We start from the raw sequence: 71,482 nt of genomic DNA, 5'->3' as shown, positions 1-71,482 counted from the left end.
CCTGAATGTAGCAGATCCGTTGACTAAACCTCTCCCTAGAGCAAAACATGATCAACACCAGGACGCAATGGGTGTTCGATTCATCACAATGTAACTAGATTATTGACTCTAGTGCAAGTGGGAGACTGTTGGAAATATGCCCTAGAGGCAATAATAAATGGTTATTATTATATTTCTTTGTTCATGGTAATTGTCTATTGTTCATGCTATAATTGTATTGTCCGGAAATCGTAATACATGTGTGAATACATAGACCACAACGTGTCCCTAGTAAGCCTCTAGTTGACTAGCTCGTTGATCAACAGATAGTCATGGTTTCCTGACTATGGACATTGGATGTCATTGATAACGGGATCACATCATTAGGAGAATGATGTGATGGACAAGACCCAATCCTAAGCATAGCATAAAAGATCGTGTAGTTTCGTTTGCTAGAGCTTTTCCAATGTCAAGTATCTTTTCCTTAGACCATGAGATCGTGCAACTCCCGGATACCGTAGGAGTGCTTTGGGTGTGCCAAACGTCACAACGTAACTGGGTGACTATAAAGGTGCACTACGGGTATCTCCGAAAGTGTCTGTTGGGTTGGCACGGATCGAGACTGGGATTTGTCACTCCGTGTGACGGAGAGGTATCTCTGGGCCCACTCGGTAATGCATCATCATAATGAGCTCAATGTGACTAAGGCGTTAGTCACGGGATCATGCATTGCGGTACGAGTAAAGAGACTTGCCGGTAACGAGATTGAACAAGGTATTGGGATACCGACGATCGAATCTCGGGCAAGTAACATACCGATTGACAAAGGGAATTGCATACGGGATTGATTGAATCCTCGACATCGTGGTTCATCCGATGAGATCATCGTGGAACATGTGGGAGCCAACATGGGTATCCAGATCCCGCTGTTGGTTATTGACCGGAGAGGCGTCTCGGTCATGTCTGCATGTCTCCCGAACCCGTAGGGTCTACACACTTAAGGTTCGGTGACGCTAGGGTTGTAGAGATATGTGTATGCGGAAACCCGAAAGTTGTTCGGAGTCCCGGATGAGATCCCGGACGTCACGAGGAGTTCCGGAATGGTCCGGAGGTGAAGAATTATATATAGGAAGTCAAGTTTCGGCCACCGGGAAAGTTTCGGGGGTTACCGGTATTGTACCGGGACCACCGGAAGGGTCCCGGGGGTCCACCGGGTGGGGCCACCTATCCCGGAGGGCCCCGTGGGCTGAAGTGGGAAGGGAACCAGCCCCTAGTGGGCTGGGCGCCCCCCATGGGCCTCCCCCCTGCGCCTAGGGTTGGAAACCCTAGGGTGGGGGGGCGCCCCACTTGCCTTGGGGGGCAAGGCACCCCCCTTGGCCGCCGCCCCCCACCCTAGATGGGTCTTGGCCGGCGCCCCCCTTCCCAGGGGGCCTATATAAAGGGGGGGAGGGAGGGCAGCAAGATCTCAGCCTTGGGCGCCTCCCTCCTCCCCTGCTACACCTCTCCCTCTCGCAGAAGCTCGGCGAAGCCCTGCCGAGACCCGCTACATCCACCACCACGCCGTCGTGCTGCTGGATCTCCATCAACCTCTCCTTCCCCCTTGCTGGATCAAGAAGGAGGAGACGTCGCTGCACCGTACGTGTGTTGAACGCGGAGGTGCCGTCCGTTCGGCACTCGGTCATCGGTGATTTGAATCACGGCGAGTACGACTCCGTCATCCACGTTCATTGGAACGCTTCCGCTCGCGATCTACAAGGGTATGTAGATGCACTCCCTTCCCCTCGTTGCTAGTATACTCCATAGATGCATCTTGGTGAGCATAGGAAAATTTTAAAATTATGCTACGATTCCCAACATCATTTCCGTAGGTATGTACATCCAGACGGTAATCCGAGAAAATCATTTCCGTAGGTATGTACATCCCACACGGTAATCCAAGAAAATCATTTTCATAGCTATGTACATCCCACACGGTGAATCCCAGAAAAACATTTCCGTCGTATGTATATCACACACAGTCAATCCAAGGAATACGTTTCCGTTCTTATGTACATCCCACACAGTCAATCCAGGGAAAACGTTTCCGTTCGGATGTACATCCCACACGGTTTTATGTATACGCTCGTGTGTGAAAGGTGTAACTATCACACATGCTCTGCCTTGGTTAACTGTTTGCTTTCATTAACTACATCACACACGGTTTCATGTAGAAAACCGTGTGGCATTGGTCTATGCATCGCAAGCGCTTTTACTGCTAGAACCGTTTGCAAAGGTCCATGACCATCTGTTCTATTTTTATTTTTGCCTGTAATTTATTATTCTAATTGGAAATTTTGAAACACGAAATGTGGAATTCAAATTCTCAGCACAATGGTTCAACAACGAATCCATAAATAAAATTGCCAGTACAATATGTCAATAATTACAGGATTAGGCAGCAATTAACTATGATGAACCACAGTATTTAAAGGCAGTAAAGGTGAAGAGACAAGTGTAAATCATTTTGACTGCCGACGGTGTTGAAGAAGCGGAATGCCCATAATGTGCCTTCCTGCATGCCATAGGCACGAACCACTTTTGTCCAACCCCTTGTGACGATCGCCCGCCCATCCTTCACCGCCTTTAGGAAGACTTCTAGAGCATTATCATGGTAGCATGAATTATATACTTTAACCTTAGTTGCCTCCACTCCGGTCATGTAGTTTGCAAGGTAATCATCAGTAATTAGCTTCGAAAACCACTGAAAAGAGAAAAATATTAGATACTGAGGTCTAATAGAGTAACTTGTTGCGGGCAGGGGAAAAGGCAACACATTACTTACCATCCTAAAGTTCACTATTGTCTTTGACAAAGTGTAAATAAAGAGCTTAATTCCAATCACCCGTTTGTTTCGCCTAACAATCTTTCTTAGTTTCCTCACTTGACGCTTGTTCATGAATATCTCATTGCCCCATACGCAAAAGGGATCGAAGCGTGGATCAGTACCCCTCATATATGTACCTACAAGCAACCAGTAAATGTTAGAAGCTAAACTGAGATGCACAAATGATGTAAAATACAACTACCTATGTTCCTAAGTACAAGTATTTTTTTTGAGATTTCAATATGAACTACATACGGATGTATATAGAATTATAGATATAGTTTAGATTAGAATCTAGATTCACTCATTTTGCTCCTTATGTAGTCTATATTGGGATCTCTAAAAATACTTATATTTAGGAATAGATGGTGTATAAGACATGGGATGCAGCTAACCTCGACGGCAAACAACAGTATCGCCCATTGTAGCCCTGTGTAAATACATGGAAAGCCAATGTTAACTACAACAGGGTTAACATCCACCAAAACTAGCAAATGGTAATAAAACGGCAGCATCTGTAGTGATATCTTCATTTCGCAAGAGTAGCACGGTAGCAAAGGGACAGATTAAAAAATGGATACAACCGTTAATTGCAACAGGCTTAACAACATCCTAATTCATGTTTTGTAAGTTTGTAGCCATTGAAATACAACTCCTTAAAAATGGATACAACTGTTAATTGCAACAGGCTTAATGGCCATTGAAACCGGTACTGATAAAAATGCAATTGGCAGAGTTAAACATCACAGGGCAGGTGCTGCCAGAGCAAATAATGGTCCAGTTGTCTATAAAAAGGTAGGGAAAATAGCTCAAACGTCTTAGGCATGTTTACTACAACATGCTTAATACATCGATAGTACAAAACATAGCCATTAATTGCCACTAGTATTGGTAAGATTGAACTGGTGGGTACATACTTGGTAAGTCCTGAGAGGTAGTTGCTGGGGCACTTCATCTTGGCCAGAGCCTGCCCAAAGTCAGCAGCGGCGGAGGCGAGCTGTTCCTCCGGGTCGAAGCGTGGATCAGTGCCACTGACATGTGTACCTACAGGCAACCAGTAAATGGTAGAAGTTAAACTGCAATTGCACAAATTATGTGAAATACTATAAGACATGGGATGCAGCTCACCTTGACGGCAAACAACAGCATCGGCCATTATGACCCTGCGTAAGTACATGGACAAGCATGTTAAGTACAACAGGGTTAGCATCCACCAAAAATAGCAAATGGGGCAGCATCTCTAGTATATCTTCATTGCGGAGAGTAGCATGGTAGCAAAAGGACAGATTAAAAAATGGATACAACTGTTAATTTCAACAGGCTTAACAACATCCTAAGTCATGTTTTGTAACTTTGTAGCCATTGAAATACAACTATTTAAAAATGGATTAACCTGTTAATTGCAACAGGCTTAATAGACATGAAACCGGTATACTGATAAAAATGCAATTGGCATAGTTAAACATCACAAGGCAGGTGCTGCCAGAGCAGAGAATGGCCCAGATGTCTATAAAAAGGTAGGGAAAGTAGCAAAAACGTGTTAGGCATGTTTACTAGAACATGCTTAATACATCGACCGTACAGAACATAGCCATTAATTGCAACTGGTATTGGTAAGATTGAAGTGGTGAGTACATACTTGGTAAGTCCTGAGAGGTAGTTGCTGGGGCACTTCATCTTGGCCAGAGCTCGCCCAAAGTCAGCGACGGCGGAGGCGGGCTGTTCCTCCGGGTCGAAGCATGGATCAGTGCCACTGACATGTGTACCTACAGGCAACCAGTAAATGGTAGAAGTTAAACTGAAATTGCACAAATTATGTGAAATACTGTAAGACATGGGATGCAGCTCACCTCGACGGCAAACAAAAGCATCGGCCGTTATGACCCTGCGTAAGTACATGGACAGGCATGTTAAGTGCAACAGGGTTAGCATCCACTAAAAATAGCAAATGGGCAGCATCTCTAGTGATATCCTGAGTCATGTATTGTAAGTTTGTTGCTGGTATTGGTGAAATTGAGCTGGACACGGAAATATTTGAACATGGCACAGTGTGTAGTACTGAAATAAACAAGGCACAAACATGCTTAATACATCAACCGTACAAATCATAGCCATTGCAAGTGGTATTGGTAAGATTTAGCTGGTCAGATCTTACCTGTTAAGTCCTGGGGGGTAGTCGCTAGGGGGCTTCATCTGGGCCAGAGCCTGCACCATGTCGGCGGCGGCGGAGGCGAGGTGTTCCATCGGGTCAACACGCACAGTGGCCATCACGCCATGGACCGCCATCAGCTCCTGGCGGGGGGGATTTGGAGGCATGAGGATGTTTCGCAAACGCCATTTACGCAATCAGGCCGGGGACGTGATAGAGATCGGTGGGTTACCTGACTGGATCCGAGCAGAACGTAGATGTGGTTGAAGTTGTGGTTGCGGCGGCGGCGGTTTGAGATGCCGGTAGGGGGAGGCGCGAGGGAGGCGAGGAGGGATACTGAGGGGAAGGGGATGTGGTTGGAGCAAGAAATTCTGAAATCGCGCGCCTAATGAAAATTTCGGTGCGAAACTTGAAACTTGGGCGGGGGAAACACACAACGCAGACGAAGCGCGTAAAATACTCGTGTGCGAGAAAAAAGAAAGTTGGTAGATCCTGTCTCCAAAAAATGTACACGTGTACTTGATTTTTTCGGTCAATGGTACGCCTAGTTTATTAGGAAATATCGCACAGGTAACTGACTTATGGGTCATTAACGCAAAAATAGTAGACGGGTACGGCATAGAAACCGTGTGTTTTGTGATCTTCTAATGATTAATGCAAAAAAAACGCACACGGGCACACATGCTAATCAACGCTCAAAGCCCTCAAAGGATGCTCTTACCGACATTGTACGTTAATACTACAAACTTAAAGTACTACTGGTAATTTGCTCTAATACTACAAAGTTAAACTACTTCTCACATGCTGCCATCAAGGCATGCTGGCCAGACGCTGGCGTTCTCCTTCCCGGCCTTGTAGGCGGCAGTCCACCATGCTTCGATCTCCGCCAAGCTCTCCTCACCACGGCGTGTGGCCTCTTTTTTCTTGCGGCAGCAGGACTCTCTTTTCTTGACTTCTTGCTGCCTTTTCTGCTCCTTCTGTGCGGCTTTGGCCGCCTCTAGATCCACCACCCATTTGGCCATGGCAGCCTCAAAATCCGCCCATGTAACTGTCTGGCCGCCGGCGGCGATGAACTCGGTGCGGCGAGATGCCATCGCTTCCTTACCATGCGTGCGGTCGCTTGCGGCGAGGAACGCGGCACGGCGGGATGCCATCGCTTCCTTACCAGTTACTGTGCGCCGCGGTGCCATGGACGACGCCTGGAGAGAGCTACGGGACGGAGGGGCCGGGCAGTCATACAGTGCAGTGGTATTCAAGAGCTCAACCACAAACGACAACAGAAATTTGGCTTCCCTTACAATTTTGCTCGTTCATTATCGCACACGGTTCATCTCCGTCGCTTCCGGAAACAATGTGCACTGAGCCTATTGTGTGTTGCATTATGATTGGCCGGAACCCCAGCCACGCGGATCACGCGTGTACACCGTTGGATGCGCTGCGTTCGAACGGCAATCCACGTCCCTCACATCACACCCGTGCACCTGTAGCTGGATTGGATTTATATGCGCTAAATGCCTAGAAAATGCACATAATCCCCTAAATATGGTAAATGAGCCCGGAAAAATGCCAAATTTGAACACGGTGATTTGCAGGGTGTATGTTCGTCGTAGAAAAAAAAACTCCAGGGCAATGAAAGAAGAAAATTTGTATTCCCCTTCAATCTTGACGATTTCCCTTTCGAAAACATGAAACTTCCTCGGTGATGGTTCAATTTATGAAGGGCGTGCATGACGACATAAGCCAAACCTTCTCAAATTTTTACTAGGGCATGGTGAGGTCATACCATGGCACCATGCCAGGCGTCATGTTTTCTAAGCATTTGTTTCATTTTTTCTGTAGTTGAAAACCCAACAAACAAACATTTTGGTTGACTATTGCCACACATTTCATCAAAATATATGTCTATTCCTTGTAAAAGGCATGAGAATTTAATAAATGGCATGAGCATGGTTTTCTAGGCCATTCTTGTGGACCCTTCATGCATCGATTGTTTGAACTTGAATTATGCGCATTAATGCCTAGGAAATGCACATTATCCCCTAAATATGGCAAATGAACCCGGAAAAGTGCCAAATTTGAACACGGTGATTTGCAGGTTGTATGTTCATCGTAGAAAAAACTCATGGACAAAGGACAAAGGAAATTTGGACCCCCTTCAATCTTGGTGATTTCCCCTTGAAACCATGAAACTTCCTCGGTGATGGTTCGATTTATGTAAGGCGCGCATCACGACATAAGGAAAACATTCTCCAATTTTTACCAGGGCATGGTGAGGCCATACCATGGCACCACGCCAGGCGTCATGTTTTCGAACCATGTGTTTCATTTTTTGTATAGTTGTTAACCGAGTAAACGACGCGTTTATGGTTAACTATTGCCACACATTTCCTTGAAATATCTGACCATTCCTTGTAAAAGGCATGAGAATGTGCTAAATAACATGAGCATGGTTTTCCAGACCGTTCTTGTGCACCTTTTCATGCACCGATTGTTTGAATTTGAATTATGTCCATTGATGCCTAGAAAATGCACGTACCCCTAAATATGGTAAATGAGCCCGAAAAAATGTCAAATTTGAACACGTTGCATTTGAGGCGGTATGTTGATCATTGCAAAAAAAACTGAATGACAAACTAGGATGGAAATTTGGATTCCCCTTCAATCTTGGGGATTTTCCCTCTCGAAAGCATGGAACTTCCTCGGTGATGGTTCGATTTATGAAGGGCGTGCATGATGACATAAGCCAAACCTTCTAAAAAATTTACCAGGGCATGGTGAGGTCGTACCATGGCACCATGCCAGGCGTCATGTTTTTTAAGCATTTACTTCATTTTTTCTATAGTTGAAAACCCAACAAACAAACATTTGTGGTTGACTATTGCCACACATTTCAACGAAATATCTATACATTATTCCTTATAAAAGGCATGAGAATTTAGTAAATGGCACGAGCATGGTTTTCCATGCCGTTCTTGTGGACCCTTTCATGCAACGATTATTTGAACTTGAATTATTTGCATTAATGCCTAGGAAATGCACATAATCCCCTAAATATGGCTAATGAACCCGGAAAAGTGCCAAATTTGAACACGGTGATTTGCAGGTTGTATGCTCATCATAGAAAAAAAAACTCGTGGACAAAGGAAATTTGGACCCCCCCCCTTTAATCTTGGTGATTTCCCCCTTGAAACCATGAAACTTCCTCGGATGATGGTTCGTTTTATGAAAGGCGTGCATCACGACATAAGGAAAACATTCTCCAATTTTTACCAGGGCATGGTGAGGCCATACCATGGCACCACGCCAGGCGTCATGTTTTCCAACCATGTGTTTCAGTTTTTGTATAGTTGTTAACCGAGTAAACCACGCGTTTATGGTTGACTATTGCCACACATTTCCTTGAAATATCTGCCCATTCCTTGTAAAAGGCATGAGAATGTGCTAAATAACACGAGCATGGTTTTCCAGACCGTTCTTGTGCACCTTTTCATGCACCGATTGTTTGAATTTGAATTATGTCCATTAATGCCTAGAAAATGCACATAATCCCCTAAATATGGTAAATGAGCCCGGAAAAATGTCAAATTTGAACACATTGCATTTGAGGCGGTATGTTGATCGTTGCAAAAAAACTGAATGACAAACTAGGACGGAAATTTGGATTCCCCTTCAATCTTGGTAATTTCCCTCTCGAAAGCATTGAACTTCCTCGGTGATGGTTCGATTTATGAAGGGCGTGCATGATAACATAAGCCAAACCTTCTCAAATTTTTACCAGGGCATGGTGAGATCATACCATGGCACCATGCCAAGCATCATGTTTTTTAAGCATTTATTTCATTTTTTCTATAGTTGTAAACCCAACAAACAAACATCTTTGGTTGACTATTGCCACACATTTCAACGAAATATCTATCCCTTATTCCTTGGAAAAGGCATGAGAATGTACTAAATAGCACGAACATGGTTTTCCAGACCGTTTTTGTGCACCTTTTCATGCACCGATTGTTCGAATTTGAATTTTGTACATAATTAATGCCTAGAAAATGCACATAATCCCCTAAATGTGGTAAATGAGTTCGGAAAAATTTCAAATTTGAACACGTTTCATTTGAGGCGGTATGTTGATCGTTGGAAAAAAACTGAATGACAAACTAGGACGGAAATTTCGATTCCCCTTCAATCTTGGTGATTTCCCTCTCGAAAGCATTGAACTTCCTCAGTGATGGTTCGATTTATGAAGGGCGTGCATGACGACATAAATCAAACCTTCTTAGCTTTTAACCAGGGCACGGTGAGGCCATACCATGGCACCATGCCAGCCGTCATGTTTTTCAAGCACATATTTCATTGTTCTATAGTTGATAACCAAGTAAATGACGCGTTTGTGGTTGACTATTGCCACGCATTCCATTAAAATCTCTGCCCATTCCTTGTAAAAGGCTTGAGAAATTACTAAATACCACTAGTATGGTTTTTCCAGACCATTCTTGTGCACCCTTCCATGCATCGATTGTTTGAATTTGAATTACGTGCATTAATTCCTACAAAATGCACATAATCCCCTAAATATTGTAAATGAACCCGGAAAAGTGTCAAATTTGAACACGGTGATTAGCAGGGTTTATGTTCATTGTAGAAAAAACCTCATGGATGAAGGACAAAGGAAATTTGGATTCCCATTCAATCTCGGTGATTTACTATCACAGATGATTCATCTCCGCCGCCTCTGCGAACCGTGTGTGTTCACTCACACATGCAACAGGAAAAGAAAACCCTCGCCCACTTCGTCCCCACTCACTCGCCGCGGACTCCTCTGCAACTCTGCACCCTAAGCTCGATGGCTGTTGGCGGCGGGCGTAGGTCGCGCTCCAAACGGCACCGGATTTCGCCTCCGTCGCTTTCCGCCGCCTATCTCCACCGACATTCTAGACTCTGGTCGACTGGGGTTTTCTGCGGGATTGGGCCGAGGATTTTTCTCATGGAGAAGGTAATCAACTTAATTAGCAAAATATTCACTCATCTCTTATCGCAGTCCGTCCGTCGATGTTAATCAACCGACGGAAATCGACATGGAATCATTTTTGTTCTAGCTGATTCGTGGGTGTTCATTCATGTGTCCACAGTGCGAGCACAACTCTGCCAACTGTGCTCGTGGCCAGTCGAAAACGAAGTTCTATCTCACCATTCCGGATGACTTCAGGGAGCGCCGATATGTTCAATCTCAACCTACCACGGTCGGCATGGCCTAAATTTGTGAACATATACCGTCTGTTGCTACATTATCTATATATTTGCATCAAATCTTTGTTACATTATCTATTTTTAATTCTATATTTTTGTACTTTGCTTTCATCTATCCATATATATATATATATATATATATATATATATATATATATAATGTTACTATTCATCACCCAGGGTGCAGAATAAGTTATTCTTCACCCGAGGTAATCTTACGATCATTTCATAAATATAAATTACATTTGAAATACAAATAGTTATATTCATATTGATTTACTGCATAAAATTTGGCATAACAAAAAAAATATAGGTCAAAAATTGTATTTTATGTACATTTTACACTATGTTTTTACATTTTAAATTTTACGTAACATAAAATATTTTTACGACGAGTATAGGTTATTACACGGTGCATCTCATCCTTCCACCGTGCATCTCATCCTTCCAACGCGGCATGGATTTACAATGACGGTTAGCGTAAAACTTGATAAAGATGGTCACTCATATTTTAATGCGGACCTTTGGAGAAAAATGTCTAAGTGTTATGAACTGAAAGCTGGCAATAAAATTCTAGTGTGTGCACCACAGTCTGGTCTAATTAACATGGATGTTTACTTCCCCAACGTCATCAGCTGATCAAAGTCTGATCGAGGTTAGTGTCCTTTCAACTTTCTCCTTGCTGTCATATTATTATTTAAGCAACCAATTGGTCACTATTTAAGGAACCAATTGTGATATCATATTCTGACTCCGTTTCTAGGTAATAACAAATTCTATTTACCAATTTATGCGCACTATATATTGTTCTGCCATGTTCTGAATAAATAATACCTTTCCACCTTTTAAGCAGGATATGTTGGATGCATAGTGAACGATCTGTATGTTACTAAGCTTACCAAATTACACTGGAAGGACTTCAAGCATGTCATAAACTTTATTGATAATCTGACAAAGATAGCACATCGTATGAACGCTGGATTTTGGATGGGATTAATTAGACCTATGGTGCACACACTAAACAAGACCAATTGTGTGCACAAAGCGCTGGTAAAAAGTCTTATTTTAATGTTGATGCTCATAAACTATATATATCTTCAACGATATGTTACAATTGTTTTTTATTCTACATGTCACCAGAAATTGCCCCTGTAGCAGTTCCTGGATCGATTTCCTGGCGTGGTCGAATTACACTTGTGCCTGCTAATAACGCCAAAGTGATTGCAAGGTACTGCATTTCCCGCAAAAATGGAACCATTCAAATTAACAAGTTCTCGCTTCTCGTGGCAATGCATCCATATTGGAAAATTGGAGACACTGTTCTACTCCTGCTCTACCAAGGCACAGGAGGGCTCTTCCTTTTCATTGACGAGATGCCGAGTCGCCGTGATCAAGCTGTTTCCAGTGGATAGTTGTGGTTGTTGGCCCTTAGCCTCTTAAAATGTGCTATCTGTTACTACATATGTTAAGTATGTAGATATGGACCATATGGTTGTTGGCCCTTAGCCTCTTAAAATGTGATAGTTATTACTATGTTAAGTATATAGATATGGACCATATGGTTGTCAAAAACGTGTTACGAAGATCCTCCTTTTGTCGAGTAGTGTAACCACTATATATATGTTACTCAAATACTGTTACCCAAGTTCATAAATTTTCATGGAAAGTATTAGTATCGTACACAGTTCGTTGAGTTTAAGCGTGTGCTCGATGTCCCGAAGGCATTTGCATATAACTGTCCATATTGCAAATTCACATATATGTTAACATAAGGAAACGTATGTGTAACATACTAATCATCGCACGCGAGTACTAGTAGACGCATTGTGTGCGATACTCCTAGCCACCGCAAGCAACTAGCTTGCACTTTTCAAAGTTTTTTGTACACACAGAATCGCACACAAAGTAACTGTATTGACCGTCTGTGCTGTCATTTCTCATCGCAAATAGTTCATCCGAATCGGCTGTTGTAACATCCCAAATTTTCAATAGCAACTCACGGACCCACGGAGAGAGTTGGGGATTTCATTATTTTCATATTTGATTTTCTCTCAAATTTGAAAAGAGAATCATTTTGGTTTTAATAATTTTTCTCTCTAAAAATATTTCCAAAATAAAAAAAATAAAAGAGAGGAGATAAAATGACTTCTCCAAAATAAAAGAAATATTGGAGGAAAATATTAAAATCAAATAAATAATTTTATTTGGATGTTGTTGCTATTTTATTTGAATTAGAAAATATGCATTTTTTCAAAATTGCATTTTTAGGCCAGAAAAATGTTCACTATGTTCTAAATATTTTATTAGACAATGAAAATTGTTTTTGGCATTTTTAATTTTTTTAATTTTTATTTAGGATTTTCCTTTTCGACGGAATTTATTTTTTCTAAAAAAAGAAAAAAAACGCGTCACCCGACTAGGCCAACGGCCCAGCCGAGCGGGCCGAAGCCCAGCGCGCCGCCGCCTTCCGCTCTGGCTCGGGACCGGACTCCCGAGCGCCGCCGCCGCTGTGTTCGCGCAGGACACGCCTCCCGAGGCCGTGCCCCCTCCCCCAAGCAGCCGCCGCCCCCCCCCCTTTATAACACGCGTCGCCGCCGCCCCTCCCCACCTCGTCCCAAGCCGCAGCCCGCCGCCAGCACCGCGCCACCGCCGTTGTCGTCGCTGCTCCACCACGCCACAGACGCTGCCGCTAACCACCGCCGTCCCGCGCCGCGCCGCCGTCGCCCACGCCGCCGCACGCCGCCCCGCCTCACCGGATCATGCCGCCGCCTGCCGGTTCTCTCCGCCGGTCTTTTCCGGTTAAACGGTATAAAATCGTTTGGTTTTTTTGGGTAAACCCTAGATCAGTTTTTTTATTATTATTAGATCGGGTTTTCTCGGTTTTCTTCGGTTAGTTTTATTCTACGAACGTTCATTTGTTTAGTTCTTATAACGAATGAATTCGCTCGTTTGCCTCTGTTAGCGGACGTTCGCGCCGTATTATTTTTATTTTTATTTTATTTTCAGCCAGGGACCTATCCGCAATTTTTTTATCGTAGATTAGCCCCTGATCTTCAAACCCTCGCTACTTTTGAACCGTTTGTCCAAATCCAGTGAAAACAACGCCATAATCTTCGTCTTGGACCCCTCTTGTATGCCATATATGCATGTAGTGATAGCATTTACCTGTTCATTGCTCTGCTGTGTTATTTTGCCAGCATATTCCATGTGCTGACCCGTTTCGGGCTGCAACATATCATGTTGCAGACTTTTCAGACGAAGAGTAAGGTGCGCTAGGTCGTTGTCGTGCACTCAGCTATGCCGTTGGAGTTGATGGACTCATTTACCTTCGATGCTTCCGCAATTATCTTATTTAGATGGGATTAAGCCATATTATTTTAATCAGTTCTCTTTTGAGACATTCGATGTAATAAGTGTGTGATTGCACTCTGTTATAAAACCTTCAAGTACTGTGTGTGTCAGCATTACCGATCCAGGGATGACACGTAAGCATAGAGATTTGACCGTTTGAGGTCGGATCGCTACAAGATGGTATCAGAGCACACACTAATTGTAGGACACGACCACTAAGATAAGCCATAGGTCACTCTTCTATACTCATTTATGACTCCTCTCCATTTTCCACTCTATAGGATGGCGGACCCAAGAACAAGTTTGCACAACCGGATGAAGACACACCTTTTGGACGTCACTTGAAGGAAGTCACTAGGTACCTGAACATCGGAATACCAAGCTTCACCGGGACCTACACCGCCATTTTACCAGAAGAGGAGCGTTGGATGATTCGTGTTCAAATTCCTGGAAGGACATTCACGCCAGTTACTGAGCCCATAGAGTTTTCCTTTGATGCACCAACCCGGAGTCTAGGAAAGAGCATGGCAGCCCACATCGCCATGGGACGCATCGGTGAAGTTTATCACAAGGATCTTAAGGACACTATCTACCATATATGTGGGCACCGAGATGAGCAATGGGAGATGATCAGCACCAGGAGGGACAGGTCCATTGCAGCTTTCATCCAGGAGTTAAACCAGCACATTCGTCGCCAGGAGAACCAAATGTGCGCAAGCATGATAGAACTAAAGAAGGTGATGACCAGGAACATGGAGCTAGAAGAGGAACTCAAGTCTACACGCAACGGATACGAGGAGGAAATCGCAATACTAGTGGAGAAGAATGATGACCTGACTAGGAAGCTAGGAGTATTCATGGGAGACCCCGCGCCAGGAGGAGATGACGACCACCCCGAGGACTACATCATCATTGACGACACCGACTCCGACCCCGACAGTAGTGATGATGATTACGAAGACAGAGCTGGAGCGAATATCATGGAGTCTTCCACTGATCAAAATTTCTAGATGACCACCCTAATTATCAGTAGTATTTTCCCCCATGTATATAGTAGTAGTCCGAGTATTTTGTAACGGTAGTTAGTTTGATTGTATGCCCTTGTTTGAATTGAGTGGTGTGATATGAATGTGTTTGTCTCAGGTGCATATGGGTAGTGCTTTCTCACTAGACCTCACTCTATTCTAATCTCTCCCATCTAAACCCATCAGATGCCTCCAAGACGTGACCCCGGATTTGTCTTCCCACCGGAGCTCACTCAGTTGATCCAACAGCAGAATGCCTTGATGGAGCTACTAGTCCAGAACCAAGGCAACAACAACAACAACAACCCACCGCCACCACCTCCAGTTGACAACCTAGCCCATTTTCTGAAGTTGAATCTGCCGGTGTTTTCCAGTAGCACCGAGCCGATTGTTGCTGATGACTGGCTACGCGGGATTGGAAGGGAGTTGACCACCGCAGGTTGCATGGATGCGGAGAAGGTGTGTTTTGCCGCACATCAATTGGATGGACCCGCAGCCTCATGGTGGGAGAATTACACAACCACTTTCCCTATAGCCAATGTCACTTGGGATCAGTTTCAGCAAGCGTTTCGCACCGCACACGTCTCAACTGGAGCTATGAGCATGAAAAAGCATGAGTTTTCCAACTTACGCCAGGAAAACCGTACCGTGGGGCAGTACGTGGATGAGTTCAGCAAGTTAGCTCGCTATGCCCCGGATGATGTGGCCACAGACGCCGCGAAGCAGGAGAAGTTTATGGAAGGGATGAATGATGAGATGAGTATGCAGTTGATGGTAGCGACATTCGCTAACTACCAGGAATTGGTAGACAGGGCTCTTATGATTGAAGGGAAGCAGCAGCAGATAGAGAGCCGCAAGAGGAAGTATGGACAAGGGAAGTACAATTTAGGAGCTCAGCAGAGACCTCGTTTTACCCCGAACTCGGGAGGACACACCCACCACAACCATGGAGGCCACACTCACAATGGAGGAAGTTCGCATAACCACAGTGGCCCCAAGAATGGAAATGGGAATAGAGCAAGCAGCAACCAGAACCGTTCCAACCCCTCTACACCCGCCAAGAAGGATCTAAGTCACATTACTTGTTTCAAGTGCGGGAAGACTGGACACTACGCCACCGAGTGTTCTGAAGCCAAGAATGGAAATGGCAATGGAGGCTCTGGGAAGAAGCCCAATCCCTTCACCAGAGGTCAGGTGAACCACGTCAACATCGAGGAGGTTGAAGAGCAGCCAGATGCAGTTATAGGTAAGTTTTTGGTTAAGTCATTTACTGCAATCGTTCTTTTTGATATTGGTGCATCGCATTCATACATATCAAGGGGTTTTGTGGACAAGTTTTAAGTTACCCACCTTAGCCCTTAGGTCACCCATGTTAGTAAGCTCGCCAGGAGCAGAGTATATGGCCAGTCGATGGTGTGATCGGTTACCCTTAACCATTGGCAGCCATGTTTTCCCCTCAGACCTAATAATTTTGGAGCCACAAGGATTGGATATAATACTAGGCATGGATTGGCTATCGAAGTATGGAGGAAACATTGACTGTGCTAGTAAGTCAATTTTCCTCACCACCCCGGAGGGAAAAAGGATTAAGTATGTATCCAGGCATGCGCCAAAGAGGACCCAAGTAAATTCCCTCTTAGAAGTTTTTCAGGAGGAAGTGTCTGTTGTGAAGGATTACCCGGATGTATTTCCAGAGGAGCTACCAGGAATGCCGCCGGATCGAGACATTGAGTTTTTGATAGAGTTGTTACCAGGCACCGGACCGATATCGAAGAGACCATACCGGATGCCTGCAAATGATCTAGAAGAGATTAAGAAGCAGATTAAGGAGTTATTGGAGAAAGGTTACATTCGACGAAGTTCGTCACCGTGGGGAGCCCCAGTGCTCTTGGTTGAGAAGAAGGATGGATCCTTGAGAATGGTTGTTGATTATCGTGCATTGAATGAAGTGGCGATCAAGAAAAAGTACCCACTACCGATGATCAATGATTTGTTTGACCAGCTGCAAGGAGCTAAAGTATTCTCCAAGATCGATCTACGATCAGGATACCACCAGCTGAAGATCCGAGAACAGGATATACCTAAGACAGCTTTTACCACAAGGTACGGGCTATATGAGTATACGGTTATGTCGTTTGGTTTGACTAATGCCCCTGCCTATTTCATGAGTATGATGAATAAGGTGTTCATGGAGTTCTTGGACAAGTTTGTTGTGGTGTTCATTGATGATATTTTGGTATACTCGAAGAATGAAGAGGAACACAAGGAGCATTTGCGTTTAGTTCTCGAGAAGCTCAGGGAACATCAGTTATATGCCAAGTTCAGCAAATGTGAGTTTTGGTTGAAGGAAGTTGGATTCTTGGACATGTTATATCAGGAGAAGGTATAGCAGTATACCCTACCAATGTTCAGTCAGTCACTGAGTGGTTGGCACCCACCTCAGTTGGAGCGATCCGCAGTTTTCTTGGACTCGCGGGGTATTATCGGAGATTCATTGAGAATTTTTCCAAGATTGTGAAACCCATGACGGAGTTGCTGAAGAAGGACACTAAGTTTAAATGGACAGATGAATGTGAGGCAAGTTTTCAAGAGCTGAAGAAACGTTTGGTTACAGCCCCAATGCTGATTCTGCGGGATATACGCAAGGATTTCCAAGTGTATTGTGTCGCTTCTCGCTTAGGACTTGGAGGTGCACTTATGCAAGACGGAAGAGTTGTTTCATATGCCTCACGACAGCTTCGACCGCATGAGTTGAATTATGCCACGCATGATTTGGAGTTAGCAGTTGTAGTTCATGCACTCAAGACCCGGAGACATTTTCTTATTGGAAACCGTTGTGATGTGTACACAGATCACAAGAGTTTGAAGTACATTTTCACACAGAAGGAGCTGAATCTCAGGCAAAGGAGATGGTTGGAGCTTATAAAGGATTATGATATGAAGTTGCACTATCATCCAGGCAAGGCCAATGTCGTAGCAGACGCTTTAAGCCGGAAGAGTTATATCAATACTCTCATAAGCGGAGGATTACCAAAGGAGTTAGCCGAAGATCTCAGGGAGCTTCGTTTGGAGATAGTCCCTAGAGGTTTTGTTGCAGCAATGGAGGTTCAATCAACATTGTTTGGAAAGATTCGGGAAGCTCAGAAGGATGACAAAGAAATTGCTGAGATCAAGGAGAAGATGAGTAAAGGAAAAGCCAAAGATTTTCGTGAGGATGAGTACGAAACCTTATGGTTTGAGGACCGTGTTTATGTACCCAATAATGCAGAGATCGGGAAGTTAATACTTCAGGAAGCTCATGACTCGCCATACTCGATACACCCCGAAAACACCAAGATGTATTTGGATTTGAAGGAGCGTTTCTGGTGGAAGGTATGAAGAAGGATATTGCCGAGTATGTAGCCGTATGTGATGTATGTCAGAGAGTAAAGGCAGAACATCAGAAGCCAGCAGGATTACTGCAGCCTATGCCGATACCCGAATGGAAGTGGGACAAGATTGGCATGGATTTCATCACCAGATTACCCAGGACCCGATTGGGATATGATTCTATCTGGGTAGTAGTGGATCGTTTGACCAAAGTGGCTCACTTTATCCCAGTGAAAACCACCTATACGAGTGCGAAGTTGGCCAAGATATATATGACCAGGATCGTATGTCTGCATGGAGTTCCGAGGACCGTCGTATCAGATAGAGGAACACGGTTTACCTCGAAGTTTTAGAATCAGCTGCACCAGACTTTGGGTACCAGGCTAGAGTTCGGTACAGCCTTTCATCCGCAGACAGATGGACAGACCGAGAGAGTCAATCAGATTCTGGAAGACATGTTGAGAGCTTGTGCGCTAGATTATGGATCTAGTCGGGATGATAAGTTGCCTTATGCAGAGTTCTCATATAACAACAGTTACCAGGCCAGTTTGAAGATGGCACCTTTCGAAGCTTTGTACGGGAGAAGGTGCAGGACACCGTTAATGTGGGATGAAGTTGGAGACCGTCAGTTGTTTGAACCAGATTTGATCAAGGAGTCTGAAGAGAAGGTTAATTTGATTCAAGATAGACTGAAGGTAGCTCAGTCCAGACAGAAGAGTTACGCAGACTCAAAACGCAAGGAGGTAGTCTATGAAATCGAAGATAGAGCATATCTTCGTGTGTCACCTCTACAAGGAGTTAAGCGTTTTGGAGTGAAGGGAAAGTTAGCCCCGAGATTTGTAGGACCATACCGCGTTTTGGAACGTATTGGAGAAGTGGCCTACAAGTTGGAGTTACCCAAAAGACTGTCAGGAGTTCATGATGTGTTTCACGTTTCCCAGTTGAAGAAGTGTCATGCTGAGATGGCTGATATTCCTCCGAGAGATACAGTGCCCCTGGAAGCAATTTAGTTGGACAGTGATCTGACCTATGAGGAGAAACCTGTAGAGATTCCCGAGGTTGCCAGCTGAGTTACACGCAGCAAGGTCGTCAAGTTTTGCAAAGTTCAGTGGAGCCACCATACCGAGGATGAAGCCACCTGGGAGCGAGAGGAAGACCTACGCAAAGACCACCCACACCTATTTGCTAGCCAACCCGAATCTCGAGGGCGAGATTCATCTTAAGGGGGTAGGTTTGTAACATCCCAAATTTTCAATTTGGAATGTTATACATAGGTCATCATATGCACATAATATTTTATTTGCATTTTAGTTGATCCTGGAAATTCTAAGCAACTCAAGGACCCACGGAGAGAGTTGGGGATTTCATTATTTTCATATTTGAATTTTTCTCCAATTTGAAAAGAGGATCATTTTGTTTTAATAATTTTTCTATCTAAAAATATTTCCAAAATAAAAAAATAAAAGAGAGGAGATAAAATGACTTCTCCAAAATAAAAGAAATATTGGAGGAAAAATATTAAAATCAAATAATATTTGGATTTTGTTGCTATTTTATTTGAATTAGAAAAATATGTGTTTTTTCAAAATTGCATTTTTATGCCAGACAAATGTTCACTATGTTCTAAATATTTTATTTAGACGGAGAAAATAGTTTTTGGCATTTTTAGATTTTTTTTATTTACGATTTTTCCTTTTCGGCAGAATTTATTTTTTCTATAAAAAAACGTGTCGCCCGACTGGGCCCAGCGCGCCGCCGCCTCCTGCTCCAGCTCGGGACCGGACTCCCAAGCGCCTCCTCCGCCGTGTCCGCGCGGGACACGCCTCCCGAGGCCGTGCCCCCTCCCACAAGCAGCAGCCGCCCCCCTTTATAACCCGCGCCGACGCCGCCCCTCCCCACCTCGTCCCAAGCCGCAGCCCGCCGCCAGCGCCGCGCAGCCGCCGTTGCCGTCGCCCCTCCACCGGGCCGCCGCGCTGCCGCTAGCCACCGCCGTCCCGCGCCGCATCCCGCACCGCACCGCCGCACGCCGCCCCACCTCGCCAGATCACGCCGCCGCCCGCCGGATCTCGCTGCGGGCCTTTTCTGGTTAAACGGTATAAAACCATTCAGTTTTTTTGGTAAAACCCTAGATCGGCTTTTTATTATTATTAGATCGGATTTTCTCGGTTTTCTTCGGTTAGTTTTATTCTATGAACATTCGTTTGTTTAGTTCTTATAACGAACGAATTCGTTCGTTTGCCTCTATTAGCAGACGTTCGCGCCGTAGTCTTTTTCTTTTTATTTTATTTTTTGGCCAGGGACCTATCCGTGATTTTTTTATCGCAGATTAGCCCCTGATCTTCAAACCCTCGCTACTTTTTAACCGTTCGTCCAAATCCAGTGAAAACAACGCCAGAATCTTCGTCTTGGACCCCTCTTTCCGGTTAATCAACTTGAACAAGGTTTTGATAATTTAAAATTTGGTTTCAAGCAGATTTGATTTCGAACTTCTTTTGATCGTGGTTTGAGTTTCGTAGCTCCGGTTTGGTTGATTCTTTTTGCAAATCGAAGCACTTCAGTTGAACTTTCAGATTGGACTTTCTCATCTGAGTTTTACCCTTGCATCTATGCTTGAGTGCTAATGTATGCTATTGTTTGTTTGCGATAGAATTTCCGGAGTGCGAAGCGTGCTACTACGAGTCTCTAGGGTTTGCGGATCATCAGCAAGGCAAGTAACACTTTGATCATACCCCTTTATTACCCAGTTTTTATGCATTAGTTACAATCCTCAAACACTGCATGATTAGGATGTGATTAACTTGTGGGTATTGGGAAGTAGATGATGAGGTAGAACCTATTGCCCTTTATATCAAACCCCTGGGAGTTACTTCTACGTTATGCTTATACTACTATGCTATGCTCGTAGACGTGGTTTGGTTTGAGAGATCCATGACAGATGTGAGATTATTAATATAATGGTTAACTTAAGGTGGCTACTTAAATACACATCAGGGTGGATTGGTTGCGGGCACCTGGAGAATCCGGTGTTGTCCTAGGATATCCCGGAGTACCCGTGTGATCATCCTATGGTTCGCCATCCAGGCTCAAAGGGAACATAAGATTATTCATGCTAGAAACTTCCGTGTGCAGCCACAAGCCATTATGGGCTCTGATACATCTCCAACGTATCTATAATTTTTGATTGCTCCATGCTATATTATCTACTGTTTTGGACATTATTGGGCTTTATTATTCACTTTTATATTACTTTTGGGACTAACCTATTGACCCAGAGCCCAGTGCCAGTTCCTGTTTTTTTCCCTTGTTTCAGTGTTTCGAAGAAAAGGAATATCAAACGGAGTCGAAAGGGAATGAAACCTTCTGGAGAAGTTATTTTTGGAAGGAAAGCAACCCGGGAGACTTGGAGTCCACGTCAAGGAAGCAACGAGGAAGGCATGAGGCAGGGGCGGTCCCACCCCCCTGGGCGTGCCCTCCACCCTCGTGGGCCCCTCGTGGCTCCCCTAACGTATTTCTTCCGCCTATATATATCCATATACCCTAAAACCTTCGGGGAACAGGATAGATCGGCAGTTCCGCCGCCGCAAGCCTCTGTAGCCACCAAAAACCAATCGGAACCCTGTTCCGGCACCCTGCCAGAGGGGGGAACCCTCACCGGTGGCCATCTTCATCATCCCGGCGCTCTCCATGACGAGGAGGGAGTAGTTCACCCTCGGGGCTGAGGGTATGTACCAGTAGCTATGTGTTTGATCCCTCTCTCTCTCGTGTTCTTGATTTGGCACGATCTTGATGTATCGTGAGCTTTGCTATTATAGTTGGATCTTATGTTGCTTCTCCCCCTCTACTCTCTTGTAATGGATTGAGTTTTCCCTTTGAAGTTATCTTATCGGATTGAGTCTTTAATGATTTGAGAACAATTGATGTATGTCTTGCGTGGGATAACTGTGGTGACAATGGGTTATTCTATTGATTCACTTGATGTATGTTTTGGTGATCAACTTGCAGGTTCCGCCCATGAACCTATGCATAGGGGTTGGCACATGTTTTCGTCTTGACTCTCCGGTAGAAACTTTGGGGCACTCTTTGAAGTACTTTGTGTTGGTTGAATAGATGAATCTGAGATTGTGTGATGCATATCGTATAATCATGCCCACGGATACTTGAGGTGGCATTGGAGTATCTAGGTGACATTAGGGTTTTGGTTGATTTGTGTCTTAAGGTGTTATTCTAGTAAGAACTCTATGATAGATTGAACGGAAAGAATAGCTTCGTGTTATTTTACTACGGACTCTTGAATAGATCGAGCAGAAAGAATAACTTTGAGGTGGTTTCGTACCCTACCATAATCTCTTCGTTCGTTCTCCGCTATTCGTGACTCTGGAGTGACTCTTTGTTGCATGTTGAGGGATAGTTATATGATCCAATTATGTTATTATTGTTGAGAGAACTTGCACTAGTGAAAGTATGAACCCTAGGCCTTGTTTCCTAGCATTACAATACCGTTTGTGCTCACTTTTATCATTAGTTGCCTTGCTGTTTTTATATTTTCAGATTACAACAACCTATATCTACAATCCATATTGCACTTGTATCACCATCCCTTCGCTGAACTAGTGCACCTATACAATTTACCATTGTATTGGGTGTGTTGGGGACACAAGAGACTCTTTGTTATTTGGTTGCAGGGTTTATTGAGAGAGACCATCTTCATCCTACGCCTCCCACGGATTGATAAACCTTACGTCATCCACTGGAGGGAAATTTGCTACTGTCCTACAAACCTCTGCACTTGGAGGCCCAACAACGTCTACAAGAAGAAGGTTGCATAGTAGACATCAAGCAGTTTCTGGCGCCGTTGCCGGGGAGGTGAGTGCTTAAAGGTATATCTTTAGATCTTGCAATCGAATCTTTTAGGTTCTTGTTTTATCACTAGTTTAGTTTATAAAAGAAAACTATCAAAAAATGGAATTTAGTTTGTCTCATACGCTTCATCTTTTTAATATCTTTCATGAGTATGATGGAAAGGAAAATTGTGCTCATGTGCTAGAAGAAGAAATCTATAGAATGTTTGGCACTAAATCTTTGTATGATGAGCATGATTGCAATGTTGTTAGTATGAATTCTTTGAATACCCATGATGCTAATGATATGCAAAGCCACAAGCTTGGGGAAGCTATGTTTGATAAAGATGATATTTTTTGTCCCCCAAGCTTTGATGAGCAAATTTACTATGATGAAAGCATGCCTCCTATCTATGATGATTATTGTGATGACACGTATGCTTTAAAGAATAATGTTAACCCTGAAACTTGTAATCTTGATCTTAATTTTCAATCACATGATAGTTATTTTTTTGAGTTTGCTCCCACTTTTCCGAATGAGAATTTTTCTTATGTGGAGAGTAATAAAATTTCTATGCTAGTAGATCATGAAAAGAATGCTTTAGGTGCTGTTTATATTGTTGAATTCATTCATGATGCTACTGAAAATTATTATGAGGGAGGAACATATGCTTGTAGGAATTGCAATAATATCAAGTTTCCTCTCTCTGTGCTTAAAGTTTTGAAGTTATGCTTGTTTTGCCTTCCTATGCTAGTTGATTATTGTTCCCATAAGTTGTTTGCTCAAAAAATCCCTATGCATAGGAAGTGGGTTAGACTTAAATGTGCTAGTCATATTCTTCATGATGCTCTCTTTATGTTTCAATTCTTACCTTTTTGTGAGCATCATTGAAATCATCATGCCTAGCTAGGGGCGTTAAACAATAGTGCTTGATTGGGAGGCAACCCAATTTTATTTTAGTTTCTCGCTTTTTGGTTCTGTTTAGTAATAAATAATCCATCTAGCTTATGTTTAGATGTGGTTTTGTGTTTTAATTAGTGTTTGTGCCAAGTAGAACCTTTGGGAAGACTTGGGTGAAGTCTTTATGATCTTGCTGTAAAAAACAGAAACTTTAGCGCTCACGAGATTAGCTAAATATTTTTACTGGAGAGTGCTATTTAGTTGATTATTTTTGCAGATGATTACTAGACAAATTACTCAGGTCCACCAATTTATTTTAGAATTTTTGGAGTTCCAGAAGTTTGCGTTAGTTACAGATTACTACAGACTGTTCTGTTTTTGACAGATTCTGTTTTTCGTGTGTTGTTTGCTTATTTTGATGACTCTATGGCTAGTAAAATAGTTTATAAACCATAGAGAAGTTGGAATACAGTAGGTTTAAAACCAATATAAATAAAGAATGAGTTCATTACAGTACCTTGAAGTGGTGTTTTGTTTTCTTTCGCTAACGGAGCTCACGAGATTTTCTGTTAAGTTTTGTGTTGTGAAGTTTTCAAGTTTTGGGTAAAGATTCGATGGACTATGGAATAAGGAGTGGCAACAGCCTAAGATTGGGGATGCCCAAGGCACCCCAAGGTAATATTCAAGGATAACGAAGCGTCTAAGCTTGGGGATGCCCCGGAAGACATCCCCTCTTTCGTCTTCGTTCATCGGTAACTTTACTTGGAGCTATATTTTTATTCACCACATGATATGTGTTTTGCTTGGAGAGTCATTTTATTTTATTTTGTTTTGCTTGATGTATGAATAAAATATCAAGATCTGAAATTCTTAAATGTTAGAGAGTCTTCACATAGTTGCATGATTATTCGACTACTCATTGATCTTCACTTATATCTTTCGGAGTAGTTTGTCATTTGCTCTAGTGCTTCACTTATATCTTTTAGAGCACGACGATGGTTTTATTTTGAAGAAATATATGAACTCTCATGCTTCACTTATATTATTTTGAGAGTCTTTAGAACAGCATGGTAATTTGCTTTGGTTATGAATTTAGTCCTAATATGATGGGCATCCAAGAGGGATATAACAAAAACTTTCATATAAGTGCATTGAATACTATGAGAAGTTTGATTCCTTATGATTGTTTTGAGATATTGAGATGGTGATATTAGAGTCATGCTAGTAGAGTAGTTGTGAATTTGAGAGATACTTGTGTTAAAGTTTGTGATTCCCGTAGCATGCACATATGGTGAACCGTTATGTGATGAAGTCGGAGCATGATTTATTTATTGATTGTCCTCCTTATGAGTGGCGGTCGGGGACGAGCGATGGTATTTTCCTACCAATCTATCCCCCTAGGGGCATGCGCGTAGTACTTTGTTTGATAACTAATAGATTTTTGCAATAAGTATGTGAGTTCTTTATGACTAATGTTGAGTCCATGGATTATACGCACTCTCACCCTTCCACATTGCTAGCCTCTCTAATACCACGCACTTTTCGCCGGTATCGTACACCCACCATATACCTTCCTCAAAAGAGCCACCATACCTACCTATCATGGCATTTCCATAGCCATTCCGAGATATATTGCCATGCAACTTTCCACCGTTCCGTTTATTATGACACGCTTCATCATTGTCATATTGCTTTGCATGATCATGTAGTTGACATTGTATTTGTGGCAAATCCACCGTTCATAATTCTTTCATACATGTCACTCATGAGTCATTGCACATCCCGGTACACCGTCGGAGGCATTCATATAGAGTCATATTTTGTTTTAAGTATCGAGTTGTAATGTTGAGTTGTAAGAAAATAAAAGTGTGATGATCTTCATTTTTAGAGCATTGTCCCAAGTGAGGAAAAGGATGATGGAGACTATGATTCCCCCACAAGTCGGGATGAGACTCCGGACGAAAAAAAAGAGGCCATAAAAAAGAAAAAAATGCCCAAATAAAAAAAATGATGAGAGAAAAAGAGAGAAGGGACAATGTTACTATCCTTTTACCACACTTGTGCTTCAAAGTAGCACCATGATCTTCATGATAGAGAGTCTCTCATTTTGTCACGTTAATATACTAGTGGGAATTTTTCATTATAGAACTTGGCTTGTATATTCCAATGATGGGCTTCCTCAAATGCCCTAGGTCTTCGTGAGAAAGCGAGTTGGATACACACCCACTTAGTTTCTTTTGTTGAGCTTTCATATGCTTATAGCTCTAGTGCATCCATTGCATGGCAATCCCTACTCACTCACATTGATATCTATTGATGGGCATCTCCATAGCCCGTTGATACGCCTAGTTTATGTGAGACTATCTTCCCCCTTTTTGTCTTCTCCACAACCACCATTCTATTCCACATATAGTGCTGTGTCCATGGCTCACGCTCATGTATTGCGTGAAGATTGAAAAAGTTTGAGAACATCAAAAGTATGAAACAATTGCTTGGCTTGTCATCGGGGTTGTGCATGATTTAAATATTTTGTGTGATGAAGATAGAGCATAGCCAGACTATATGATTTTGTAGGGATAGCTTGCTTTGGCCATGTTATTTTCAGAAGACATGATTGCTTTGTTAGTATGCTTGAAGTATTATTGTTTTCATGTATATATTAAACTTTTGTCTTGAATCTTTCGGATCTGAATCTTCATACCACAATTAAGAAGAATTACATTGAAATTACGCCAAGTAGCACTCCCCATCAAAAAATCTGTTTTTATCATTTACCTACTCGAGGATGAGCAGGAATTAAGCTTGGGGATGCTTGATACGTCTCCAACGTATCTATAATTTTTGATTGCTCCATGCTATATTATCTATTGTTTTGGACATTATTGGGGTTTATTATTCACTTTTATATTACTTTTGGGACTAACCTATTGACCCAGAGCCCAGTGCCAGTTCCTGTTTTTTCCCTTGTTTCAGTGTTTCGAAGAAAAGGAATATCAAACGGAGTCGAAACGGAATGAAACCTTCTGGAGAAGTTATTTTTTGGAAGGAAAGCAACCCGGGAGACTTGAAGTCCACGTCAAGTAAGCAACGAGTAAGGCACGAGGCAGGGGGCGCGCCCACCCCCTGGGTGCGCCCTCCACCCTCGTGGGCCCCTCGTGGCTCCCCTGACGTATTTCTTCCGCCTATATATATCCATATACCCTAAAACCTTCGGGGAACAGAATAGATCGGGAGTTCCGCCGCCGCAAGCCTCTGTAGCCACCAAAAACCAATTGGGACCCTGTTCCGGCACCCTGCCGGAGGGGGGAACCCTCACTGGTGGCCATCTTCATCATCCCGGCGCTCTCCATGACGAGGAGGGAGTAGTTCACCCTCGGGGCTGAGGGTATGTACCAGTAGCTATGTGTTTGATCTCTCTCTCTCGTGTTCTTGATTTGGCACGATCTTGATGTATCGCGAGCTTTGCTATTATAGTTGGATCTTATGTTGCTTCTCCCCCTCTACTCTCTTGTAATGGATTGAGTTTTCCCTTTGAAGTTATCTTATCGGATTGAGTCTTTAATGATTTGAGAACACTTGATGTATGTCTTGCGTGGGATAACCGTGGTGACAATGGGTTATTCTATTGATTCACTTGATGCATGTTTTGGTGATCAACTTGCGGGTTCCGCCCATGAACCTATGCATAGGGGTTGGCACATGTTTTCGTCTTGACTCTCCGGTAGAAACTTTGGGGCACTCTTTGAAGTACTTTGTGTTGGTTGAATAGATCAATCTGAGATATTGTGATGCATATCGTATAATCATGCCCACGGATACTTGAGGTGACATTGGAGTATCTAGGTGACATTAGGGTTTTGGTTGATTTGTGTCTTAAGGTGTTATTCTAGTAAGAACTCTATGATAGATTGAACGGAAAGAATAGCTTTGTGTTATTTTACTACGGACTCTTGAATAGATCGAGCAGAAAGAATAACTTTGAGGTGGTTTCGTACCCTACCATAATCTCTTCGTCCGTTCTCTGCTATTAGTGACTTTGGAGTGACTCTTTGTTGCATGTTGAGGGATAGTTATATGATCCAATTATGTTATTATTGTTGAGAGAACTTGCACTAGTGAAAGTATGAACCCTAGGCCTTGTTTCCTAGCATTGCAATACCGTTTGTGCTCACTTTTATCATTAGTTGCCTTGCTGTTTTATATTTTCAGATTACAAAAACCTATATCTACCATCCATATTGCACTTGTATCACCATCTCTTCACCGAACTAGTGCACCTATACAATTTACCATTGTATTGGGTGTGTTGGGGACACAAGAGACTCTTTGTTATTTGGTTGCAGGGTTGTTTGAGAGAGACCATCTTCATCCTACGCCTCCCACGGATTGATAAACCTTAGGTCATCCACTTGAGGGAAATTTGCTACTGTCCTACAAACCTCTGCACTTGGAGGCCCAACAACGTCTACAAGAAGAAGGTTGCATAGTAGACATCAGGCTCTGGCATAGTTCAGTATGTTGCATGACCTCTTTTAGTGGTAGGCTAGCAGATGTAGGGGATGTAGGTGGTACTGTCTATCCAGAGTAAAGAGTTAATGCTTCTGAAAGAGTGTGTCTCGGTCATCCGTTTCTCAAACACCATGTAGTGTGAGAAATCCAACGGAGGATATCGAGTCTTGTGGGGAAAAGTGCGCAAACCTCTGCAGAGTGTATAAACTAATCATGGTTAGCCGTGTCCCCGGATATGGACGTCTTGAGTCTCTGGTACTTGGATTATCATGTTGATCTCAACACTTTACTTAATTAAATTGTTGGGTTATGAATACTTTTTAATTGGGATTGAGTTGGAGGAACCTTCTCAATGTTTCAACTACCATGATAGTTAAACAAAATATATTCCTTTGTTGTAGGGAAAAATTGGCTTTTCGCAAAAACAAGTTAACCGTAGAGCCTCCACCAGCCATATATGCATGTAGTGATAGCATTAAGAGTAAGGTGCGCTAGGTCGTTGTCGTGCACTCGGCTATGCCGTTGGAGTTGATGGACTCATTACCTTCGATGTTTCCGCAGTTATCTTATTTAGATGGCCTTAAGCCATATTATTGTAATAAGTTCTCTTTTGAGACATTCGATGTAATAAGTGTGTGATTGCACTCTGTTATAAAACCTTCAAGTACTATCTGTGTCAGCATTACCGATCCAGGGATGACACGTAAGCACAGAGATTTGACCATTTGAGGTCGGATTGCTACAGCCGTTTGCCACGTATCACACACATCTTGTTTACACGACTCGTTTATGTTCTTTTGGCTCATCGCAAATAGTTCATCCATGTGAACTGTATTCTGCATATCACACACATCTTGTTAAGTTGAACCGTTTCTGTTGTGTTCCCTAATCGAAAATAGTTCGTCTGAGTTAACCGTATGTCGTATATCGCACACACATTGATATGGCTGCCCGTTTCTGTTGTTCTACCTCATCGCATATAGTTCGAATGGATTAACCTTGTGTCCTGCATCGCACACACATTGTTATGGCTGCCCGTTTCTGTTGTTCTGCCTCATCGCAGACAGTTTGAATGGATTAACCATGTGTTCTTCATCGCACACGCAACTAAACTTTGAACCATGTTTGATGCATCCTCCATCTCAAACGTTTTGCACATTTTTTGAGGGTTTTTTTACACCATCGTTTGTGATTATTGCATCGCACACAGTTTCAGCAAAGGGTCTCTGATCGTAGTATCGTGTTAGCAGTATCCTGCAGTAGTGTACCCTACAATAATCTCTTCGTTTGTTCTTCGCTATTAGTGACTTTGGAGTGACTCTTTGTTGCATGTTGAGGGATAGTTATATTATCTAATTATGTTATCCTTGTTGAGAGAACTTGCACTAGTGAAAGTATGAACCCTAGGCCTTGTTTCAATGCATTGCAATACCGTTTGTGCTCACTTTTATCATTAGTTACCTTGCTGTTTTTATATTTTCAGATTACAAAAACCTATATCTACCATCCATATTGCACTTGTATCACCATCTCTTCGCTGAACTAGTGCACCTATACAATTTACCATTGTATTGGGTGTGTTGGGGACACAAGAGACTCTTTGCTATTTGGTTGCAGGGTTGTTTGAGAGAGACCATCTTCATCCTACGCCTCCCACGGATGGATAAACCTTAGGTCATCCACTTGAGGGAAATTTGCTACTGTTCTACAAACCTCTACACTTGGAGGCCCAACAACGTCTACAAGAAGAAGGTTGTGTAGTAGACATCAGCGCACTCGAATAGTAGCCAACAAAGGCATTTTGAAAAAATAGCTACCACTTTAATATCTCAAATGTTTTATAATTCAAACCGTGTGCGTTCTCTTAACCATTCACGTGACGCCACGTGTCTTGGTTTTAATGGCTACAGGAGGTGTCGTGCGGACAGCTGCTTGACTGAACGGGAGGCGTGCGAACGCAGTCCGGTGCGCAGGCTCACCGGGAAGCGGACAAGCTGATCAACGCAGGATCTGTGCATCTCTTCAACGCAAACGGTTCAGATTACGGTATGCAAATTAAAGCCAGACTTCGTCGCTAAGCCAAGAGACACTACGATTTGTCAAAATATGCAGCTAAAAATCACTAGTACTATCTAATTTTTGCAACTACAATTCAATAATTAAGCATAGATTTCATTCATAGATTAAGTAGTCGTTCTCACCGAGAAGCAAGACAACCTTGGACCGCCGCCCGCCTCGCTCCCATTGGTATGTATTAATGGCGCGGCCGAGCGGCCACACTCCCCCATCCTCGCCACACACACAATCCTCTCTCTCCGCTCGTATCCTCGACGCCGCTCTTAGTCCTTAAAGCCGTCAGTGTATGAGGGTGCCGCCGAAGCGCCCCATAGGAGGGAGTGGCGACACCGGGGCTGCTGAAGCACCGGAGCACGCCGTGAATATGGAGACAGAGGTTTTTGTTGCCACCGACGAGGTGGAGAACGAGGCTGCCAACAAGCGGAGGCGGGTCGAGAAAGAACCGCAAGCGACTCCAGCAGGCCTAGACTTCATCAACAACCTCCCCGATGATATGTTGAGAGTCATCATATCCCTCCTCCCAATCAAATATCGGGCGAGGACAGCCGCCCTTTCCCGGCGGTGGCGCCCCCTATGGCTCCTCACCCCTGTTGACCTCCTCGACGCCCATGAGCTCTGCCATGGCTATCGCAAAAGCTTGGATGCGTTCTCCCAGATCCTCGGCAGTCACCATGGCCCAATCAAATGCCTTATCACGGGCAAGTTCCGTTCTAATGGCAAGGACCGAGCCAAGCTTGACGAGTGGTTCCGATTCCCCGCCATAGATCAGCTCGAGAAGCTTAGTTTTAATGATGGGCATATGCGCTTGCTGCCAACGTCCGCGCTCCGCTTCGCGCCCACGCTGTGCCTCGCCAATTTCATGAACTGCCATCCCCCCTTAATGACGCGCCCGCTCTTTTTCTACCACGACTGAAGCACCTCGAGCTTGTTGCCGTCTGCATCCCAAAGGATAACATGGAGCGCCTGCTACGCGGCTGTACTGCACTCGAGTTCCTTCGTCTTCAGGCGATGAATTGGTCGAGTACCTTGCACAACACCCCTAGGACTCTCCGGACTATTTATGTGTGTTGCTGGTGTTGCAACAAGAGATCACAAAAGGTGGACCACAATATGGTCACTGAGGACACACCTTCACTTGAGAGATTACTTGTAGTTGATCAACAAGGTCCAACAAGAATCAATTTCATTTCTGCGCCGAAATTGACAGCGATGGGCTACTCGTCTGTCAAATACTACTACTTTTAGGTACAACGGTCGCCTTATACCTCTACTTCTTGATATCAACATTATTTCTATTTTTGAAGATGTATGTTCTTCTGTCATCCAGCAAAGCTTCACCAGATTCTGAGCACAGTGAAGGTCTTGGCACTAGAATCTGTCGGCCCCAACCTGGACCAGGTTGTCAGTTGCCTGAGATGCTTTCCGTGCCTGAAGAAGCTGTATATCGAGGTGATGTTCCTTTCCTGTTAAATGTTAACCATAAGGGAGTTCAATTTTTTGCACCTTTTCCCAAGTTTACAATGACAATGTACTACGATTTCTGAAGGAATTTTGGAGGATTTCAGGACATACACCTCCCCACCCCATATTGGTTGCTTGATTCATATGGTTACAATCCATAAGCATTTCTCCTTTGGATTCATATGTACTAGTTTTCTTAGGGAATTTTTCATCCAATCCAACCTCTTGTGAAGAAGGCTACTAATGTCACTTGAAGCTACGTCGGTATTTCCCCAAAGAGGAAGGGATGATGCAGCACAACGGCGGTAGGTATTTCCCTCAGATATGAAACCAAGGTTATCGAACCAGTAGGAGAACCAAGCAACACAACGTAAACAGCCCCTGCAAACATATAACAAATCCTCGCAACCCGACGTGTTAAAGGGGTTGTCAATCCCTTCCGGGGTACGGCGCCTCAAGATAGGCAAACGGACGTGAGATAAATTTGTAGTAAATTGATAGGTAGACCGCAAATAAAATAAATAAGAATAAATTGCAGCAAGGTATTTTTGTATTTTTGGATTAATAGATCTAAAAATAAATGCAAGAGAAAAGTAGACCGCAAAGGCAAATATATGAGAAAGCAGACCCGGGGCCATAGGTTTCACTAGTGGCTTCTCTCGAGAAAAATAGCAAACGGTGGGTAAACAAATTACTGTTGGGCAATTGATAGAACTTCGAATAATCATGACGATATCTAGGCAATGATCATTATATAGGCATCACGTCCAAGATTAGTAGACCGACTCCTGCCTGCATCTACCACTATTACTCCACACATCGACCGCTATCCAGCATGCATCTAGTGTATTAAGTTCATGGAGAAACGGTGTAATGCAATAAGAACGATGACATGATGTAGACAAGATCTATCTATGTAGAGATAGACCCCATCGTTTTATCCCTAGTAGCAACGATACATACGCGTCGGTTCCCTTTCTGTCACTGGGATCAAGCACCGTAAGATCGAACCCACTACAAAGCACCTCTTCCCATTGCAAGATAAATAGATCAAGTTGGCCAAACAAAACCCAAATATCGAAGAAGAAATACGAGGCTATAAGCAATCATGCATATAAGAGATCAAAGAAACTCAAATAACTTTCATGGATATAAAAAGATATAACTGACCATAAACTCAAAGTTCATCAGATCACAACAAACACACCGCAAAAGAGTTACATCATATGGATCTCCAAGAGACCATTGTATTGAGAATCCAGCGAGAGAGAGAAAGCCATCTAGCTACTAACTACAAACCCACGGGTCTACAAAGAACTAGTCATGCATCATCGGAGAGGCACCAATGGAGGTGGTGAACCCCATCCGAGATGGTGTCTAGATTGGATCTGGTGGTTCTGGACTCTGCGGCGGCTGGATGAATATTTCGTCGATGCCTTTGGGGTTTCCGGAATATTGGGGTATTTATAGAGTAAAGAGGCGGTCCGGGGGGCACCCGAGGTGGGCACAACCCACTAAGGCGCGCATGGGTCTCTCGGCGCGCCCTGGTGGGTTGTGCCCCCCTCGGGGCACCCCGCAGGCGCAGTCAGGGCCCGTTGTGTTCCTTCTGGCCCATAAAAATTCTCCGTAAAGTTTCTGGGCATTTGGACTCCGTCTAATATTGATTTTCTGCGATGTAAAAAACATGGAAAAAAACAACTGGCACTTGGCACTATGTCAATAGGTTAGTACCAAAAATGATATAAAATGACTATAAAATGATTATAAAACATCAAAGATTGATAATATAACAGCATGGAACAATAAAAAATTATAGATACATTGGAGACGTATCAGCTACATGTTTCTAGATTGTAATCAAATGCCCATGTTAATCATGTCAGATCGAAGATGGCACGTTGGTGCATTTTACAAATCTTGCAAACCAAATAGGAGTGTAGTAGTGTTCAAAACTGCATGTAGGCACTAACACGTTCTCTTATTTTGCAGATAATAATAGGCCCGGAGGTGGACAATGTTTATAACGACAATCACATCGAATGCCTAGATCTGCATCTCTCAAATATTACTTTGAACTCCTACCGAGGGACCTTACCGGAGATTACACTCACCAGGTTCTTTCTTGCCAGAGCAAGGGTGTTGAGGGTACCGAGGTTGAACACACATTTAATTAGGAAAGATGAATGGTATGTTGATCAGAGCCGCCAGGTACTGCAGAATGGAAGAGGCTACAAAAAAGCTAAACTTCGTAGGAAGAGCATATGACAGAGTAATTGGAAGTCATTGTGTCAAACCCATACATGACTTGTCAGCGGCTGGTCCCTTTGCAGAAATGACGAGGTTTGCAATGCTTGAATTTGGGCATTGTAATCTTTGAATTTGAACCTTGCAATATTTATGGTAGTTGTTATGTTGAACCGTTTCTGTTCTCTTGTCTCAACGCAAACAGTTCATCTGAGCGAACTGCATGTCGTATATTGCACACACCTTGATCTGGCTGACCGTTTCTTTTGTGTTGCCTAATCACAAATAGTTCATCCGAGTGAGCCGTATGCTGTATATCGCACACACCTTCATCTGGCTGACCGTTTCTTTTGTTCCTCCTCATCGCAAACAGTTAATTGAACTAAACCATATGCCCTGCATCGCACACGCAACTAAAATCTGAACCGTGTTTGATGCATCCGTCATCGCAAACGTTTTGCACGTTTTTTGACGGTTTTTTATACCACCGTTGCAATTATTGCATCGCACACAGTTTCGTCGAAGGGTCTCTGATCGTAGTGTCGCGTTAGCAGCATCCTACAGTAGTGTACATTATATTGATGAATTGGAGCTAGTTCTGTGTCACCCTAGGTTATAACCATTGCATGATGAATGCCATCTGACATAATTATCCATCATTGATCCATTGCCTGTGAGTTTGTTACATATTGATCTTTGCTTCGTTACTTTTCCGTTGCCACTGTTACGATTGCCACAAAACCGCTACTGTTACTTCTGCCACTGTTACCGTTACTTCAATATTACTTTGCTACTAAATACTTTGCTGCAGATATTAAGTCTTTCAGGTGTGGTTGAATTGACAACTCAGCTGCTAATACTTGAGAATATTCTTTTGCTCCCCTTGTGTCGAATCAATAAATTTGGGTTGAATACTCTACCCTCGAAAATTATTGCGATCCCCTATACTTGTGGGTTATCACCGCGCAGCATCAGCAGCTCCACCTCTCGCACAGCCACGCCGCTGCTCACCCGCATACTTGCGTCGCGCGCGCATGCGCATGACGTGTGTAGCCGCCGAATCCCCGCCGGCCCTCCGCCGCCTCGTCGGTGACCTACTGATATCCAGGACCGCCACCACAACCTGGCTCTGATACCATTTTGAGTTTGGAGGAGAAGCGATCCAGGAGCATCGGCGACCGTGTCTCTCATGTTTCTCCTCACACACTGTACGATCCCCTTCTATCTTCTCACTAGGTCAGCCAACCACATAGCTATATGGGCCTCGGGCATATGGGCCACACATACAACAAAAAGAATATTTAAAAAATTGAGTGATTACCACACATCTTTGATGCATCTAAGCTTAAACTGTATGGTTGATAATAGATTCAATAAAAATCTTCACAGATTAGCTGATACCAATTCTATTAATGAAAAGGCTTTCGCCCCGCTTTATATATAAAGCAACGGTCAACAACAACCCGGTACAAACGCACGCGACCACAACACACGCACACACCCAAGCAAGGATACAAAGGCGCTGAGCGCAGCAACACCACCCCTAGCACTAACACCACCGTGAGGAGATGAAGCCGCATACGACGAACCATGGGCTCCAAGGTGGCGCCTTCAGGAAGGTTACGACACCGGCGCGCCGCCACCGCTCGATCTGAGGATAAGAGTTTCCCCCAGAGCAACACGACGAGCAATGAGAGATGCGACGACGCCTTCAAGAAGGGAACGAGCTTCGCCGCCACCGGGCCGTCCCAAGATAGACATGTTTTCACCCTGGCCAACACTCACCACCACTGAACACCACACCCCGGCAACCACGCCGCCCACACGGCCATGACCACTGGGCAGCACCGAGCCACGGGCTCTACCCATGAGCATCGCACTACCACCACCAGGGCCGCCGCCCCAGCATCCAAGACCCTGACACCACCTCACCCGAGAGCCGCCTCTACCCCAACCAAAGAGACGAGCGGAAAGGCCCCGCCTTCCACACCCTTGGGTGTCCCCCAGCGACGATACCCAATAGGCCGGCCAAAACTGGCCTCCATCGACCCGTCCTGCAGCACTGGGCGCGAGACGAGATCGGTCCTGCTGCATCGGGCGCGAGACGAGCGATGGACTGCAGCTGGGACAGGGCCAACCCTTCAATGAAAGTAGCGTCCGGGCGAAGAGGAGAGGGATCGAAGGCCGACACAAGCCGCCTACAGGTGAGCCGACGCCGAAAATGCCAGCCGCCACCATAGCCGACCTGCCAAGCTGCCTTGGAGCCACCCATGGCCGGAGCAGCAGCCACACTGGGCCACTGCCCAACCCGCGCCGCCCGCCGAGCTCCAAGCGTCGGATCCGCCGGGCATGCTCCTCGCCAAGCTACCGTGTAGCACCGCGCAGCAGAGAGGTCACCGCCCGGACCTCACCGCGGCACTACTGCCCACGGCCAGAGTAGCCGCCACGCCAAGCCGCTGCCCCAACCCGCACCACCCGCCGGCCACAAGAAGAAGCCATCAGGACGCCAACCACCACCACAGATCATGCGCCTCCACGCCCTAGCCAACACCACCGGGAGCCCTACGACCCCACCAGAGCAGCACATCCACCAACAGCAAAACCACCACCTTAGCAGGGCCGCCAGCCGTCCCCGCCGCCACCAAACGCCACCACCAACCTGATCTGGGCAGAGACACCCAGATCCGCCGCCAGAGCACCCCAATGCCCCGGAGCCCCACAAGTCGTCGCTGGAGGGGGGGGAGGGGGGCCACCATGATGTCGGGGGAGGGGAAGGGAGCCGGAGCAGGAGAGGGCTACCGCCCGACGCCGACGGACAGGAGGGGGCGCCCCGTGACGCCAGCCACCTGCGCGCAGGAGGAGTCGCCCCGCTGGTGCCTACGCCGCGCGGCCTTTGATCGGCGACGCCACTGGCGGTGGCGAGGAAGGGGAGGCTGAGGCGAGGAGCTGGGGGCGGCGGCGCTAGGGTTTCCGCCTGGAGTCACCCGCAGGAGCGACTCGGGGGCGGAGCGGGGTGGGCTTTTCCTCCGTCCCAGCAAAATACCAATTATATTCTGCTCATGAAAATTGTCAGGGTTGTGCGTTGTGTTTTTTCATCACTACAAAACTTGCATTGCAAATATATTCACAATAATAACAAATGATTTACAATAATAATAAATGAGATAGGCTAGAGTGAAAGTGCCTAAGTGTCTGTTAACGACAATATCGCACATCTTCTCGAATACTCCCTCCGGTCCTTTTTAGTCTGCATATAAGTTTTGTTTGAAGTCAAAGCATCTCTAATTTAACCAAGCTTATAGAAAAAAGTATCAAGATTTACAATGTCAAATCAATATCCTTAGATTCATTACGAAATGTAGTTTCATGGAATATATATTGGCATGGTAAATGTTGATATTTTTTTAATATGTATTTGGTCAAACTTTGCAGAGTTTGACTTGACCCAAACCTAATACGCGGAGTAAAAAGGACCGGAGGGAGTACTAGCTACTACTGGAATTTTGTTCTGCTATATATCCCATTTACACAAAAGTACATACACTGACCTTTTCGTGTTGGTAAGCTAACTCGGGCTTTCAATTCTAACACACAGAGATACTCCCTCCGTTCCACAATACATGCATTTCATTTGTTAAAATATAGATGTATCTAGACATGTTTTAGTATATAGGTACATCCATTTTTGGACAAATGGAAGTCAAGTATTTTGGAACGGAGGGAGTACGTGTGTTTGCAATATCTATTCTATATCGTGCTACTATTTTACTACTATGAAAATGTGTTTGTCTATCGCCTTTGGAAGTTGAGTTTTGAGATGTTGTAACCAAAGAGGGCGGCAAAGAGGACCGGGAATGCTGCCAGGGCCACCGCTGCCAGTGGCAGTAGGTCACGGCGAAAACCAAAGTAGTCCCTCATGAATGCTGCGACGGATTTGGTCTCTCCAAATACATCGATCATCCTGTCATCGTGATCTCCGAACTGCGTGGTGAAGAAGACATTGAGCGTCCATGACATTGGGGAGATGTAGTAGAGCCATATCCACCATTTTGGTATTTGCTGCCATATGTTTATGTATTTTTTGTAAGCACCATTATTTTTGTAATGGTTAATACTAGTACTAGAGTTAAGATGGCTTTACTTACAGGCGCAGGCACGATGAACCCGGACATGAGGTTCTGTAGGGTGTAGAACATGGATGCAAGTATGGATGCGATTTGGATGTTGGGGGTGAGCGACACAATCATCATTCCCAGGTAGAGGAAGTAGAACAGCGTGCACAACATGGTGTACATGAACCAAAAGAACTTTGCTGCTGTCCACTCGTACCCTATCATCGGATATGCTATCAACATGAAGATCACTACCTGCACCAGCACATAAGGTATCTCCATGGCAACCTATCCCAAAAAAAGATAAGTCAATATCTGGACATAGCAGTAATAAAATCTATCTGAAGATAGTAATCTTCATGTGATTAATAGGACCTGCGCAAAGGAGTAGGCCCAAGGAGAGTACATCCCTGCGAACCTCTCCCTGTACACGACGGAGCGTTCAACGGAGACAAAAGGCATCACTGATTGGCAGTTGTTGATGCCACTGAACAGAGTGGTTCCATACATGCACCCCAATATGGTGATGAGACCTTGCTGGTCGTTTCTACCCTCAAACAAAACAAGCAACTTCAATCATATGCTTCCATCATACATGTATCAGTTAAGAGGCATAATTAAGAGATGGCTTACGTACATGTGGTTGATGTTGCCTTTCTGCCAGAATAACACACCAAAGAAAATGCAGGCCACTGTTATGAATACCATCCGCACCAGGTTGTAAGAAGGAGTTCTCCAATACGACAAACACTGCTTCCAGAGGCAAGCTTTGAATTGCTCCCGAAACTTCTGCGGAAACTGGGTTGAGAAATGGAGGTCACTTGTACCAGGAACTGGTATGCTCAAGCGCTTCACCAGCATGTCCTTGTCCCTTCGGTCACAAAATTTACATACTGGTTAGCATGAATATTGCGCTAAAAGAAATTTAAGGACTAAATGGTATGTCTGTTAAGTATGCTATGGTAACCCATGCTTATATTCCATTCTGATCAAAACTCATTTTTGAGATCCACAAGCCTGTTTTGTTTTTCTCAGGTATTCTGATCAAAACTTACAATCTGTTTTACAAGCAACGTCTCTTCGAAATTGACTTACTTGCACATTGATGATTCCCTGTAGATTTGTGCAAAATCTACTCCCAGTTGAAGTTCCATAGATGTAGAAGTAACTTCTAGCATCCATGTTGATGGGTTGTACTTGTCCTTGATACTGGGAACCCCAGGTATTGCCTAGAAAGAATAAAGAAAATAATTTCACTAGTTTGTATAACACAGGCAGGTGGTGAACTGAGTATAGCCTTCTGTGATTAATATTGCTTGCCATGAGGACTGGAGAATGGGTTCAGAATAGTGCATAATAGAAAGGGATGCAAACAAAATATAATTAGGTCAGGTAAATGATATGTTTAAATTGACTTGCATCACATATAAATGCGCGATACAAATTATATGTGCATGTACTTAGTTCTTTTGTGTAAGGACAAATTAAGATTAATAATTACCTGGAAATACTGGATGACTTCACATGAATGGTGTCCAACTGGCCCAGCATAGATCAACTCTCCACCCCTTTTCATCAGCATCAACTAGATACATATGAGAAGCTAATTAGTAAATATGGCACTTCACTTATATATGGATTTATTTTGGTTAATGAATTTATGATTAATAGTGCATCTAAATTACTTGGAACTAAGGTGTAGGGTTTATCTGAATTGCCCACATGATTACACGATTATGCATTAGAAAATACGTATGTATTTTCAGAAATAGAGTTTCATTTGCTAGAGAACTTTCATACTCATAAATTAAAACATATGCAGCTATCATGATCTTCTCACTAATGGAATCAGGATCTTTGCCGTCAGCCAGTTCTTTGCCGTCTGCTAGCTGACGGCAAAGGAGGTCTTTGCCATCAGCATTCAGAAGGCTGACGACAAAGAACTAGCGGACGGCAAAGAGCGTGTTTGCCATCAGCCGGCTCTTTGCCGTCTGCTAGCGGACGGCATAGAAGCTTTGCCGTCCGCCAGCGGACGGCAAAGAGGGAGGGTGGCCCACTGGCTGTCAACGCCTAACGGGGCCCCTCTTTGCCATCCGCTAGCATACGGCAAAGGTGGGGCGGACGGCAAAGCTTCAAAATTGACTTAACGGTCGCGCCCCGCCGTCACCCTCTCTCTCTATCTCCTCTCCTCTTTCTTCCCCCTTGTGCCACCCCGCGCCGTTGCCGCCGTACCCTCCCCGCGCCGTCGCCGCCCCCTCCCTGCCCCCTCCCTGCCCCCTCCCTGCCTCCCCACCCCCCTCCCGAGCCTCCCCGCCGCAGCCGCGGGTCGACCGCCCCCCGATCACTGGAAGGAGTAGTAGAGAAAGCTAGGCGGATAAATGGTTCCTTACAGTCAAGCTGACCTACGCTGCTACTTGTTCCAAAGACATGCATACCATCGAAATAATTCATCTATATCAATATACACAGAGAGGAAATATTTTCTAATGCCCTTCTTCTTCTTCTAGTTTTCTTCTTCTAACTTTCTTGTTTCCCATTTTGCAGATTTCATTTACTTCATAGAAGCTTGCATGGATGGAGTGTTCCCTTTCTGCTTTTCTTTTGTATCGATGAACAATGTGGAACTTGTTATATGGATGGATGGATAGGTGTTGGATGAACAATGTGAAACTATTGTAATATGTATGGATGGAACTATGTGTTGGTTATGTATGTATGATGAAACTTGTGTGTTGGATATGTCATATGTCTGCTGTGAAATTTGTGTGTTGAAATTGAATGAATTTAAGAAAAAACAGAAAAAACAGGGGCTATACAGGCTCTTTGCCGTCTGACGGCAAAGAGCTTTGCCATCAGCCAGCAGACGGCAAAGCTGGCACGTGGCAGCTACCTGTGCAACCTGGGGCACTGGCTGGCTATTTGGTTACTTTGCCGTCTACTGGCAGACGGCAAAGACCTTTTCCTCTTTGCCGTCTGCTAGCAGACGGCATAGCATGACACGTGGCAGCACCTGGGCGCTGGCCTATTTCGCTACTTTGCCGTCCGCTGGCAGACGGCAAAGATGTCTTTGCCGTCTGCCAGCGGACGGCAAAGATCTTTGCCGTCTGCCAGCGGACGGCAAAGCAGGCCGTTAACCCCTTAATGGACCTAACCTGGCACTTGTGCCGTCCAGGCTCTTTGACGTCTGCTGGCGGATGGCAAAGGCCTTTGCCGTCAGCCATGGCAGACGGTAAAGTGCCTGATTCCGTAAGTGTCTTCTACTTAATTGGCACTGCTAAAACACAACCAGGATAACTGCTGTACATAGTTTTCTCTTTCCTCCAGTTAATGTGGGAGTTTCTATCCTGTGAACGAAGGTGTCAGCTTGTTTTAACATCAATTTAAATAATAAAACAGAGGTACCGTTTCATTCTGTAAAAACACTCAGGAATATCACTGTTAGCTTCTAAAAAACTTTAGTCTGAGGTAGGCTCTGTATTGGACTTAATTTGGGGTTCTTTAATTAGCCTGTTAGTATGTCTTGATAACTTTCAGTTCCTGCCGATAAAGTGTTAAGGAGTCTACCTGAGGTAGCAACCAATTTTATTCCAAGTCTAATAGTTAACTTATTCCATGGCTACTTCCAATTATTTCAGTATAAGGTGAACAAATGCTTCACAGTTCCATTGCACTTGGTTACTTCATGTTTGATTTAATCAAAACTGATTTCTGACATTCTTATCCAATGCATCACCTTATAATACTACATATGATAGATCTACACTGGATTAAATATACCTGGAAAATTACCATTTCTATTACTTCCTCTGTTCACTTTTATAAGACGTTTTAGACAATTCAGACAATGCCCAAAACAGTTCAAAGCTAGCTGTCCAAAACGTCTTATGAAAATGAACGGAGGGAGTAATAAAAATTTTATTTCTTGATGCCTAGAATGAGAATCCTGGAGAGGGGTATATATGTAAAGTAGTTACCTCATCAAATGCCTCAAATATATCGATACTTGGTTGGTGAATGGTGCACACAACCGTTCGACCTGTGTCTGCAACATTCTTCACTGCACGCATGACAATAGCAGCTGCCCTTGCATCCAAGCCTGATGTTGGCTCGTCCATAAATATGATTGAGGGGTTAGACACGAGCTCGACTGCAATCGTGAGCCGTTTCCTTTGCTCTGTTGATAGTCCATTTACCCCTGGTATTCCGACCAAAGAATCTCTAATTTCGTCCAATTCAATTGTTTCAAGAACTTCGTTCACAAATTCCTGAGAGGGAAAGGAATACGGGTGAGCTCACATTTTTGTCTCAACTGTTCCAACCACATATGAGGGTAGGATACAAGAATGCAAACCCTGTACACTACACATTTATTCTTTTTATATAGATTCACGTATTTGTAGCTTTACTTTCGTTAGAGATATTGAATTAATGCTCTAACTAGTTACTCCAAAAGTCCAAACTGACGGAGTAAGGCAGGCAATGTATTTTCAACACTCCCTCTCGCATCTAGGCTCCTTTAGGCCTTAGATATGGGATCGATGTAGGCCACAAATACAATTTTTAGTACTGCATTGGCAGGGTCTTGAACTCCAGACCTCTTGGCTCCAATACCATATTGTATTTTCAACAAGAGAGATAAACATAGCTCACATTTCTTGCTTTTGCATCAACTTCTGGTGGAAGGCGCAACCAGGCTGAATATGCAACCGATTCACCCACTGTGATCTGTGGGGAATGGACATCAGTTTGTTCACAGTAGCCTGATATCCTAGCAAAAGTCTGCTGAATTTTAGGATACCCTCCTATTCTTATATCCCCTTCAATAACACCACCAGTTTTCCTTCCAGAAAGAACATCAAGGAGTGTTGTTTTTCCCGCTCCAGTAACCCCCATGAGTGCCGAGAGAACCCCTGGCTGGAATGCTCCTGTGATATTGTGGAGTAGCTGTAGTTTCTTTTCCATGTAACCATGCTCCCTCATTTCCTGCAATGAAGAAATACTTAGCTATTAGTGGTCAGCCCTTGGTATGGCTCTAAGTTCTCCGGTCATGCTTTCACAGATGTTCTAGCTATATTTAAATTACCGCAGGGGTGTCTACATAGTAGTTGACATCCTGGAATGATATTATAAGGGGCGTGAAAGGCAATACCATCCTCCCTGCACAAGATTTAATTATTGAAGTCAAACTAAGATTATATTCCATTGACACTATTGTGTGGTGTAGAGTTCAACTAACCAGTCCTATTTGGAGACAAAGCAGTCTCTGCTTGTAACTTAGGCCTCCTATTTTCAGCATTGTTATCTTGGTCTCTTCCATCAAATGTGGTAAGCTTATTGCGAGAGATAATAGCTCGAGAAGTTCCTGGAACTGAGAGGCTCATAGGAGGTCAGAGTAGGTGGCATATCTAACCAGAGAAAACAGAATGTTCTTATGAATGGAATTATTTTTGCTCCATTTCCAATGTTTTACTTCTCCAGCATATGCTTAATCGAATTTACAATTCATGCAACACTGTTAGTATTTAAGTTGTTTAGCTTAATGCAAATCGGCCATGTCACACTTACCCTTTTTAATGGTCAAGCCTATGGCGAAGCCTACATTGAACAACAATGTAAACCCAAGCAATGCTCCAATTGAGATCCAGTAAAAATAGCTGGAGAAGTCTAGCCCTTGATCCATTAGGATCCTCCTTCCAAGTGCTACACCAGATATCTTGATCTATCAACATAGAAATTTTAGTGTCCTTTGATATTGCATGTTTCTTCAATTAATTCATACTTGGTATGCCAAAGTGTACCTCCAACCATCTTTGTGCCAAAAACTCATTTCCAGTTAAGCCTATTTCACCATATGACAATGGAGAAAGCCAAAATCCCCACTTTAGCCAATTAGGCATAAATGCTGTAGCAATGCGGCACTGAAAATGTTAGCGATGCTTGTTTAATAATTGAGGACAACCTACATTTGCAAGAAATTAGGACTCGTCTCTTGTTAGCAATATGAAATGGGAGAGTTTTCTTTTTGCGGGAAGAAAATAAGGGAGTGTCTTACAGCGAGGAATTATGAAACCCCCAAACAGAAGGGTCGCTAGAAATGCCATTGTACCACCGACTGAACCAGCCACCATTGTTTGACAGTATGAGGCCACACATCGAAACATTGATAATGTTACTGTGTGGATGAGGAAGAGGACGAGGAGCTGACAGAAAAATCTAAACACAAGAATCGTGCGTGTTACCACAAAGCAAGTATTGCAGCTGAAAAACCTAAGTTTTGCTGAAAGAAAGTCTAAAAGAAAAGTAAATATAGTGTTAGATAAGGGATTTTCATGTTTCACTACAGTACACCAGATCACAGCAAAACCAATATAAACAATGTTGTATTTTGGACTATTTTCACTGGGTGATTATACTCCACATCTGAATGACTCGAGTTGGGTGAATGGTAATAATTCCTCAATGGAAATGTTGTTGTAGTTTAATTAGTGCTCCCATCCCACGAGGTAATTAGTTTCTACAACATAATTATAACTTTACCTGGATGCTTCCGGGGTATAGCCAATCAGGTAGTAGGATATTGTTGTCCAAGCTATTGACTCAACTAAGGAGACTGGAATCTTTAGGATAAAAGATGGTATTGCATAAGCCCATGCAGGATAGAAGTAGTCATCTCTCTGTTTGTAGAAGACTGGCAGTCTGTTAATTGCCATGGCCAGCTCAGGGAATCCATTCACCATCAGCAGCAGGAGTGCATAGAAGAGTGAACCCATATAATAGTTAGCATGAATTCTGTCAACACCCATACGTGTGCGCAGAAATACTGTCCCAGTAATAACAGCAAGTAATCCAAGCTGCAGTGCACAAATACGTACGTTAGCTTATGGAGGGCATGTTGAGAAAAGTGCAACATGACATAGCTGTAAACTCCATCGATTTTTATAATGAAAACTGTGACTCAACTTTGTACTAGCTTTAGTACAGAGTAAGTAGAAAGTTGAGTCACTTATTTTGAGACGGAGGGAGTAATACTGTAACCAAAAACCCTATAGCTGTGGTGCTAGTGTAGGTAATGATATAAGCACACGAGCATTTGAAGTCCTGAAGTTGCACACTGAGTAGGAACTGAATGTAGAATAAGATGCTGACATACTGGGAAAGTTCCTTCTGTAGACTTCTATATGGTCCGAGAGTTCAATGTTCTCAGTGTGTAGAAGAAAGTACTGCAAGATGGCTAGTCCATGTACCCTGTGTTAAGTGCATAGTCCCTAATGGCCTAATCCTACAATATTTCGCATTTGAACACAACTAGAGCTACATACGACATCAATCTTTACCTTTATTGTCTACTCCCTCCGTTCCAAATTATTTGAAGTTCGAGGTTTGTCCTAAGTCAAACTTCTTTATGGAATGAAAATCTATTTTATGATGAATCTACTGAAACTAATTTGGTGTTGTCGATGTTGGTATATTTTCATATAGGCTTGGTCGAACTTAAAGAAGTTTGAATTAGGATAAACCTAAAACTTCAAGTTATTTGGAACAGAGGAGGTACTATATATATTAATGCTGCAGTTCACTTGAGAGTTGAAAGTGTAACACAGATCTCAACTTTTAGTGCGAAAGCTTTATTGCAACCTGTAGACCTCCATAGTAACACAAGAAGTTTATTACATCACATTGCTTCTAGGTTTTGCTAATATTTCGATCGGTAACTAATACTGAGCATAATGCATGTAATTTGAGGATTCTGCATTTACAGACTAGAACACAATTTACACTGTAAAACTAGGCACAAAATTTCCATGCATCAATCACATTTTTTTCCCCAAAAGATAGCTTCGACTTGCTTACCTGAATGGATTTTGATATGTAGATGAAGGCATTCCTTTTCATAAGAAGGAGCTCCCGTGCAAAACATGCCTTGAGTAGATCCCACTTGGATAATGAGTAGATACTGAAGGACAGGGCATTCTTATGTCCTTTAGATTCTTCATACGGCTTCGAAAGCTCCGCAGCAAGATTCTGACCACTTTGAGATGCTTTGAACTTATCACAGAATTGATCAACTGTAACAAAATTATATCCTTCTTCGTTGCGGCTCCAGTATTGTTTCTGATCTTTTTTTGACAGGACCTATGGAATATATAAGTTGTTAAGAGTGGACTACCTTATGATTGTAAGAAAGAGTACAAATAAGTTGTTTACTTTCATTGAATTCACATCAAAACTATAGGTATAAATCTTACACTTTGTTAGATGTCAAGGTGAAACATGCTTACATGACCTCCTAGATGCTATTGACGCTTATTTTGACATGAGTAATTCAGACTATGTAAATCAGTATTTTCCTAAATACCTCTTGAAGGAAGTCAGCGCTCCCTTTTCTTTCGGGGCATTTAAAGCCACATGATTCAAAGAAACTCATAATGTAGCCCTTAGGGCCATGGTAAACGATTTGTCCTTCAGCCATCAAGATAATATCATCAAAAAGTTCGTAAGTCTCTGGTGCTGGTTGAAGGAGTGAGACCAGTATGGTAGACTCTGATATATGAGCTAGCTGTTGGAGACAAGAAACAATTTGGAAGGTGGTAGAACTGTCCAGCCCAGTTGATATTTCATCCATGAAGAGCGCTTTTGATGGTCCTACTATCATCTCTCCTGCTTGTAAGACATTTTTACAAGTGAAAAAAAATTAAGCATCCAGTATCGAATAATTTATGCTATTATTTATCCTATATAGACCAAAATTGAGGTTGGGATTACATAAACTGAATATAACACATTACTAGCTACATTCTAAAAAGTAGAGAAAAATCATGCTAAGTTTATCCGTTCAGGCTTATGTGCTTTCATCACAGTAGAAATCTATTGTTTACCATAACCCTGTTGTTACCTTTGTTGTGGCGAGAGTGGGAACTTCGTTGCCCCCTAGCCTTCCTCCGCGCCATCACCAGGATCGGGTCTGACCACGTCCCCCTTCTCCTATCTTTGGAGAATGACCGTCCACCACCCCCTCCGCGGTTCCGCTTCGAGACCTTCTGGCTTAACCAGGAAGGATTTGTCGAAGCCGTCCGCGACCGGTGGGTTGCGGCCCGTGTCACCCCTCACCGGTCCCTCTCTGCCGTGGACTCCTGGCACTTTTGTGCTCAACGCACCCGCCAGTTTATGAAAGGCTGGGGGTGCTAACCTAGGCCGGGATTTGAGGGCACGTAAGGAAGCTCTTCTCACCTCCATCCAGGCAATAGACATCCGGGCAGACTCCTCGGGCCTGTCTCCCGAGAGTGGCTGCTCCGTTATGACCTTGAGGACTAGCTTACGGTCATTTACACCGATGAGGAGGCCTATTGGCGCCAACGAGGTACCCGGAGATGGGTCCTCAAGGGCGACGCTAATATGCCGTACTTCCAGGCCATTGCCAACGGCTGGCGACGTCGTAACACCATCCCTCTCCTCTGGGATGGTGATAACCTCCTCCAATGACCGGCTTCATGTTGATGGCTTTTACAAAGCCCACTTCTCCTCCTCCCCTAGGAGAGGAGTGGCCCTGGCCCCCGATATTTGGGCCGATCACCATCGCGTCTCGATGGCACAGAATGCAGCCCTCACGGCCCCTTTTACCGAGAAGGAGGCCCCGATGGCCATTAAGGGCATGAATCCGACTTCCGCCTCGGGCCCTGATGGCCTACAGGTTAAGTTCTTCTAGACCTTCTGGAACATCATCAAACATGAGGTCATGGCGCTCTTCGAGGAGTTCTACGTGGGCTCCATTGACCTGTCCCGGCTCAACTAGGGGATCATCTCGCTCATCCCCAAGGTGGCTGGGGCCTCGGACATCCGCCAGTTTCATCCAAGGCCGATATATTCTGGATGGGGTCTTGGTTTTCCATGAAGTCCTTCATGAGGTCCGCGCCAAACAACAGAAGGCGGTCTTCCTGAAGATTGATTTCCATAAAGCCTATGACACGGTGCACTGGCCCTTCCTTCGGGAAGTTCTACTCCGGAAGGGTTTCGAAGATCGCTAGGTCGCCCGTGTCATGCAGATAGTTTCCTGCGGACGCACCGGGGTCAATATTAATGGGGAGATTGGCCCCTTCTTCCCCACACTATGTGGGGTCAGACAAGGTGACCCATTCACCCCTTTCTGTTCAATATGGTGGTAGATGCTCTGGCTACCATACTTGACAAGGCCAAAGTTGCGGGTCATATTCGTGGTGTGGTTCCACACCTGGTGGGAGGGGATGGGCCGGTGGGGTATCCCTTCTGCAATACGCCGACGACACCATTATCATGATGGAAGGCGCCACAACCGACATCGCAAGTTTGAAATCCTTCCTCCTCCGCTTTCAAAAAATGTCCGGTCTCACGATCAACTTCGACAAGAGCAAAGTGATGGCTATGGGATACTTGCCTGCCAAGCGCCAGAGCATTGCTGACCGGCTTAAGTGTCAGCTGGGTTCCTTCCCTACATCCTACCTCGAGATACCCATTAGTGACTCTCGGCTTTCCGTGGCGGACTTATGTCCATCTGTGGCTAAGCTCCAACACCGTGTCGAACCTTGGCAGGGCAGATGGTTGTCCAAGGCGGCTCGGACAGTGCTCATCAACTCCTCTCTCTCTCTCCAGCCTACTCCTGTACATCATGAGCTTCTATAGCCTCCATGATACCCTACATCGTGAGATCGCCAAGTATCAGGCGAGATTCTTCTGGGCTAGGGAGGGCGACAAGCAAAAATACGATATGGTTCGCTGGCCCAATATTTGCAAACCACGTGACCAGGGTGGCCTTGGTATCATGTCGTCCAAACACATGAACCTTGCCCTGCTGACCCGTTGGTTGTTGCGGATTGCAAATGGGGAGGGCGGCCTTTGGCTTAACATCATCCGGAACAAATATCTCCAAGGTCAACCGCTCGCCTTTCTGTCAGCGGTCTGACGGCTCGCAGTTCTGGCAGTCCATCATACAACTGCTTCGGGTCCTCCGCATTGGGACCTCCATCGCGGTGGGGTCGAGCGCGTCGACCCTGTTCTGGTTCGACAGGTGGGTTGGGGATCGCCCCTTCACCGCCCGATTCCCGGACTTGTTCTCCATCGCGGTGGAACCTAGAATCTCCGTCGAGGTGGCCCATATTGACTTAGGGTGCCTCGTGTTTCGTAGGCCATTTGGGCCTCCAGAACTTGCCTCCTAGCAGGACCTCCTTGAGTGCATCGCTCTAGAGTCACCGGACGTGGATCAGTCGAGCGATCGCATCTCCTGGCATCTGTAGTCTTCGGGTCGGTTCTCCACCAAATCGATCTACCAGGCCACTGCGGTTGCTCCCGACCCTGAGCCTCTAGTTCATCTCTGGGCAATTAGACTGCCACTGAAGATTCGGATCTTCCTATGGTAATGGATCCGGGGACGGGTCCCTTCAGGAGTGGAGGTACTCAAGAGGAATGGCCCTGGTGATGCGATTTGCCCCTTGTGTGGGACGGAGGCGGACTCGAATCACATCTTCTTCACGTGTGTGTCCGCCCAATTCCTTTGGAGTTGCCTACAAGAGGTGGTCGGTGGTCGTTGGTGCAACAACAACTTCCCCGGCCTCTTCGCGGAAATCCAGGCCTCTCCACAGCATGTCAGCCACATTAGGTGGCTGGTATTAGGGTTCTAGCTTGGACGCTTTGGACAGTCCGCAATAAACTTGTGATCCAGCGTGTGCCTCTTCGACATGCTACTGACGCGGTTTTCAAAATGTGTGGATACTCTTAGCCGCCCTCAGGACCGAGACACCGTCAACATCATCATTGCAGATCTTTGCGCGATGGCTCTCCGCTTGACGCCGCCGCTTCCTCCACCACCTCCCGAGCCGATTAGCTCTTGGAGGCCTGAGCTACTGCCTTTGTTTTCGTTTTATTAAGGGCTTGTTGAGCTGTGGCCTCAACAGAACCCTTTCGTACTTTGTCTGAACCTTTGCGTGTGTGTGCGGGGTGAACATTTGTGGGATCTTGTGGATCTGGTGGTTTGCTTTATATATAAAGTGGGACGAAATCCTTTTTCGGTAAGTAGAAAAAGCATCAACAAAATAAATTAGCCAACAGAAAAGGTGCGTACCTCCCAGTATGCAGTTAAGGAATTTTAGTCAATGAATTGCACAGTTATTTATTTATTTATCTCGCAAAAATATCATTTACAAGATTATAGTTGAGATAATAAAACCATCGTGAAAATGTCATATGTATTGTAGATTCACCTGTGGTTAGTCTTTTCTTCTCACCGCCTGAAATACCTCTTCTCATGGCATCTCCTACTAGTACATCAGCGCATATGTCAAGTCCCATTATCTGTGAGGCAAGAATAGATTATGCACACGAAAACATTGTGCACTGGAACCAGTGAATTATTCTTGAACATTGTTACCTTCATAATGTAGTCTGTTTGCATGCTTCTTTCTAAACCTTCCACAGATATTGCCTATAAAAAAAGTGCATAGCAATTATAAATGTTGCAGCTAAACTGAACTGGTCTGTACACACATGATATGATTTGTTTTTTCCTTAAGAATCAATAGGAAAGAATCCCACTGAAAAATTATGATGGCACTTGGCAGAAAGATGGTGTTTTCAGGTTTGAATTGATTCAATATTATCAGAGAAAGGGATTCCAGTGGGCGCACTCAGAAATGTTACAACATTAAAGCAAAATACTCCCTCGGTTCCTAAATATAAGTCTTTTTAGAGATTCCAATGCGGACTACATACGGAGCAAATGTAGTCCGCATTAGAATCTCTAAAAAGACTTATATTCAGGAACGGAGGGAGTAAGTCAATATTTACCTTCATGTACGTATCTATGTTGGGGTCAGGGGTGATCCCAGCCTCCTTCTCCCGTCTAATGACTTCCTTCATGATTTCTATTTCGTACAAGAAATTGAGAGCACTTGGTTTAGTAGATAGAATGGATAGTTTGCCTGCTGTCCCTAAAAAACCTTTAGTTAACCAGGTCCAGAAAAAGGAAAATACCTGCTCTGCTGCCAACGCCCTGGAATCTCGCAGAGAAGTCGAGCGTCTCCCTGACAGTCATCTCAGGGACATGAAGATCATACTGGCCAATGTAAGCTGCTGTCTTCTCTGGAACAAAATCTTGCAGCTTGACACCATTGTAGTCAATTTCTCCTGTTACCTATGCACCCACACATGCATACTATGTGAGTAAAAAAAGTACTGAAATACAGTGTTTTTTCTCTGTTTTCTGTGTGCAATTTCAGGCTACACTGTGGAGTACATGCCCATTATTTGAATGACCAAGTACTGAAATACACTGCACACGGTATTTTCTCTGTTTTCTGTGTGCAATTTCAGACCTACATAGAGCTCATAAGTGGCAGCTAAACTGCGGAGTACATGCCCACTATATGAATGACCAAGTACATGTGTCGATGGAAAAACAGTGGGGATACCTTGAGACTTTTGTTGAGCTTTCCAGCAAGTGCTAGCAAAAGGGTGGTTTTGCCACAGCCTGGGGGTCCAAGGAGAAGGGTCATCCTGCATGTGCACACATATTCAGATTGGTGTTGCATTTGCATACTGAGGATGAGCAAGGAAGGAACGGGGGAATGCCGATCAGCAAGTACATGAAACCTCACCTGGAAGGTTTGAGGATGCCGGTGACATCTTTGAGGATGTGGATCCTTTCTTGGTTACGGTTGAAGCCGAGCATGGTGGTGAGCAGCTGCAGATGGTAATGGAGGCATTTGAGCGAGCAGGTGGCGAGTCAATCGAGTAATAGTACAGAAGAGAAGAGCGGCGAGATGAACGAATGAATCACGTACCGAGAGCGTGGAGATGGCGGAGTTGAGGAGCGTGGGGAGCGGCTTGCCATCGACGACCTGGCACTCGGCGTCGACGCGAAGGTTCCGCCACCGTACCTCCACCGTGGGCTGCCGTACGCCGACCCTGTCCATCCTCCGGCGCTGGTGCCGGAGCAGGCGGAGGTTGTCCTTGTGGATGTCGGCGATGAGGGTGTGCACCAGCTCCCGCCGGTCCGCCGCCCCCAGCCGGCGCACGTCCACCGGCTCCGGCGGACGAGCGCCGTCGGCATTGAGAGGGAGCGAGGTGTGGAGCCTGTCCCAGGTGGGCAGCCGCTCGATGGCCGCCCACTTGAGCTCCAGCTCCTCGTCGTGGTGCTGCTCTCTGAGGGACAAGGAGGAGGTCGAGGAGAGCGCCTCCCTCAACGACGACGACGGCGGCAGCTGCAGCCTGCCGCTCGCAGACGACGCCTTCTTCTCCGGATCATCCACCGCTATACCATCTTGTTCTTGTTCCTCCTCGCCCATCTCCACCTTGCTCATCACCTCGATCTAGCTCAGCTAGTCAGCTTCCTCGCCACCCTCCTCTTCTCCTTTGCTGATGAACCAGCCAGCCAACCGGACTATATATTCTCTCTTTTTCAATGAAAAAAAAACTCGCTTGACTTATGGTGCCGTTGACTCTACTGAGCTCGAAATTTCTCCAAGTTATACTAAATCATAAATGTAGTATGAATCTCTGCAGCCCTGCTTTGTCCACAAGGACAAGGTAGCTGGAGTAGATGGCTACAGCGCGCACATGACTGAAGACAATAAAAATATGAGTCGACGATTGGCTCAGCGCTAAGGTAAGCCGAGCCTCCCGCGATTAGTTTAGTCAATGATGAGTACGTATCTCGTATCTATACACTTCTTCATCCATCCATCGCGTGCCTCCCTCCTAGTGCATCGGTTTCGTTATCTCGTCCTAACTTCTCGGTGACATGCACCGCATGTTGGCCGACCGCATACATGGCATCCGACTCCCACATCTCTCCGTGTCTCAAAAAGAATAGAAAGGAAACTCCACCACATCCTAGTATGCCTGCACTACATATATAAAAAGTTAAATTAAAAGCATAATGTGAGAACGTCAGGTCAGCTTCGCTGTTCTTCGTGGGCGACGTGATGCCCAGAGAAGTGAGATTGACAAGTGCACACGCCAAGAAGACAACCATGATGACATCATTATTAGATCAAAAGCTGATTTTTTACAAGATAAAACGTTTTGCAGCTCAGCTGTTCTCTTTGTAAATCCAGTGTCCCCAACCGACAAAATCAGACATCGAAAGGGCTAACCAACTCCGGCCCGGGAGTGGATTGTAAAAAAACACCACATTTGAAGTTCAGTTTCAGAATTGCCATCACATTTCTTACTCGGGGCTACAAATCCCCCGGGCGTAAGTGCTATAATTTGTAGACATGTGCACGGTCTCCAAGACAACTCTTATAGTACTACTAAACCGCTACTCCAAGCAAACTCATTTTGAAATGAGTGGACACCGTGCAAACATGACGATAATAACAACGCTCGTTAGCTAAGCAATGACGCATGTACGAACATGAGCTTGGTAATGTCAACAGCTCAGCAGCAGGCGTTTACTTGTCATCACAATCAACACTTCTATTCATATATACGTCCATCCTTGCCAAAGGACTTCGCAAGCAGCATCATGCACAGGGGCATAAGTTTACTTCGGTGATACAACAATACAGTTTTTTTTCCTTTTTTCCGGGAGCAATACAGATGTGAAACGTGCAAGTAAAATAAACTAGAGATCGGCAGAGGCTGCTACACTTAACATTTAACAAGAGATTGATGTCACATATGTACACTGGGATTGGGTGCACTACGCCAAATTGCAGTCAGGCAGATGTCACCCAAATGTCTTCTCGCTGCTGTAACACATGTAGAGGAAGCCATCCTGCTTATCTTTGTACGAATCATACACGCTACCCATCAGGTTAGCTGCAAAAATTGTTAACAAATTAGTATTAATTTACAAACAGATGGATTTATGTGCAACACCAGCATGAATTAAATCTCACCGGTCTGGGGCAAGGTGTCGCGCACAAACACGAAAAGCGCCGTCCCTGGAGACAGATGTAACCTGGAGCGCAGGATGAAAATGAACTGCCCAACTGGCATGTCACAAGGAACCAGGTACCTGCAATCACAAACAAGCAATTATCAATCTGGTACATAGAATTTTAACATATCATGCATATATCTGGTCTCTGAGATATGCTTACTTCCTCTTCTCCATTTCTGGAAGATTACTCCTTGAAAACCTTTCAACAATCACCTGCAAATGCAAACATGAGCATAATGTTGGAGCAGCATATATGCAAACAGAGATACTCCATCTGATTAACAGAAACAACAGAGGGAAATGCATGTTTTTTTGTCAGAGTCTAGAAGTTGCTTAAATCCCGTCAGTTTGAGTAAATCTCTGGAGAGTAGAATGACTCGTGGGTTGGGTGAGAAATAGCAACTTTGTTTTACTTCTCCATATTCATCGTCTCATAGTCTATTTAGTATGTCACCAAGCATGAAAAATATCTTGACAACCAACAAAGAAGACGTCCTGGCATCAAATTCCAAACGCATATAGTCTCTTCTGACAGCAAGAACACACATATAAAAACAGCACAAACTAGGTCTTCTTTTTACTGATCGACATTTTTTTCTATCGGAGGGTTAACGATAGGCCTGGTTACCGACGGTTACAGGGAATCTAGATATTTTACCCGAAAATTTTTAAATGAACTTTGAATTCAATTTTTAAGGACAGAACAGGTACATTTCTACCCTACATTGCAGGCGAAGTAGAGGACGATTCAATGGTCAGCTGGAATCGTCCCTATCGTTTAGGTCATGGGTTCAAATCCTCCCAGTGGCAGCTCATTATTCTTTTTTACCTCAACATATTTGATGTAGTTTTGAACGTTGAAATTCAAATTTAACCAAATATTTTGACCGGTAACAATGTTTCTTGTGGAGGGGGAGGGCAGTTCAGGTTACCAGAAATTTCGGCCGACAAAAAAAAACCTCGCACAAGCACACTGCAGTTTCTAAGTTTATGGGGCTGTATATGTGTTCAGTTATCACTACTGAAGTGCATAAAATGGAACAGTAGCACAGTGGTATCTTTACTGAAGTGCATAAAATGGAACAGTAGCGCTGCACTTCTCCCAACCACAAAAAGTCTGGCGACAACCGACAACAAATAAAGCAGGGGTGGAGCAAGCACATGGCGACCATGGGTGATTACTGCCCAGGCTCACTGGTGTGCTGCATCGAGCGGTGATGACTTTATCTAGCCAGACATGGCCCCATGCACGCAGTCCACTTTGCTCAGGCAAAAGATAGTCATTTCATGGGTTTCTTCAGGGACAGGGCGCATTCCATGTTGGCAACAGACAAGGCCACAAGTCCAACAGAAACGAGTTCTCCTGTCCTTGGGTCCCTACCACGCTCGCCAGTTGCTCGTTTCGTTGCTCACGTTGCTAGCTGCAATTCTCATCAATTTTGAGGTGTGGTGACTAGTGATATGAAATTTGACTTCGTAGCTCGGTGTTGCTCTTTGCATGGCGATTTCTGAATTGTGGAATTTGGCATTTAGCCTTTGGGATGATTTAGTTTGAGCTCAATTAACTTGTTTAATACAAGAATTACAATCACAATCACTACAACTTAGAAATGCATAGGCACATGTAGGATCACCCCAGACTCTGCATCAATCAATGCACACCACCTTAATATGTGTTCCACACGATGCCGAACAAATCAGCTTACGATGGGAAAACAAACTGAAAGACAAATTGTTAAAATGTGGCCAGCTTTGGCAGAACCAACCTTATTAATGAGGAAATCAAAAGGCAAAACACCTACGATGCTACCAACGAAGCAGAGTCCTCTTACTTTTATTATCACATATGAACATTTACATATGTGTCATGTATATGCATTCTTTAACCTCATAAATCTCTACTATTAAAGGAGAGTTGGTGGTCATACGTCCGTTGGTGAAGCATCCCCTCTCCCACGTTCTTCATTAACTCAATTAAATCAAATCAAGTCTTTTGCAGGGCCCGTGTTGGTGGGTGTAAGGTAATTGCATTAACCCAACCAAATAAAATCAATCCAGCTATATGCTGGAAACAGGCAATCAAATCAAATATTTTGTAGCGTCCCGTTGGTGGGTGTAAGGTAATTGCATAACTCAACTAAATCAAATTGTTCCATGTATATGTCAGACACGACCAACCAAATCAAATCTTTTGCATTAACTCAATCAAATCAAATCCTGCATTAGAATATGGTGGGTGTAAGGTATATGTCGGACACAATTGGTGTTCAAACACTAGAATATGTATGTCACCGTTGTAACGCACAGGCAATTAGCTAGTACTATCATGGATTTGCAGTTCTCAAATTTGGTGCTTCATATCATACTAATTAATTGCCCGTGAGTTGCAACAGGGGCATAAATATTCTAATGGTTCAACACAAATCATGTCCGACACATACTTTACATCCACCATATTCTTGATTTTGTTAAGATTTAATTTGATTTGAGTATGTGCACGGGGAGGCAAGATTTATTTATTTATTTAGTTAAGGTTTTGGTAAGAGTTGATATGGATAAGAGAAGGCAAGGAAAGTTTTGATTTAGTTGAGGTTTTGATAAGATTTGATTTGATTGAGTTAATGCAGGACATGGTTTTGTCAAGATTTGATTGAGTTAATGCAGGACATGGTTTTCAGTAAGACAAGAAAGGAAAGTACTGTTTTGATTTAGATTATTCCAAACCAAGGAGGGGGGACATGGACAGAAAAAATCCAACATAGGGGAAAGGAGGAGGTGAGGAAAACGTAGGTTAATGCAGGACATGGTTTTACTTTATTTTATTTTTTCCAAACACCCTGGTTATGGATTTCAACTTAAGCACTTAACCTTGCGGTTTACGCAGGCTGCAACAATCTTCCTGACCCCCATTGAAATTGAGCACAGCTGAAAAACTTGACAAGTAAAAGCTATAACTTGGTAGAATTATTTCCATTTTTTCTCACCCGTCAAACCTTATCTAGAGCCGAACCACACTATCTAAAAGAGGCAACAAAGTACAGTTCAATTCAATTCAATCAATCAATCAAAGAGGTCGGTTGCTAATCTAGTATGCCCGGGCCTCGGGAACCCTATCCTAATCCTAATTGGTACTGTAGCAGGTAGTACATCAAGTTTCGGTTCGGCGAGGTATAGAGAGAGAGACATACGGGGATCCTGCCGGGGTACTTGGCGATCATGGCGGCCGACTCATTCGCCCTCTCCTCTGCATCCATCCATCAGAAAATTCAGCGCCCGAACGAGACGCAGACTGATAATAATTCAGAAAGAAAAGGAGGGGGGGGGGGGGGGGGGGGGGGGGTTAGCATGCTTACCCAGGGTGAATTCCTTCTTGAAGGATTTCATCCTCCCCCTTGCTGGTTCTCGCGGAGTCGATTGCTGGTGTCGCTGCTGCTGTTTCTTGTTTGAATCGCGGATAGATTGTTGTCAATGGCGAAGTCGGTCAAGTTATCCCTTCCCTTCCCCTCGGAAAGAGGAGGAAGAAGATGACACGATACATACGCTAGAAGCCCAGCCCAGCCCGTCTCGAGCCGACGGGTAGTAGTAGACCGGCCCGGCCCAATGCAGACCGGGCTTCTTCTTCTTGTCTCTCTCTTGTGTGCCAATTAATTATCGCTGCCGTCTCCTCCCCACGACTCCACTCTCCTCTCCCTCCTCCGCCGCCGCCGCAGCCGCCGTGCGAATCTATCTCGAGGGTGGGGGAGATGGCGGACGCCCTGGACATGTCCCTCGACGACCTCATCTCCAAGAACAAGTCATCCTCCCAGCGCGGCCGTGGCCGCCGCAACCCGGCCTCGGGCTCGGGCTCTGGCTCCGCGTCGGGGGGACCCGCACCCGCCGGCCGCCGCTTCCAGGCTCGCGCCGCCACCCGCGCTGCCGCCGCGCCCTACCACCAATTCAACTTCCAGCCCCCGGTATGGTGAACTACTCCTCCTAATTCAGAGATCTGGAGCTCACTCAACCTAAACTTGCCTTCTGTTTCCCGGGGGTGGGGGAGCACAGGCGCCGGCGGTTTTTGCATATGCTGCCCAGCAGGCCCATGCCCATGCCCACGCCCAGGCGATGGCCATGGTGGCGCCGCCGACCGGGGTCGAAACGGGCACCAAGCTGTACATCTCCAACCTCGACTACAATGTCTCCAACGAGGACATCAAGGTAAGACCAGTAGACCCTCCTACTCCTAGAACCCTAGGAATAGCAGTCTCTGTTCTCCTGTGCGTGTTACCCATCTCAGCACACCTGTAACCTGGTTTCGACAGTAGGATAACAACTTAATCCACAGCTTCATCCTGAAGAAGAAGTTGACAAGGCTACCAATTATTTAGCTCTTTTTTGACACCATCTATGGAATCCAAGTTTCCATTATTCATATTGTTCTTTTACTGTCCAACCATACCACCGTACGCATTGGAGTAGACAAGGCTCCGAATTATTTAGCTCCACGCCTTTAGAGCAACCAGGGGATTCTCTTAAGTCACTCTATAAACATGCTGCTTAATTTGCCCAGGAACTCTTTGCTGAGGTGGGCGATCTCAAGAGGTACTCCATTAACTACGACAAGAGTGGAAGATCAAAGGTATTTACTATTTAGCCCTTACGCATCTCAACTTTGTTGCAGTATCTGCCTTTGGACACCTTTCACGTAGTTTGAGTGCTCACAGATCACCTCATTACTGTAACTCCATTCGCCAGGGAACTGCAGAGGTTATATTTTCAAGGAAATCAGATGCTCTAGCTGCTCTAAAGAGGTACAACAATGTGCAGCTTGACGGCAAACCTATGAAAATTGAGGTCATTGGAACAAATATTGAGGCACCACCACCACCTGCTATTTTTACTTTGAATACCCCGACGATAGGAAACTTCATTCCTTCCTACAGGTTAGTAGCAGATATCACATTTACTGAATTTTCTTACTGCTAAAATTGTTACTTGTCAAAATTACTGTCAAGCTAAAACTGTCTTCTAAGCACAATCCTTAGTTCCTTACCCTTTGGGTTGATTAGCGTTCGCACAATTAGGCAGCAGCTTCCACTGGCTGTTAAAGATTCATTAACATGGTTGGTATTCATGTATTGTGTAGTTAGTGACTAACTTAGCATGTTGTTAGTTGGACAGTTTGTGTCATTGGACCGTCTTCGTCGTCCAAAGTGCAAGCAAGGCATGAATTACCTTTGCCTGCATCATTTCTAGTAAAATCTTGTATGTTGTGGTACTTCTAATGCATTACTGTGTCTCGATGTTCAGCATTGTTTTGTTTATTTGCCCAACTTGCTATCTGAGGGCTGAGGCAAGCGAAACTAGCCAACATGAGCAATAACTTTGAGAAGCAAGGGTATGTGTTGGTCCTTGTTGCCTCAGGAGCTTAAAATGAGTGCGTGCGCGTGCACCAGGACATGGACCAGGACCAGGACCAAAACATGACCAAAGGGAGAGCAAGTAGACCTTGCCCATAGGGATAGCCAATTAGGCAAATATTTTGCCTTGCCCATGGCAGCAAGGAATTTTTAGCTCCCCCTAAGCTCCCAACCTTGCCAATTTCTTGGGCTTGCAAAGGAACCAAATATGCTTGTCAAAAAGATTACACTTTCAATTAGAGATTCTCACAAGTATGAGTCAAAATAAAGTTAGTTCTATTAATCACCCTGTTCAATTTGCATTGTCATATATGCATTTTCAATCGTGTTGCGCTAATTCTTTTGGAAGATTTTGAGCAAGTGACATATCTAGTGGTACTGGATATTTGCAGTGGCGGACGTGGAAGGGGCGGTGATGGTGGTCGGGGATGGCCTCGGGGCAGAGGTGGATTCGGCGGGCGTAGTGCTGCAGGGCGTGGTCGAGGGCGCGGTGATGTTGGCCGTGGGCGAGGGAGGGGAGGGCGTGGCAGTCAGCCGGTTTCTGCCAATGATCTAGACGCAGACTTGGACAAGTACCACTCGGAGGCGATGCAGACCAGCTAAATGGCTTTGGCCCTGCCGCACCTGCATCCTGCACAGCCATTAGCCTTGTGTAGGAATAGATGCGGCCATGTATTTTAGATTGTAATTTGTGAGACAAATGAAGCGTCTGTCTTTGTTGTGTGATGATCAAGGTGGTGCGTTCCATTGTAGCTCTAGTTTCTCTTCCTCTGAGTTGTAGCAGTTGAGACGGTTGGACCAAGATGAGATTTTTATAAAGGGTGATCACAAGTGTTACATTTGCTGTCTGTTGATAGTAGTACATGAGTGTTTGTTTTTCCTTTGAACAATGCAGTGCATTGATAGTAAGATGTGGTACATGAACATAGTACGAACAAGGTAGGCAGCATCAGCGACAAGGTTGGAGACTGAGGTTCAGCATGTGAGCCTCCAGCTGCTGTGCCTCCTTCATCATCTCCCCCATGCAAAACCCAATCGAGCCCAGGCAAACAGCAGCCAACTGCTCTTCTTCCTCCTCCTGCTGCTGCTGTGACAGTGCCTCCCTCGCATGTCCGAGGAAGGACTTGACCACCGCCATGTCCTCGCAGAAGATTCCTTTGCCGGCTTCAAGGTCGACATCCTCCTCAAGCAGTGTCTCCAGGGACGCGGAGAGGGCGCTGTGGAAGCGCTTCATGTCCGCGCCTAGTTGCCGGCTGCCGCCGGCGGTGTCGATGAGGGTGGCTCGGGCGTGCTGGTAGAGCCCAATCAGCTGCGCGATCCTGCTCAGGCTGCCATGAACCTTGTCGTAGCAGCTGGTTGGGAACGGCGCCAGCCACAGAAAGTTGGGCTCGCTGCCCGCCTCCACCGCGTACTTCTTCAGCAGCGCCACCTGCTCCAGCAACGTCTTGTGCTGCTGCTGCTGCTTCGCTGACGACGTGGGTGCCAGTCCAACCACACACTCCCGCAGCGCGGCGATGCAGCGGTGGAGCTGCGCCCTGGCCCTGGCGGTCGGCCTGGCCTTGCGCTGGAACACGAGGTCCGTCGCGACTGTGCAGGACAGGCCAATGAAGGTCTCCACGAGCCTGGTGATGGTGAAGGCCATGGGCGCCTCGTCGTACCTCCGTCCCACGATGATGATGCCTGACAGCGCGGCGGCGACACCGCCCGCGGGGCCGTATGCACGGCTGCGCTTGAGGAAGGTGGCGAGGACGATCCAGGGGAGGAGCGCCAGGAAGCGGAGCTCCATGAGGTGCGGCTGCTGCGAGAGGAGGCAGCCCAGCACGCCGTATACGGAGCCGATGGCGGTGCCGTGCGCACGCGCGATGGCCACGGCCCACGTGGAGTCACGGCCGGCGGTCATGGTGGTGGCGACGATGAGGCCGGACCAGAAGCCGTGGTCGTTGTTGAAGAGAAGGCCGAGAAGGACGGCGAGGCCCAGCGACACGGCGCACTTGGCCGCCGTCATCACCCTCTCCCATTCCAGCCCCCACCTCAACCACACGCTTTTCATATTCTGCTTCTTGGACGTCTTCTCCATGTCGCCAGTCTTATTTGGCGCCTCGTGTTCTTGCAGCTGGTCTTCTTCTTCTCCGCTGCTGGCATGTGCTCCTTCTTCCTCTTCTTCTTCGGACAGGTAGAAGTCGTCGTCGTCGGTTGATTCGTCGGCTGCTGTGACCGCCGGGGTTACCTTGCTGCAGGTGGTAGTCTTGGTCTGATCCGGATGAGAAGAGGCCAACTGCTGCAGGGTGCCACGACGGAGGAGATGCATGGAGAAGAGGAAGAGGAAAGGAGACAGCTCCTCGTGCCTCTCCGGCAACAACGTCGTCATCGTATCGGTAGTCAACATTAATGGTGATTGTTTGTTGATGGTCGTCTTGGTCATGGCGACGCTGGTGGCGGCGGTGCTGCTGCAATGGTGGTGGCGATGTGTAGTGAGCATGGAGAGGCGTATCTGGTCTCTCATATGCTCCAACCAGCTGCTGCATATCATAGGGCTGGTGCCGGCGATGGCCGTGCTGGTGAGCGCAATCTCCATTCCCTTGATGGGCATCTCGATGCGGCCGTGGTCTACCACCGCCTGCTGCGGCATCCACCGCCTGAGCACTGCTGGCACTCTCTCCCACTGCAAATCTCCCTGCACGCGTGCATGTAGTAATCCAAGTTTAGTTCATCATATATACGTACCAGATCCGTGCAAATTAAGCTGATCACATGCATGCTTCTACTGCCTAAATATAGTATAATAGTGGTAACTCGCATGCATGCGGCATGCCGAAGACCAAAGTCATACTACTACTCGTTTTCTGACGAGGACTCCAATAGTACCAGGTAGCACTAGCGCTGCATTGTAGTGCTGGTCTACTTTTGGCATCTAGCAAGCTCTTTCGGTAGCTAAGCATGCACCCAACTGACGCAAGCAGGAATTTAGCACTAGATATGAACGAATGAATCTATGATACGCATGACATACATGACCACTTTGTTAAAAAGAAAGATTTGTACTTATTCTCATGCACGATCGTTAAATTAAATTACCTTAACGGCGGCGATGGGGCGGAGGAGGGCGGCGCTTGCGGACGCGAGACGGTTGGCCTGTGACATGCACGCTGCCATGCACCATCGCCGCCGTCTACCAGATGCCGCGGCTGTTTCCTGGCCATCATCCACGCAGGCGGTGTCGTTGGCGGTGAGGAGGAACGCGTCGACGAGCACCCTCACCCTCTCCGCGGCGGTCTCCATGTAGGCCCTGCTCTTGTCCTCCACCTCCCGGGTGGCCAGCCGCGGGCAAGGCAGCAGCACCGCCAGCAAGGCGGCCGCCACCCCCAGCGCCGTGCACAGCACCACGTTGGCGGGGTGCTCCAGCACCAGCTCGTGGCTCGTGCGGTCCCCTCGCCTGAACTTGGCTACGTAGATAATGATGATCTGCCCCAGCGCGATCCGCTTCGCCACGGGGCCCGGCGACTCCGGCAGCGCCACCGCGAACGTGCTCAGCGCCACCACGGCCGACGTGGCCAGCACCGACTCGGCGGCGCCCGTGCGGTGCGCCAGCCACAGCGCCAGGACGGAAGGGACGGCGCCCATGACGGTGGCGTGGAGCGCGCTGGCCGTGGCGCGCAGGGCGGTGCCGACGGTGGCGTCCGTGACGATGATGACGGTCACGACGTAGGAGAAGGCAGGGAAGGTGAGGTGGCGCTTGAGGGGCGGCGGCGCGTAGACGGACACGACGCCCACGATGGTGCAGGCCAGGGCGGCACGGAGGCCCGACGCGAGGGACGGGCGCCAGCGCCGGCTCGTGCTGGTCCACATGGACGACGGCGGTGCCACCGCGCTCACGTTGTTGTTGTTGTTGATTGCATCCATGCCCATGCTCGAGGCTCGACTGGATCACGCACGGTGCATGCGAAGTGAGAAGACGACGGATGGAGAGCTTGGTGGGTAGTACATGTACGCATGTGCTTATATAGCTATATAGCTAGTTAGCTACCACCGCATGAGGTCGTCATTGTATACTGCCTGGGCTGCAAAGTAGGCGCTTGGTGCTAGTGGCCATTCTGGTTGCTCCACTGCTTTTCACTACGTATAGACGTCAGCCATGGATGTGACATGCATGTTGCGTATACAAAGACACATCACACATGCATGGATGATACTGTGATGTCAAAAATATGGGAATTAGTTGGCTTTTATATATGCTTATTAGATAGAGAGCGCGTGCTCTAGTTAACTTATGTCCAATCCGCTCCCATCTTGAGAGTTCTTAGATTTGCAGACTTACAAAACCGCATGAATGGAAGAAAAAAACACCTAACTATGATATATACTCCCTCCGTCCTAAAATAAGTGTCGATGATTAGTGCAAAATTAGTAAAAATTGTACTAAATCGGGGACACTTAGTTTGGGACGAGGGGGTAGAAGTTTATGTAGGAATACAAAACAGAGAACTGAAAACACACATGAATTTCGTAGATTAGTGGAAATAGGAGGGACATAAGAACCGTAATAAGAGCAGCCAAATTAAAATCAAATCACAGACATAAGTGAAATAAAGATGTTGCAGGTCCTCATCGAGTTTTTCATATGCATTGAAATTCTACAAAAAGGTATGTGTAAATCATGTAGCTTTTGTGTTTTTTTCCTTGAAACTGGTATAAAATTAAATTAGTTGAGCGTAGGAGGAACTATCCTCAAATTAAACACAAATGATAAGTGTCAAACGTGTGGCACGAAGCAATCGTGCCCTGATGTTTTTTACAACTAAAGTTGTCATCCGAAAAGAAAAAACAAACTAATCAAAACTGAAACTTGCCCTCCGAAAAGAAAGTTGTCATGCTTGACAACTAAAGTTGTCATTCTGCCATAAGAAACGTTCGAAATTGTCATGTGTTCGTGTTACGCGTGTGACATTTATCAGGGTCCTAATAGGCAGAAAGTGGTATAAAAGAAAATTTTTCTTTTTTTACTTGTCAAATTGATTATATAGTGCTGCCGGCAAGGACGGAAATATCTGAAAGTGAGATCAAAGGATAGTGTTCTTGTCTCTTTTTTTTCCTCCTTACTCCCCTTTGAATCAATGGGATGGGTATATGTCACCAAAAAAACTTTCCACCTAATAATGGATCAAATGAGCCATTCGAAGGGGCGTCTTAATTAGTTACCAGAATACAATTCTATAGGTACTAGAAGATGCCTTCAAGTTGCAGCAGAATTTCTTTTTGGAAACCCGGCAAAAGGTGCAAAGGAAATTCTTAGTTAGCGATATTTTACATATATACATGCGATGATTGAGGTTTTTTTTGCGGGAATAATACTTGTATTACTCATTTATCAGGTCCTTACAATCGTCTAGGACAAACTTCAAAACATCCTCAGGCTCGAGCCAATCCAAGTCACTGTCCGACCCTCTATTCTAGCAAAACTGGCGAGCCTATCACTCGCTTTGTTTTGACAGCAAGGAACATGAGTAATACAAGATTGCCTAAGACTTAACAGAAATTTAATTTCACCAACCAAAGAAGCATAAATTGAGCGATCCACCTCGCCACAACAAATCATCTCCACCGCCGTGTACTCGAGTCCATCTTAATTTCAATCGGATGATCTTGAATTGCGAAAGATAGTCCTTCCATACATGCACACAACTGAGCTTCTAGGGCGTCTCTACACGAGAACAAAGTTCTGCAGGATGAGGAGACAACAGAACCATCAACATTATGCAGAATCATCCCAGCTCCCGCGCCACCATCCGACGAGTAAGACCCATCCGTATTAAGCTTTACCCATCAAATTAATTTGGATGACATGCATAACTAGGTCTATGTCAAAGAAAGTATTACCAACAATATCAGCATGGGTAGTCGGATTGTTTAACTGTTTTCTGCCAAATGGCGGTGAACTGGTGATCATGTACATTCAGTCTGGATGTGTTGGCAGTCATCGAAATAAGCACAAAAGAGAAACTGAAGATCTATATGCAATATTGTAAAAAGAGCGATGCATGGAAGCTCATCAAAACCAGAATAATAGTCGGTTGTGTTTAATTCTTAATTGGTTTGCTCTCGATAGTATGCGTGCACCCAATCTGGAACCCTAAATGGGCTGAGAAAAGAGTGATATGATGTACTGTCTTCACCATATATAGAAGAGGAAATTAGCACTAATTCCGTGGGGACCATTGGCTTAACATATACAGATGCCCTTCGCTTACAACCACAAGCTCTAAACTCTGTTAGGTGGTGGAATCTCAATGTTAGCAGGGCCACATAAAATTCTAACCAAATTAACCAAGTCCTGCATGATCGGTTCCATTCTTCTCATATGATTGTCGCACATGCATACAGACATGCCTAAATCTATGATCCTTCTCTTTATAAATGTACGATGTTTTAGAAATTGTAAAATATCTCTTCAGATTATACTTTAGGTTCAGACACAAATTTTCATGATAGTATAATTGAATCAAACGAAAATGTGTTCAAGAATACTCTTGTTTTATGCCAGTATAGTGAATAGAAGACTATAGTTACTATGAAACGTCAATATGTCTTAAGTACTCCAGTCGAACTCACTTTTATAATGAATTATTTTATGTGAAGCAATATATTTTTCAAAAACACCGACAATCCAAGTGTTGGGTAGGGAGACCGTATCAATGCCCTGAAGGACTTGAATATAGATATTGTGGAAGGAGATCAATATTCTGAAAGTTTTATACATATATTCCGAGGCTCGAAAGGAGATCAATGCCCTGAAGGTTTTATACATATATCTTGATCTTCGCTCAAAAGGTGTAGGATGCATGTGTTTGTTCTAGATGAAACTAATGCTTGGTTCATATGCATACAAGCATGCATGGTGTGAGTAGATTGCTTGGCGAGGCTCAAGGGGTGGTGCTACTGTACTATAGTTAGTCGATGACAGGAATCAATGCGTTCCACCTCAACATGCAGGGGAACATATATAAGTGGATCCCGTTTCTTTCAACAATGTTTGACGTATCAAACCATTCAGATGGAGAGGGAGCATGAGATGTGGCGACCAGAGGATTCTAGCTTGCTGGTGACCGAACTTGGCAAGGCCGGAGTGGCCTCAGGAGGCCATGAAAGGTTGAATGCCAGGGTTAAAAGTGGGTTCGCTTAGCTCGGCCAACGAGCATATGTATTTATATTTATATTTGTAAGAAAGAATTCCACTTTGGTCTCTCTAGCCATAGCCAGCTTTAGATGGTGCATATATAGCTGTTTTTCTAAAGTGACTGCTAGAGAGAGAGGGAGAGAGAGAGACTGTCAAGTCAGAGAGAGAGATGGGATCTGGTGGTGGTTTGCCGTGCAGTCGGCCACGTACGGCCTGCCGTCCCTAGTTGCACCCGCAGCAGTGCAGTGGCTGAGCCAGGAAGAATATCTGAGGTAGCTTTGGCCCTTGGATTGCACGGAAGGGGCACCTGATGTCCCTACCTAATTTCCTCCCTTCTAAATCAGCCTGGTGGCCAGCATACCTAGAACAAAGTTGGTTAAAGGCAGGCCTTCCCTCTTCTCTTTCTAGTGCACCTTCAACACGCACGCATGCACCATATTTCCCGGTTGCATTGACTGCGTATGCATGGATGCCCACAAATGTGTATATTGCTCTTGCTCATGCCATGCTCCAATATGTACTTTCGTCTTCTTCTTTAATTTGAACCGGCCTGGCTCGATCGGCCACTTGACGATCAAAGCGTCCCTGGCCACTTGTTTTGTACAACGTCAAAATGTTCATTTTGTTCTTCAGGACCTTTAATCTCGTTTCTAGTGCCATCGCAAAAAAAATTGTTTTCTAGTAAATGGCAGAGCTCCTACCAAACACAAGAATGAGGCCCAAGCACGAGTGGGACACATTCCATTTCACTTGGTGATTCATACAGTATGTACGAATTGCACGATATATTGCTCATGCAAAGACACGTATATATGATGTACAAAGGTGGGCCACGACCTCAACTATACAAGGAACTAGGAGGTGGGCGCAATACACAGATATGCACAACCCATATACTCAACACACCCCCGCAGTCAAAGCGGCACCGCTGCTGAAGCAAAGACTGGACCGGAACTCCTCAAAAGACGCCGTAGGCAAGCCCTTGGTCATGATATCTGCAAATTGTTGGGAAGTAGGAACGTGTAGAACACGAATATGGCCAAGAGCCACCTGTTCCGAACAAAATGAATATCCAACTCAATATGCTTGGTCCGACGATGATGTACCGGGTTGGCGGAGAGGTAGACCGCCGAAACGTTGTCGCGGTAGACCATCATAGCACGGTCGACAGGACAAGAGAGCTCCTGAACAAGCTGGCGAAGCCACGAACACTCGGCGACGACGTTGGCCACCGCACGATACTCAGCCTCAACACTGGAGCGAGAGACCGTAGGCTGCCGCTTGGACGACCACGAGATGAGTGAAGGTCCAAGGAAGACACAATAGCCCGAGGTAGAGCGACGAGTGTCAGGGCAGCCCGTCCAGTCTGCATCGGAGTAGGCGGTGAGGGTGGTGTCGGCAGAGGCGTGGAGCGTGACGCCAAGATCCATAGTGCCACAGACATAGCGGAGAATCCACTTGACAGCGGCCCAGTGAACGTCCCGAAGAGCATGCATATGAAGACACACCTGTTGCACGGCATACTGGATCTCCGATCGAGTCGGAGTGAGGTACTGGAGAGCACCAACAATGGACCGGTAGAATGCAGCATCCGAAGCAGGAGAACCATCCATGGCAGAGAGCTTGGCCTTCGTATCAACAGGTGTAGCGGCGGGCTCGCAGTTAAGCATGCCAGCACGATCCAGGAGCTCATGAGTGTACTTCCGCTGATGAAGAAAGAAGCCATCCGGACGACGCACCACCTCAACACCGAGGAAGTAGTGCAAAGGACCCAAGTCCTTGATGGCAAACTCAGCGCGGAGACGAGCAGTGAGCTGACTGAGAAGGCCAGCCGTGCATGCCGTCAGGATGATGTTGTCGACATAGAGCAGCAAGTAGGCCGTGTCGGGGCCCTGGTGATAGACGAAGAGCGATGCGTCCGAGCGGGTGGAGCGGAACCCGAGCTGGTGCAGAAACGCCGCGATGCGCTGGTATCAAGTGCGCGGAGCCTGCTTGAGTCCGTACAAGGACCTCGAAAGCAGGCACACGTGGTCGGGCAACGCTGGATCAACGAACCCCGTAGACTGCTGGCGGAAGACCTGCTCCTCGAGATGACCATGGAGGAAGGCGTTGGAGACGTCCATCTGGTGCACCGGCGAAGCAGGGGAGACCGCAAGGTGAAGAACCGTGCAAATCGTGCCGGGCTTAACGACCGAAGCGAATGTGTCGGTGAAGTCGATGCCAGCACGCTGTCGGAAGCCACGAACAACCCAGCGCACTTTGTAGCGATCAAGGGTACCATCAGGACGGAGCTTGTGTTTGAAGACCCACTTCCCGGTAATCACGTTGGCGTGCCAGGGACGGGGAACAAGCTGCCACGTCCGGTTGCGCAGCAGGGCGTCAAACTCCTCTTGCATCACAGCCATCCAGAGCGGGTCACGAAGTGCGGCTCGAACGGAGGACGACAATGGCGATGGCGAAGAAGTGGATGCCGCGTGGACGTAGTCATCCGAGGCGTAGCGCGAGCTCGGGCGAAAAACGCCCGTACGGGCGCGGGTGACCGGACCAGCCACAGGAGACTCTGGCGCCGGGGGCGCCGTGACCGCAGGCGCCGTGGCCGCGGGGGCCGGTGAGGTCGCGGGCGCCAAGGAGGCCGCGGGAGCCGGTGGGGCCGCGGGCGCCAAGACCGCGGGAAGAGGGGCGTCAGGGGCGCCAATGTCACGGCCGAAGGCGCCGCATGCAGGGGCGTGCCTCAAATCCAGGGGGCGGGCCAAGGGCGGCGCGCGAGCGCCCTGGAAGGGCGTCGAGGATCCCACGTCATCAGTGGCGGGAGGAACAGCTGGGGGTACCCGCTGAAACAGAAACACATGCCCATCAAAGTAAATGTGCCGGGAAGTGAACACACAGTGGGAGAGGGGATCGTAGCACCGATATCCCTTGGAGTTAGAGGGGTAGCCAATGAAGATGCAAGCGACAGACCGTGGTGCAAGTTTGTGAGGAGCGGTGTTGGCAGTGCTAGGATAGCAAAGGCACCCAAAAATACGCAAGCCATCATAAGATGGGGGCGTACCAAAGAGAAGATGGTGAGGTGCGTAGTTCCACCATGGGCGGCAGGGTCAAAGGTTAAGGAGAAGTGATGCAGTAGCAAGTGCGTCCGGCCAGAAGCGAGGCGGAACGTTAGCATGAAACATGAGCGTGCGAACGCAGTCGTTCAGTGTATGAAGGACGCGTTCGGCTCGACCGTTCTGCTGTGAAGTGTACGGGCATGTGAGACGAAAAATTGTGTCGTGCTGTGACAGAAAAGTGTGGAAAGCAAGATTGTCGAACTCTTTTTCCATTGTCAGTCTGAAGAGCAAGAATGGGACGCTCAAAATGCGTGCTGACATAGGAGTAAAAAGCCGTCAAAGTGGAGAGTGCATCCGACTTTCATCGCAAAGGAAAAGTCCACACATAGTGAGAATAATCATCAAGGATAACCAGATAATATAAATAGCCCGAGTTACTAGGAACCGGAGAGGTCCACACATCACTATGAATCAACTGAAAGGGAAAAGAAGCAATGGTGGTGGAGTTATTAAACGGGAGGCGAACAAGTTTGCTGACACGACAGGCATGACAAGTGTGATCCTCTATCTTATTACAACTGAAACTGAAACTCCTAAGAATATGACGAAGAGTGACGGGGTTGGGATGATCCAAACGAGTGTGCCAGAGATCGACGCCAGCGGAGAGAGCAACCGGTGCGGTGGTGGCGGATGAAGATGAATGCACTGGATAGAGCTCGTCGGGGCTGTCACATCGATGGAGTACCATCCTGGTTCGAGCGTCCTTGATACAAAAACCAAGCTCGTCAAATTCAACAGTTACAGGATTTTCACGAGTGAAACAACGAACGGAAATAAGATTCTTAATAAGATGAGGAGACACAAGTATGTTAGACAAAGATAATGGCAAAGAATTAGAAGGAAAAGAAGTGTGCCCGACGTGTGTGATGGGAAGTGTGGAACCGTCGCCGACAATGATGCGGCGGTCGGTGGTGACGGGAGTGAAGGAGGCAAGATTATCAGGATGAGCAAACATGTGAGCCGTAGCCCCGGTGTCCTTGTACCAATCACCGTCTCCAGTGTAGTTGTTCGGCGTAGGAGCGGTGTGCAGCGCGGCGAGGAGCGTCGGGTCCTAAGGTGCCGGCGGCAGAGCCGGCGAGGGAGGCGGGGGCACCGTCGGGTAGCTGTAACCACCGCCCAGCTGTGGTAGTGGGTACCCTCCATAGGGATGCGGAGTTGCGTAGTACGCCTGATGCGCCGGCGGGCGCGGCATGGGGAGGGTCGGTGCAGGAGCCCGTGGAACCGGCATGGTGTATGCATGAACGACACTGGTCCACGGGTTGTAGCCGGAGGCCCACGGAGGAGGCACCCGAAGCTGTTGTTGTTGTTGCTGACGCGGCGCACCGGTGCCCTGTTGCTGCAGTTGCCCGCCGCGTCGGCTGCCGCGCCGGCCCCCGCGGTGCCGTTCGGCGGGAGGGGGGAGGGACGCCCGTACGGCAGGGGGAGCAGCCCCGTCTGCTGCTGCGCCGGGTAGGGTGGCGGCGGCGTGGGGTAAGGCACCTGGGGGCGCTATGGCGACGGCGCGGTCGGGGCAGCGGGAGGCGACGGTGGCCCGCCGCGGGTGGTGCCGGCGGCGAGGGCGGTGTGGATGGCCCGCGCCTTCACCTGCTTCATCCGCCGCTCCTCCAGCCGGAGGTACGCAACGAACTTGGCGAAGGAGGGTTGGGGATGAGGGTGAGGTTCTGTAACACCCACGATGCGGCTATATCTCCCACGTGTCGAGGCACGACTTGGAGGCATAACCGCATGGTGGTTTTGTCGCAAGAAGGGCCATCTTCACACAATCCCATGTAATGAA

At 45.8% G+C, this 71,482-nt stretch overlaps 4 protein-coding genes across 4 annotated transcripts; 1 reads left to right on the top strand and 3 right to left on the bottom strand.

The window, feature by feature from the left end:
• Window positions 1-37,048: 37,048 nt before the first annotated feature.
• On the bottom strand, window positions 37,049-52,642 carry LOC123120592 (ABC transporter G family member 41). The gene is made up of 23 exons (XM_044540597.1): window positions 51,927-52,642; window positions 51,741-51,826; window positions 51,555-51,639; window positions 51,118-51,277; window positions 50,932-51,008; window positions 50,516-50,569; window positions 50,349-50,439; window positions 46,478-46,779; window positions 45,973-46,254; window positions 44,659-44,972; window positions 44,174-44,334; window positions 43,920-44,023; window positions 43,687-43,840; window positions 43,358-43,489; window positions 43,205-43,278; window positions 42,772-43,104; window positions 42,096-42,386; window positions 39,623-39,706; window positions 39,217-39,350; window positions 38,759-38,992; window positions 38,497-38,668; window positions 38,155-38,409; window positions 37,049-38,068 (listed from the first exon to the last, which is right to left on the bottom strand). Exons 1-23 carry the CDS (start codon window positions 52,443-52,445, stop codon window positions 37,799-37,801), a joined length of 4,368 nt encoding a protein of 1,455 aa, XP_044396532.1. The 5' UTR covers window positions 52,446-52,642; the 3' UTR covers window positions 37,049-37,798.
• A 902-nt stretch (window positions 52,643-53,544) lies between these two features.
• On the bottom strand, window positions 53,545-57,598 carry LOC123120595 (autophagy-related protein 8D). Its single transcript, XM_044540600.1, has 5 exons — window positions 57,388-57,598; window positions 57,223-57,278; window positions 54,195-54,247; window positions 53,991-54,109; window positions 53,545-53,910 (listed from the first exon to the last, which is right to left on the bottom strand). Exons 1-5 carry the CDS (start codon window positions 57,416-57,418, stop codon window positions 53,819-53,821), a joined length of 351 nt encoding a protein of 116 aa, XP_044396535.1. The 5' UTR covers window positions 57,419-57,598; the 3' UTR covers window positions 53,545-53,818.
• A 78-nt stretch (window positions 57,599-57,676) lies between these two features.
• Window positions 57,677-60,269, top strand: LOC123120594 (THO complex subunit 4B). Its single transcript, XM_044540599.1, has 5 exons — window positions 57,677-57,987; window positions 58,076-58,228; window positions 58,581-58,649; window positions 58,766-58,953; window positions 59,823-60,269. The coding sequence occupies exons 1-5, from the start codon at window positions 57,778-57,780 to the stop codon at window positions 60,031-60,033; spliced, it is 831 nt and encodes a 276-aa protein (XP_044396534.1). The 5' UTR covers window positions 57,677-57,777; the 3' UTR covers window positions 60,034-60,269.
• Window positions 60,270-60,379: 110 nt separating this feature from the next.
• On the bottom strand, window positions 60,380-63,374 carry LOC123120593 (uncharacterized). Its single transcript, XM_044540598.1, has 2 exons — window positions 62,506-63,374; window positions 60,380-62,104 (listed from the first exon to the last, which is right to left on the bottom strand). Exons 1-2 carry the CDS (start codon window positions 63,334-63,336, stop codon window positions 60,380-60,382), a joined length of 2,556 nt encoding a protein of 851 aa, XP_044396533.1. The 5' UTR covers window positions 63,337-63,374.
• Window positions 63,375-71,482: the final 8,108 nt, after the last annotated feature.

This window comes from Triticum aestivum, chromosome 5D, assembly GCF_018294505.1.
Source record: "Triticum aestivum cultivar Chinese Spring chromosome 5D, IWGSC CS RefSeq v2.1, whole genome shotgun sequence".
Taxonomy (NCBI): Eukaryota; Viridiplantae; Streptophyta; class Magnoliopsida; order Poales; family Poaceae; genus Triticum; species Triticum aestivum.
This window is presented reverse-complemented; position numbering and strand designations above follow the sequence as displayed.

Bases quoted from the DNA above. Each gene is read 5' to 3' on its own strand.
- LOC123120594 (XM_044540599.1), top strand. From the start codon at position 57,778: ATGGCGGACGCCCTGGACATGTCCCTCGACGACCTCATCTCCAAGAAC. The intron at 57,988-58,075 runs GTATGGTGAACT...GGGGGAGCACAG, and splicing joins AATTCAACTTCCAGCCCCCG to GCGCCGGCGGTTTTTGCATA. The intron at 58,229-58,580 runs GTAAGACCAGTA...TAATTTGCCCAG, and splicing joins TCTCCAACGAGGACATCAAG to GAACTCTTTGCTGAGGTGGG.
- LOC123120595 (XM_044540600.1), bottom strand. From the start codon at position 57,418: ATGAAATCCTTCAAGAAGGAATTCACCCTGG. The intron at 54,110-54,194 runs GTAAGCATATCT...TTGTGATTGCAG, and splicing joins CCAGAAATGGAGAAGAGGAA to GTACCTGGTTCCTTGTGACA. The intron at 53,911-53,990 runs GTGAGATTTAAT...CAATTTTTGCAG, and splicing joins CGACACCTTGCCCCAGACCG to CTAACCTGATGGGTAGCGTG.
- LOC123120593 (XM_044540598.1), bottom strand. From the start codon at position 63,336: ATGGGCATGGATGCAATCAACAACAACAACAACGTGAGCGCGGTGGCA. The intron at 62,105-62,505 runs GTAATTTAATTT...GCACGCGTGCAG, and splicing joins GCCCCATCGCCGCCGTTAAG to GGAGATTTGCAGTGGGAGAG.
- LOC123120592 (XM_044540597.1), bottom strand. From the start codon at position 52,445: ATGAGCAAGGTGGAGATGGGCGAGGAGGAACAAGAACAAGATGGTATA. The intron at 38,410-38,496 runs GTCCTATTAATC...TTTTTGGGATAG, and splicing joins GGGCCTACTCCTTTGCGCAG to GTTGCCATGGAGATACCTTA. The intron at 38,069-38,154 runs GTAAGTAAAGCC...AACATATGGCAG, and splicing joins GGTTCATCGTGCCTGCGCCT to CAAATACCAAAATGGTGGAT.